The sequence below is a fragment of the Entelurus aequoreus genome, linkage group LG03 (genome assembly GCF_033978785.1).
Source record: "Entelurus aequoreus isolate RoL-2023_Sb linkage group LG03, RoL_Eaeq_v1.1, whole genome shotgun sequence".
Lineage (NCBI taxonomy): Eukaryota > Metazoa > Chordata > Actinopteri > Syngnathiformes > Syngnathidae > Entelurus > Entelurus aequoreus.
This window is the reverse complement of record NC_084733.1, coordinates 43,238,817-43,310,905: the sequence shown is the minus strand read 5'-3', so window position 1 is coordinate 43,310,905 and position 72,089 is coordinate 43,238,817. Positions and strand designations below refer to the sequence as shown.

General features: G+C 38.4%; 1 protein-coding gene and 1 long non-coding RNA gene across 2 annotated transcripts; both read left to right on the top strand.

Annotated features, from left to right (window-relative positions):
* The first annotated feature begins 27,661 nt into the window (after nucleotides 1-27,661).
* foxa2 (forkhead box A2) lies at nucleotides 27,662-31,734 on the top strand. Its single transcript, XM_062040515.1, has 2 exons — nucleotides 27,662-27,960; nucleotides 30,115-31,734. Exons 1-2 carry the CDS (start codon nucleotides 27,889-27,891, stop codon nucleotides 31,357-31,359), a joined length of 1,317 nt encoding a protein of 438 aa, XP_061896499.1. The 5' UTR covers nucleotides 27,662-27,888; the 3' UTR covers nucleotides 31,360-31,734.
* A 1,602-nt stretch (nucleotides 31,735-33,336) lies between these two features.
* LOC133645667 (uncharacterized) lies at nucleotides 33,337-65,614 on the top strand. The gene is made up of 4 exons (XR_009825172.1): nucleotides 33,337-33,493; nucleotides 53,425-53,616; nucleotides 58,082-58,361; nucleotides 64,229-65,614. It is a non-coding gene; the product is annotated as an uncharacterized LOC133645667 (long non-coding RNA).
* Nucleotides 65,615-72,089: the final 6,475 nt, after the last annotated feature.

Here is a 72,089-nt window from a genome sequence, read left to right as displayed (position 1 = left end):
TAACAACACACACACACGCACGCACACACACACACACACACACACACACACACACACACACACACACACACACACACACACACACACACACACACACACACACACACACACACACACACACACACACACACACATGCACACACACACACACACACACACACACACAGACACACAAACACATTGCTTGACGACAATGCCAGATCAAGTATAAAGGATAAAACATTAAATATTAAGAGTAGGTGAAAGTTTGACTCCTACCTTGTTTACTTTCCTGACAATTTCCTTAAAGTTTTGTAATCAATCAGAAATACCAAGCAGCTAAAATGCGCCAAACACGAGGAAGTGTGGAGAGAGTTTTGCATAAATTACCCATCATTCCCTATAAGGCATTTATATACAGTAGGTGTAATTTTTAATTATATATATATGATTTATAATGTCCACATAGTTCAATTAGCATGATGTGTGTTATGTGTATGTTGACTTTATTGGTTGGTTCTAGTTAATGTACACCACGAGTGGGGAAAGTTGTTTGGATTGGGTCATACACATTGATGCTGTGCTTCAAAAATTAAACTTGTGGTCGTTAACTCGTGATTCCATCCATCTCCACATGAGAGCGGTAAAATCCAATATCATACCAAAATAATTTACAGTGATCTAAAAATAGACAAAAACACACAGAGGGTCAATCTTATTAAAGCCCTACTGAAATGAATTTTTATTTATTTAAACGGGGATAGCAGATCTATTCTATGTGTCATACTTGATCATTTTGCGATATTGCCATATTTTTGCTGAAAGGATTTAGTATAGAACAACGACGATAAAGATCATAACTTTTGGTATCTGATTAAAAAAAGGCTTGCCCCTACCGGAAGTAGCGTGACGTAGTCAGTTGAACATATACGCAAAGTTCCCTATTGTTTACAATGATGGCCGCATGAAGTGAGAGAGATTCGGACCGAGAAAGCGACAATTTCCCCATTAATTTGAGCGAGGATGAAAGATTTGTGGATGAGTAAAGTGCAAGTGAAGGACTAGTGGGGAGTGGAAGCTATTCAGATAGGGAAGATGCTGTGAGAGCCGGGGGTGACCTGATATTCAGCTGGGAATGACTACAACAGTAAATAAACACAAGACATATATATACTCTATTAGCCACAACACAACCAGGCTTATATTTAATATGCCACAAATTAATCCTGCATAAAAACACGTAAGTGTTTGTTATGCTAGCTCCTAGCTCCTATGCTAGCTCCTAGCTCCATATAAGCCGCCAATCCAATTCAAACACCTGCACAACACACACAATCACTCAGCCCAAAAGACCGTTCACCTAACCCAAGGTTCATAAAGCTTATATATTTAAACAAAGTAACGTACGTGACGCGCACATACTGGCAAGCGATCAAATGTTTGGAAGCGCAGCTGCTACTCACGGTACCTGATATTCAGCTGGGAATGACTAAAACAGTAAATAAACACAAGACATATATATACTCTATTAGCCACAACACAACCAGGCTTATATTTAATATGCCACAAATTAATCCTGCATAAAAATAATAATAATAATAATAATACCTGGGATTTATATAGCGCTTTTCTAAGTACCCAAAGTCGCTTTACATGTTAAAAACCCATCATTCATTCACACCTGGTGGTGGTAAGCTACTTTCGTAGCCACAGCTGCCCTGGGGTAGACTGACGGAAGCGTGGCTGCCAATTTGCGCCTACGGCCCCTCCGACCACCACCTATCATTCATTCAACATTCATTCACCGGTGTGAGCGGCACCGGGGGCAAGGGTGAAGTGTCCTGCCCAAGGACACAACGGAATGGTAAGAGGCGGGGAGCGAACCTGCAACCCTCAGGTTTCTGACACGGGCGCTCTACCCACTACGCCATGCCGCCCCAAAACACCTACGTGTTTGTTATGCTAGCTCCTAGCTCCTCTGCTAGGTCCTAGCTCCATAGAACACGCCAATACAATTCAAACACCTGCACAACACACACAGTCACTCAGCCCAAAAGACCGTTCACCTAACCCAAGGTTCATAAAGCTTATATATTTAAACAAAGTTACGTACGTGACGCGCACATACGGTCAAGCGATCAAATGTTTGGAAGCCCAAGCTGCTACTCACGGTAGCACGTCTGCGTCTTTGTCATCCAAATCAAAGTAATCCTGGTAAGAGTCTGTGTTGTCCCAGTCCTCTACAGGCGTCTGTGTATCAAAGTCAAAAGTCCTCCTGGTTAGAGTCTCTGTTATCCGAGTTCTTCGATCTTGACTGCATCTTTCGGGAATGTAAACAATGAAACACCGGCTGTGTTGTGTTGCTGCTGACTTCCTTCGCAAAATACGTCCGCTTTGCACCGAGAACTTTCTTCTTTGCTTGCTCAGCTTCTTTCTCCATAATGCAATGAACATAATTGCAACAGATTCACCAACACAGATGTCCAGAATACATCCAGAATGAGATGAAAACAGCTATTTCGTATTGGCTTCAATGTGGAAGCCATACCCGTGTTCCCCGGGATACGTCACGCGCATACGTCATCCTCAGAGGCGTTTCGAACCGGAAGTTTAGCGGCAAATTTAAAATTGCACTTTATAAGTTAACCCGGCCGTATTGGCATGTGTTGCAATGTTAAGATTTCATCATTGATATATAAACTATCAGACTGTGTGGTCGGTAGTAGTGGGTTTCAGTAGGCCTTTAAACTTGTGATGTCTCGCAGGTCGCACTGAAGACCCTGGGGGGCCCCAATGTGGACGCTCCTGAACTACAATTACAACAATGTAAATATAAAATGGATGGATGGAAATATACATGTTCTCTTGGGGGCCACCGAGTGGCTTCGGGTCCCTAAGCAGCCGCTCAGTTGGCCTATGCCTTAGAAATAGGACTAACTTTAAGTCCTTTGTAACATTAAAAATGTTCTTTATATAATGATTGAATAATTTTGGTCCCAGTATTGATCCCTGGGGTACGCCATGAGATATATTTAGCTCTGCAGACGTGTGTTCACCTAGCTTTACGTACTGCTTCCTGTTGGTTAAGTAGCTTCTTACCCTGTTCAAACCAGCCCTCTGATGCCATACTGTTCTAATTTGTGAACTAATATTATAAATGTTGCCCTCTAGTGGGTTCCTCGGACCACCACACACTGCTACGAGAGCCCGGATCAGGGGTACAATGTTTTATTTTCATAAAATAGTGCAAGTGTTTTGCTTTCCAGCAAACTGTCTTTTCTGCGTCTGTGTCTCTCTCTCTGGCTCTCACTCCAGCTCCAAATACGTGTCTCAATCCGGCTGCTGCTAATAAAGGCGACAGGTGATTAGATAACAAGGCCCACCTGGGCCATCCACTCACCTGTCGCTGTCTTCGAGGCCGGTACTGGCACACCCCGTTCCGCGGCAGGCCCGCAGGCCACGCCCCCCTCCACAAATACATTATAGTTAATTATGTGAAACGCTTTTGATAGATCCATAAACACTGCAGCTGCACACTGTTTACCATCCAATGCGTTGCAAAAAATAATAGTGCAGAAAAAAAATCAATGTGGTCACGCTATCACGTTGCAATCATGTTATTACTAGTACAAAGTTGAGCCGGTGAGTGAAATATCACTGTGTGTGGTTTGTCAGAGCATCCCAGCACTCTTTTGTGCTAAAAGCCAATTAGGGGGCGGAGGGATGAACGCTCTGGGAAAATGCAGATGAGTGGCGAAGGTGTGTTTGATTTGCTGACTCCAGCTGTGCCTCATGGAGAATTCCCCTGACCCGAGGACCGGTTGCTGTGTGAGGCCACATGTACCCCTGTTGCAAAGCAGGCAGGCGCAATACGCACCCCCCCTCCCCTCCCCTCCCAGCCCCCTCCTGAAAGGGCTGGCCATTGACCTCTCAGGCAAGTGGCAATATTTGCTCACCTGAAATACACACATCTTGCCAATTGGGGTCGGGGACTGTGCAAGGAGCCCTTGATGCAGCTGTGGCCCTTATAGAGAAAGAGCCCAGACCAGGAAGTTTTGTGGCAGAGGAAGGGCTGGGGCAAAGAGGGGAGGGGGCGGTCTTTTGAGCAGTCTTAGCCCTATTGTGTCTTGAAGGAGGCGGGGAGCGTATTTGTTGGAAGCTGCAGAGGCTGATGAGGTGCTAATCTGTTGAGTGGTTGAGTCATTGGGCCTCTGTTCCCAATAGCCTGTTAGCTGTCAGGGCCTGTAAAAAAGGGCACAATTTACGGGCCCATGACCACGACTGAGCCACCCGTGTCCGCGGGTAAGCAAACACAGATTGGACACTTATGTTGCTGCAGCCTTTTTTTCTTCTTTTTTTTTTTTTTTACCACCGTGGCTCCTGGGGTGAGCTGTCGGCTGCTCTGTAAACACTATAAATTAGCCATCTGCATATGGATGCGCACCTCACCCATCCGAGAAGGTCTAGAAGCAGATAGGCAGACCTGATGTAAATTCTACCGCTATCTGCTTTTAATTTCTGTGCTATGCATACAGAAGGAGGATATCTTTCAGGCACGGAGAGCTTGTTGTGCCTAGCGTGCTGAAGCATGAGGGTGATGAAAGAATGGCGACTAAGATGGGTCACAGGTAATCCCAAACTTCAATTTCCCATCAGCACGGAATACTGATAAGACCGCAGGAGATATAAGCCTCACTTCAAGCTCTCGGAAAAAGGAAATGGAGCGAAAGCCTGTCTTAGATGGCCACGGCCCTGGCATCTTTTCAACACCACATTTAAACTTTGCAGAATTCCATTAGTTTAGTCCTCAACTTTAATTAGGATTTTTAAAAAAAGCCAATCATCACAATTCTACTTTGACTTTTTATTTATTTAAGTATTCTAATTCATTTGATGAAGTAAAACAAAATAATAAAATAAATACAATAAAATAGGACAGAATAGAATAGAATAAAATACGACAAAATAGAATACAATAGAATAAATATATTTGGTAACACTTTAGTATGGGGAACACATATTCATCATTAATTAGTTGCTTATTAACATGCAAATTAGTAACATATTGGCTCTTAATTAGTCATTATTAAGTACTTATAAGTGCATGGCCTTATTATACAACCAGTAAGCCATTAACTAAGAGTCTTCCCTCAATAACCTCAGAATTATTGCTTATTAGCAGTGTTGGGTTAGTTACTGAAAACCAGTAACTAGTTACAATTACTAGTTACTTTATTTCAAAAGTAACTCAGTTACTAACTCAGTTACTTACACCAAAAAGTAATGCGTTACTGTGAAAAGTAACTATTTAGTTACTTCTCCCCCCCCCCCCCCCCTTTTTTTTTAAGGCTCCCATTAATGCCCTTTTAGCCTTCATTTCAGTACTGTTATTGCACTGGAGAATAATACAATCTGTTGATCAACTTGACATGCATTTGCATCACTGAACTCAGAAAGCAATGTGCTCTACATACAACACACAAAGACAAAGATTTGTTTCAAAGGGCCAATTTATTTCAGGCCAGAAAAAATTGACAAAACTATTTTAAATAGCTGCAACATAATGGCACTTTAACTTTAACTCTAAGTAGATAGGATCTTTGATCCAAGACACAACTTACATTTAACTAAAATGTTATTTTCTTTGTGCTCGACAAAAGAAAAGTATTGAGAATGTCTCCATGTTAAAAAACTTGACTTCTGGCTTTGCCATGATGTCTTGTTAGTTGTTATGAGAGTAGCGTATGTGTGTGTGTGTGTGTGGCCCTTTAAGATATGACAGCATGAGAGGTGAGTGACGTCAGTGAGTGAGTGGGCGAGAGAGGTGAGGGAGCGGCGACAGTGAGTGCGTGTAGGTGCTCTAGCTTGGTGGATGGCTGCGTGCAATAAAGTCACAAAGTCGCAACAAACCGCCGGGCTCGTCATTCACCCTCAGCTGTAAAGACCCTCTTCCGGGTAAAGTGAAGGTTGTTAGACCCGAAGTACGGCTCTGGAGGAACGTCTCCCCTGCGGGGAGGCGTGCTTTCTGTGGGTGGGGGAAAGCACGCCTCTTTTTTCCACCGGAGCGCTCCAATAAAACACACTCAGATCTTCAGTTTCTAGCCGATACTACATATAAATAACGTAAAATAACGCAGTAACGCATCATGCAGTAACGGTAACTGAGTTACTGTATATAAAAAAATAACGCGTTAGATTACTAGTTACCGCCGAAACTAACGGCGTTACAGTAACGCGTTACTTAGTAACGCGTTAGTCCCAACACTGCTTATTAGTAACCCTAACCCTAATCCTTGTATGTTTCTCTAGTGTCCAAATAACCCAAAATAAGTCTTTGTTACTTTAATAAGCAACTAATTAATGGTGAATATGTTCCCCATACTAAAGTGTTACCACATATTTTTAAATACAATTAAAAAAAAAAAAGAAAATAAACTTTTTACTACTCACCAGGCCAGGTTCCTAGCAGCAGCGGCTCATGGCAGATTACAGCACGGTATTTAGACTTGTAGCTACCCATGGGAGTTTGGCACTTTAATTAGCATACCCTCCTCTTTTAATTGCCTGCAGTCTGTGATTAAATGTGTATTGACTCTGCAGTTGGCCCACTAATGAATAACAATAGGCCGATTTGGTGATATTAAATCTTTTGGCCCTAATACACATCAGGCACCTTTTTTCTTTAACTCTGAAAGTTCACACGGACATTAAGAGGCATCATCTAACGAAGTAATATATGAAGTAGTGCCCATTACATTTATCTGATTTATCTGATAAACACAATTCAAAAGATCCATCCATCCATTTTTTACTGCTTGTCCCTTTCGGGGTCGCGAGGGGTGCTGGAGCCTATCCCAGCTGCATTCGGGCAGAAGGCGGGGTACACCCTGGACAAGTCGCCACCTCATCGCAGGGCCAACACAGATAGACAGACAACATTCACACTCACATTCACACACTAAGGCCAATTTAGTGTTGCCAATCAACCTATCCCCAGGTGCATGTCTTTGGAGGTGGGAGGAAAGACCCCGAGCCCGAGGATTGAACCCAGGACCTTCGTATTGTGAGGCACATGCACTAACCCCTGTTCCACCGTGCTGCCCTAACTCAAAAGATCAATTTAAACTATTTGAACAAAGGGAACAAAATGGCATTGTTACCTGTCCACGCTTACTAAATTTAAAATATTATAATTCAAAGGCTTTAGGGACATTTTCTTAAATACAGTGGAACCTGGTGTGCCGCTGGAAGCCTTATAGGGCGCTGCAATTTTGATGATATCACTTCCTGTGCAGCACATCACTTCCTGTGCAGTACAGTCTGTGGCCATTTAGGAGAGGCGGACCCCCCTACGCCACATCCTGTTTACGCAGACCATTACTCGGGCGCCACTTCTCAGTTTTAGCGTGTGCTTCTTTTCTCGCCTGTCACCAAGTGTTGTTTATTTTGCTTACTCAACATGTGTTCTAAAAAAAAGCCAACAAACCACCCTGGAAAGGAGGGAATTGCTGTGGACGTAGACTTAGAGAGAAGAGGGAACCCACACACACTTCCTTCCCTCCCAGCGCCCTCCTTTCTCTGCCTCCCCTTCCTTCTCTGCCTTGTGACGGCGCATCATGAAGGTATGTCGTCTGCGGGCAGCAAAGTCAAAATGATTTGCTTTTTAACTTTTTAAAAGTTATTTTAGCAACATGGTTGTTAACGTCTTTGAGAGCACCAAACGGACTTTTGTGTGTGCGTGCACGTTTACAGTTAATCATGCCGTTGTTGGGGTTTTTTTTTTTAGAATGAAGAGATTGCCCCCTAATGGTTGCTCTCTCTCTCTCTCTCTCTCTCTCTCTCTCTCTCTCTCTCTCTCTCTCTCTCTCTCTCTCTCTCTCTCTCTCTCTCTCTCTCTCTCTCTCTCTCTCACTCTCTTTCTCACTCTCTCTTTCTCACTCTCTCTTTCTCTCTCCATATACACACCTACAGTATCTACAAAATCTAAAACCCAAGGAATTATTTGGGAATGACTTTCATGGAAGCTGCTTTTATACCCAATCATGGCACCCACCTGTTCCCAATTAGCCTGTTCACCTGTGGGATGTTCCAAATAAGTGTTTGATGAGCATTCTTCAACTTTTTCAGTCTTTTTTGCCACTTGTGCTAGCTTTTTTTAAACTTGTTGCAGGCATCGAATTCCAAATGAGCTAATATTTGCAAAAAATAACAAAGTTTACCAGTTCAAACCTTAAGTATCTTGACTTTGCAGTCTATTCAATTGAATATAAGTTGAAAAGGATTTGCAAATCATTGTATTCTGTTTTTATTTACGATTTACACAACGTGCCAACTTCACTGGTTTTGGGTTTTGTATATCTATATACACATTTAATTAGTGCTGTTGAACTCCTTTCACAGTTCAGTACATATTCCGTACAATTGACCACTAAATGGTAACACCCCAATAAGTTTTTCAACTTGTTTAAGTCGGGGTCCACGTGTGACGGTCATGTGACCGCCTGGCTCTGTTTGATTGGTCCAACGTCACCAGTGACTGCATCTGATTGGTGAAACGCAGGCATGCGTAGATCCTACTTTGAAGGTCTGTCTGACAAACCAAAACAAACAAAGCGTGCATTAACAGATCGATAAAAATTAGTAGCGAGTAGCGAGCTGAATGTAGATAAATGGAGCGGAGTAAAAGTAGTGTTTCTTCTCTATAAATATACTCAAGTAAAAGTAAAAGTATGTTGCATTAAAACTACTCTTAGAAGTACAATTATCCCAAAAGTTACTCAAGTAGATGTAACGGAGTAAATGTAGCGCGTTACTACCCACCTCTGGTAATGTTTGCTGTGGTCTGGAACAACATGGCACACAAACAACTATCAGAAATGCAGCCAATATTACATACAGATAATATGTCATGAGACAAGCAAATATAAATTAAATACCCAGAGGACATAAGTAAAGGAAATTAAATGAGCTCAAATATACCTACATTGGAGGCATAATGATGCTAGCCTAAATAGCATGCTATCATCGATTAGCTTGCAGTCATGCACTGACCAAATATGCCTGATTAGCGCTCAACGCAAGTCAAAAAAGTTTGTCAACACAAGTCAATAACATCAACAAAGCTCACCTTTGTGCATTCACGCACAGCATTAAACGTTTGGTTGTCAAAATGAGATAAAGAAGGAGTGGCAAAAAACACGTCTTTCTGTGGTAGCGTCGGAGAAAGTTGTACATGTAAACCAGGGGTGCGCAAACTTTTTCAGCAGGCGTGCTACTTCTCAAATGACCAAGTCAAGGTGATCTTTATATACATATATATATATATATATATATATATATATATATATATATATATATATATATATATATATATATATATATATATATATATATATATATATATATATATATATATATATATATATATATATATATATATGTATATTAGGGGTGTGGGAAAAAATCGATTGGAATTCGAATCGCGATTCTCACGTTGTGCGATTCAGAATCGATTCTCATTTAAAAAAAATCAATTTTTTAAATTTATTTATTTATTTTTATTTTCATTTTTATGTTTTTTTTATTTTTTTTGTATTAAACTATCAACTAGAGCATATTATGAAAGAATATACACTTTATTTCAATCTGCCACAAAAATGTCCCGCTCTACATTATATTCTTCAGCTGATGTACTAGCATTTATTTAGGTATAAATATCACAGATTACATTAAATAACATATTTGACAATCAAAGAATGTGATACATTTTTAATTTTGTTAGCGCTATTATTGTTAAGCTGATTGGTTTGAGAAGAGCTGTTTTGACATTTTTTGACGATGTGACTCACAACAAAAAAAAGTACATTCAAGACTTCCTGCCTCTGTCTTTCCTTTTTATTGAGCTTTTTACCCCAGCTTCCGAAAGCAGTTACAGTAACAATCGATCTACATTTCATGTGATCAATGCAGTTAACTGTAATTTAAACACGAAAGTGAAGCTCTTTCATGCAAGCGGTAAAGCGCCAGCACACTTTTGTCCAGTGATTTTGTCTTACGGTGATCCAAGATAAAACAAGTCTTGTCTTCTCGGGAGAATGGCTTACCATGGCTTTGGACTTGGTAATTCAACAATTGTACCTTTTATTTGTGCAACTATGTTCCTATTTTCACGCTTGTGGCTCAACAAGAACTGAACGCCATTACAGTTTCCAAAAATAGTTGTGTGCGTTAATCGCACGTCGAAACAAATTAGCGCCATAAAGGAACTTATAAATGACGTGTTATTATCGCGTTAACTTTGGCATCAAAGGCATCAAAACTATGACCCCTGTGAAGCATACTTGCCAACCTCGAGACCTCCGATTTCGGGAGGTGGGGGGTGAGGAAGCGTGGTCGAGGGTAGGGCAGGGGGGCGTGGTTAAGAGGGGAGGAGTATATTTACAGCTAGAATTCACCAAGTCAAGTATTTCATATATATATATATATATATATATATATATATATATATATATATATATATATATATATATATATATATATATATATATATATATATATATATATATATATATATATATATATATATATATATATATATATATGAAAATAAAATAAATACTTGAATTTCAGTGTTCATTTATTTACACATATACACACACATAACACTCATCTACTCATTGTTGAGTTAAGGGTTGAATTGTCCATCCTTGTTTTGCTGAACACCCTCTCTGATGATGCATTGCTGTGTGGCACGCACAAAAGTGCTTTCATCAAATGCACTAGAGTCTGGAATCTTCCATCTCTCCCTTGCATGGCCCAAAACCGGTCAATCTTTGCTTCCTGAGGAAGATCTTCACTGCCAAGCACTTGGTAGTCCACTACTTCTTCCCGGAGGCTATCCAGGTCCAAACGCAACTGCGGCTTGGAACTTACAAGCGTATTTCTTCATCTTACTCGTCGTCGGCGTCGCCACGGCTGTATCTTCCTCGTTCTTCTGCTTCGTCTCCTTGTTGTGTGCGCAGTTGTGCACTGCACTCTCTAAAAGCCGTAGATGTTATTGTCACATATGCATATACAGTAGATGGCAGTATTGTCCTGTTTAAGAGTGTCACAACATTGCTGTTTACGGCAGACGAACTGCTTTACGGTAGACGAAAACATGACTGCTGTTGTTGTGTGTTGTTACCGCGCTGGGAGGACGTTAATGAAACTGCCTAACAATAAACCCACATAAGAAACCAAGAACTCGCCCTCGATCATTCTACAGTTATAACGTGATTGGGCAGGCACGCTGTTTATATTGTGGGAAAGCGGACGTGAAAACAGGTTGTCATCACTCAGTTCCGCATGGAGCTGGAGGGGGCGTGGCCTCCAGCTGCGGCTGAATTTCGGGAGATTTTCGGGAGAAAATTTGTCCCGTGGGGTTTTCGGGAGAGGCGCTGAATTTTGGGAGTCTCCCAGAAAATCCGGGAGGGTTGGCAAGTATGCTGTGAAGTGAAAGCCATTTCCAGTGACTACCTCTTGAAGATCATCGAGAGAATGCCAAGAGTGTGCAAAACAGTAATCAGAGCAAAGGGTGGCTATTTTGAAGAAACTAGAATATAAAACATATTTTTAGTTATTTCACCTTTTTTTGTTAAATACATAACATGTGTTCATTCATAGTTTTGATGCCTTCAGTGACAATCTACAACGTAAAAAGTCATGAAAATAAAGAAAACGCATTGAATGAGAAGGTGTGTCCAAACTTTCGGCCTGTACTGTATATACATTATAATTTATGCAAAGTGTGCAGTCTTTTACCAAAGTAGTGACTTTTGTGGAGGCATGAACCAATTATTCATGTTTACAGTGTTTCTTATGGGGAACTTTGCTTCACTGTACACATTTTTCAATTTACGGACCAGATTGAAAAACCAATAGAGTTCGTAAAATGAAGCTCCACTGTATTTGTGTTACTCTTAATCACAACTATATTTTTCAGTACATTTGTTTTGGTACAAAACAACCATTTAGTTAATATTCACACTTTAGCCATGTCCCTGTGTTTAGTGACACACAAATGTGTTAGCTATTTCCTATGAAACGGAAAAAGGGGTAGGATTAAATAAGCTCTGCTTCTTCCTACTCCTTTTTGGACATGTTGTAATGACAAACTTGTGATGCACCTTGTTGTAACTGTATGCATGTTCAAAATTAATTAATACAATTACCACAACCGACCATAATAACACTTTATAATAAGAATTAATAAAGATTTAAAAAATACTATAATCATCATTTATAAAGCATATTTCCAACATGACTACTCTTTATTAGGCAGTTTATGAACACATTTATTAATGTTTTGCTCATTATTGTTAAGCTTGTGACGAATGAGTAAATCTGAATTAATGATTTATAAAGAAACCAATATTTTTACAAAAAAATGTAATACTTAATGTAGAAATGATAACTTGGTCATTTACAAAGTAGAACAATGCAACCATTAAGCATTTTACAGATTAACTTTTATAATTATTATTAAACCATGTATAACTGTGCTTATAAACTGCATACTAATGAGTAAAAATGTTGGGAATATATGTTATAAATGATGAAGTTAGTATTTACTAATCCTTAATGCTTGACAATGTGTACTTATTATAAAGTGTTACTCAGTCCTCTTACCCTCACACATCCGATGAAAATGGTTTATTTTTTTTTTATATATTTTTTTTTAATGTTTATTTTTGTTGATTAACTGTAACGTGCAAAATGTCAACATGATATTAGCATAAATGCCATGTGCTAAAAACTCACTCCTGTTACCTTCAGTCCTGTTACGAAAATGTCAAAGTTGTCTAAGGTGGCAATACGCATTTTAAGTTTTTTTAATATGAGTATGGCCATATTTACAGTTGAAAAAAGTCTGAAAATGAGTAGGAAGAAGCAGTGATGATTTCATCCAATACCACTTCTTCATGTCTTAGCATTAATGCCATATTGTTGTCTTCCTTTTTGTAAATGTTACCATTTTCTAATAGGGAAAGAAAAGCATTGAGGTTGTGCAATTATATATAGTTTCATTATTTTAAAATTCAGAGGTATATGCTGTACATACAGTTATGTTTTACAGATATTCTATAGATTCACTACACACAGAGTGAAATATTCCAAGAATGTATTATTAATCATTTTGTTGATTACAGCTTACGACTAATAAAAACTAAACTTTAAAAAAGGTCAATATTTTAAAGTGGTGATGCAAAAACATGTACATCTATTTTTATAATCACATGTACAGGGTGTTTTAAAAAATAAGTACAGATAAACATTACAAGCATTGACTTAAATCTCTCATAGTGTGCACGATATTTAAAGTATACATTCTTTCTTGTCTAGCACTGAATGAAATAGATGGAAATTAAAAATTGTAACCACATGTCTTTGGTAAATTGGACATACGGTTCTACTGCCTTCAGTAATGATAATGAAAGTAATAACATAATATAAATGTGAATACTTGTCCATTGAACTGTGCTATGAATGTTTTTTTTCTGATTCCAATCACTTTTAACATGTTTTTATGGAATCACTGAATTTGTACATTTCCTGATTAAATAATGAGACTGCGCAATTCTACATCATGCAATTCTACAGCCTGGGAAATATATTTAATGTAAGTGTGTCATCATTATTCTTACTATTTGGACACTAAACTGCAGAGAAGGTCATACGGTGAGATAGGGATGGGTACCGAATTTGATACTTTGATAGGCACGACCAAATTTTGTCAGTACTACTGGGTATCAATTCACATACAATCAAATGGTGCCATATTTCAATATCTTTGTTGCACCTGACGTCACGACCGGTTGTGTATGTGCTCATGGAAAAGTCGTCTTTTGCCAAAAAAAGAAGAGACGTGCTTAGAAATTTGATACTGGGATCTGAGAGTACCTCACATAAACCTAACTTTAAACCTCAAACACTTGGCAGGCAAACAAGCACTCAGTGGAACTGTTTCTAAGTAATGTTCCAATTTTCAATGCCTACAAAGCAAGTATGCCTGATAGAAAACCCTCAGTGCTTTTCGTGTTGTACTCGCCAGTTCCAGGTCCTATGTGGCTGTCAACGTGTCCCAACTTGTCAAATTATATCAACAGCCACCTTCTGTCCAGGTGAGAGGCATGAGTTATGGTCTAGAATAAACTTACAGGGAACCCGAATGCAGCTGAGATAGGCTCCAGCACCCCTCGACCCCAAAAGGGACAAGCGGTAAAAAATGGATGGATGGATGGAACAGGGAAGCGAGGAAGCAGCAGACCACTTAAAGTTGGAAACATAGGCACACACTGTAGTGGTCACGGCGCCGCTATAAATAGTTTGTCTGCGTTTGCTTTATCATAACAATATAACTAATACTTGTTTAATATTCAAGTCACCCAATGTAAATCGAGTAAGTTTGGCGCTTTTTGAATGGTTATTTATTCAATTCTATGGGCGAAATAGTGGAGCTCCCACTTTTATTTACGTTTATTTAATATTTAGAATGCATTAAAAAAAGTATTTCATAATGGTTGTGAATTGTGAAAAAAGTGCAGTTTCCCTTTAATAGCAATTGTTTTATTGTTATGGCTACCGTCAGAAGGACACTTGTAACAGAGAATAATATACGAATATAAACTTATAATGTTTTGCCTCATAATATTGTTACATAATTGCGGATGAAAAAAAGTTGATTTTACAGTTAAAAAAACTGGCAGCTCAGTCGGCAGAAGTTTACCATAAAATGTATGGTGGTTTTTATAATATATTACTGTAAATGGAAAAAAAGTAACACAGTTTTTTATTCTGGCGACAGAGCTGCCAATTCTTTTTACTGTAAAATCTAATGTCATTTTTACAGTGTACAATTTGATGGATAATTTGCTTTGAAATAATAAGTCGAACAAATATTTAGGTGTTTTTTAAAAAACAAAACAAAGAAAAAACATTTTTGGAATTGTATATCCTTTTATTTATCCCATGATGTGGAAATAATGTGGTTGCAGTGCAGATTTTTACAGACAGTGACAAAAGTAAAGCGAAATGAAAAACTAAAAATGTGTAATAAATAATAAGTAAGGCATATTGCACACTTACAATTTGGCTATGTATATTGGTACCTCTGATTTTAATTTGAATTATTTATCCTTATTTTATTTTTTTGTAAAGCACTTTGAATTGCCTTGTGTACGAATTGTGCTCTATAAATACAATTGCCTTGCCTTTATGTCCATATATATATATGTATATACACATATGTATATGTTGTAGTCTAATAACTGTTGCATTATTAATAATACTAAAGTTTAAAATATATTCAACTGCATGCAGTACATATACAGTATTTATGATGGACAGATGAAGTACTTTATTGACGCATATTATTTCCACGCCTTTACAGGCCACACAAAACGATGTGGCAGGCCTGATTTGGCCTTGAGATTCACACCTGTGCCGTAGTCTACACAGTACTAACTTCTAATGTCTTGGAAGTGCAACTGCACGCAAAATCTACTACAAAATACTTGCAAATGAGATATAACAACTGGACAGCAAAGTTATCCTTATCGGCTCACTGTTAAATATTAAAGGGGAACTTCACTTTTTTTGGAATGTTGCTTATTGTTCACAATCATTATGTGAGACAAAAAGACAGATGTATTTTTTTAATGCATTCTAACTCATAAATAAAAATCAGCTTACAACGGAGTCAATGGGAGGTCCTCTATTCCGCCCATAAAGTTGTCTAAATAAACATCCCAAAACTGCGAACAATACTCCATTTATATTTCATGACCGGAATATTAACCAAGTATTAGTGATATGTCATTATAAGCACTAACGCAGACAAACTATTTTTAGCGGTGCTGCGATCACAGAGAGCTAACTTGCCTCTGCTGCTACAGTATATTGACATCATGAGCTGGTGAGCTGCTTTTTCGTCTCGGAGCTTGTGAAAGTTTATTATAGATTCTAAATAATCTCTCTCACCTGGATAGTAGAAGGATGAGGACATAATCGGACAAGCTGGTCAACTTTGGTATCCAAGTTAGACCCAGAAATGCAGAGAAATACATGAAACCACGCTTGGTTCCACAACTCTTTTCTTCTCATTATCCCAACAGTTGACATCCCAGTGAGAGCAGACATTGTACAATAAGCGATGTTTTATTATGTTTCTTGGCTCTCATGATGTCCTCATTCGTAATCAGTGATGTTGTCCAAGGAAAAGGCGACCGTTGTGATGCTTTTGTGAAACTAATGCGCTGTTGTATGCTTAAAATGATCAAAATATGTAAATATTAAATGGTATTTTAAATGTGCCTGTTACTACATTAAATATACAGTGTAACTCACAGGGCCTACATAAAACGTTGATGAAGGTGTTTGGATATTCTTTTAAGCGTTTTACAGGCGGAATAGAGCCATTGTAAGCTGATTTTTGCTCACATTTATTTACAATTTAGAATGCATAAAAAAAGATAAACATATGTGTTCTTGTCTTACACAAGGATTGTGAATGATAGGCAACATTCCCCAAAAAGTGCAGTTACCCTTTACATTAAACAAACAATAATTTTAGTATTAAACAAAATAACATTTATTAACACACACTGAAGTACTAAAAATTGGTACCGTTGAGTACTGGTATTGATTCCCAGGTGATTGATTGATTGATTGATTGAAACTTTTATTAGTAGATTGCACAGTGAAGTACATATTCCGTACAATTGACCACTAAATGGTAACACCCGAATAAGTTTTTCAACTGGTTTAAGACGGGGTCCACTTAAATTGATTCATCCATCCATCCATTTTCTACCGCTTATTCCCTTTGGGGTCGCGGGGGGCGCTGGAGCCTATCTCAGCTACAATCGGGCGGAAGGCGGGGTACACCCTGGACAAGTCGCCACCTCATCACAGGGCCAACACAGATAGACGGACAACATTCACACTCACATTCACACACTAGGGCCAATTTAGTGTTGCCAATCAACTTATCCCCAGGTGCATGTCTTTGGAGGTGGGAGGAAGCCGGAGTACCCGGAGGGAACCCACGCAGTCACGGTGAGAACATGCAAACTCCACACAGAAAGATCCCGAGGCCGGGATTGAACTCACGACTACTCAGGACCTTCGTATTGTGAGGCAGACGCACTAACCCCTCTGCCACCGTGCTGCCCTAAATTGATTCATGATACAGATATATACTATCAAATACTATCAAATATATACTAACATCATAATACAGTCATCACACAAGATAATCATCGGAGTATATACATTGAATTATTTACATTATTTACAATCCGGGGTGTGGGATATGGAGGTTGGGGGGGGGGGGGGTTTGGTTGGTATCAACACTTCAGTCATCAACAATCAGCATCAACAATTGCATCATCAGAGAAATTGATATTGAAACAGTGTAGGACTGACTTGGTAGGATATGTACAGCAAGTAGTGGACATAGAGAGAGAGATCAGAAAGTATAAGAAAAAGTGTAAGAAAAAGTGTCTACATTTGATTGTTTACATTTGATTATTTATAATCCGAAGAGGTATTATGTGGAAGGGAGGGTGTTAGTTTAGGGTTGTAGTTGCCTTGAGGTGTTCTTTTAGTGTGGTTTTGAAGGAGGGTAGAGATGCCCTTTCTTTTACACCTGTTGGGAGTGCATTCCATATTGATGTGGCATAGAAAGAGAATGAGTACCAGGTACCGGGAATTGGTACGGTATCGGTTCAAATGTGAAAGGTACCCGTCCTTATGTACATTGCTCTTTCTCACATATGTGAGGTAGCAGGTGCTGTCTTATTACAGAGAGGCAAAATGGCAGAAAAACTTTGAAAACACAAATAAATGAATGTGCCTTAAAAACATTTGATAACATTTTGACCTAAGGTGTATCATTCTCTTCTTTTTTTGTTGTCCTCTAAATGAGCAACCTGTCTGTAGCAACATTGATTATAGTGCACTACTGCGTGCACGAATGAGTGTCATGTGATCGGTGCACCACCTTTCGGTATTCTCCTCCTGTGGTCCTACAGATGAACTGTCAGCCCGTGTGATAAATGACGGGCAGCGGTCTTGGCTACAGTCAACATGAAGCACGTCCGACGGCATTCCTGCCCACATTCCTTTTAATATGAAAAGGTGCGTATTTGAGGATATCCTTAGTACGTTTACGCCTGTGTTTGCGCCCCGACCCACTGGGGGGGCCGTAGTGCAATAACGTTGGACTCCCTCCCACATGCATCTCATTGCACTGGCCACTTTTTATTTAGCTTGCCTTTGTGTGCCTTCCCAGTCCAGCCGCTTTTCAGATTCATTTCCAGGTAAACACAGCGTGGCCAGCCACAAACCTGCAGCCAACAGGCGTTGTCACAGCTGTGGCAGATAATGGCGAGTCCAAACTCCAGCCCGGCTCTGGAATGTTTACTGTCACCACAGGCAAGTTGGCAGCAAACATTATTATTATTTTTTTTTTTACTTCTTTCTATAAGAGAAAAGGACCTCTAAGTTATTAATTTCATTTTGATGAATTACATGCTTAACCCTTTGGCTTATGCTGCTTTGTGGGGACGCTTAAAAGGATACAAAGGGCCTAAAAAGGAGCATTCTTCAATCTTGTAAAAAAAAAAGAAGTCACTTTGAAAGTTGAAACTTAAAGTTAACACATTCCTGCAAACAACTCCTGGGTGTTTGGGGGAATGTCCCTCCCACAGGCAGCGTGCCCCTCTATCCACTACAGTCCCCCTGGCAAGGCTGCAGCATCTGCAGTCCTATCACAGAATGTTGTCTTAGGCAGGTGTTGCACTTTCTCATTAAACTTTCCACACAATTCGACACTTAGCACTGATTGAATGAATGCTGCATGTGTGAAATGTAACACTGTCCATCATGGCCGTTAACTCATCCACCAGAGAGAAAGAGCAGCCTTTTGTCTTTCTTTATCTTGTGCTGTCACATTATTTTGTGTTGCAAAATAAGATGTGGATAATTGGATTGTCCCCTCTCCTTCTTTTTAGCAGTTTTGACACAATTCTCAAGTAAGACATCAAATCAAACATTTTTACGTAAATAAGCCAATGTTTAACAGCAGCCATTGTAAAATGCTGAAACATCCACACTATAGCAACTAATAACATTCAATACAATATTTTATTTTCATAACTCCTAAGGGGATGGAGCCTTGTCCATTCTGCTCCTGAAGTATGGAATGATCTCCCCGACACGTCAGACACACCCAGGGCCAATCCTGGGATTTTTCTGACCCTAAACAAAATTTGGTTTGTGCCCCCATGTTTGTTTTTATTATTACTTGTTTAATATCATTATTGCTATTAGACTAAACCTAACGGCACCGTCCCACATGCACACACTCAGTATGTTTACACTGTAAACATTTACCAGGATATCAAAGCATTTAGCAGTATTTTTCACAGTAAAGTATTGTAATCAAAATTTACTGTAACATTACCTGAAATTACTGTAATTTAGCAATTAACTGCTATTTCACAGTAAAATAGTGTTATCATAATTATTTAGTTGTAATCAAAACAAATTACAACAAATTCAAACTGATTTGTCTCTTTAATCATAACATCTTAATAAACAAATTAGAACGGTATGGCATCAGAGTGTTGGCATTGAACTGGATTAGAAGCTACTTACACAACAGGAAGCAATATGTGAAGATAGGCGAACACACTTCCACAGAGCTAAAAATGTCTTGTGGTGTATGTCAGGGATCAATACTCGGACCAAAATTGTTCAATCTCTATATAAATGACATTTGTAAAGTTACAAAGGACTTAAAGTTAGTATTATTTGCAGATGATACAACAGCATCAGGAGAAAACACAAAGAAGCTAATACAAATAATAACAGAAGAAATTAACAAATTAAAAAGATGGTTTGACAAAAACAGACTATCTTTGACTCTCAGTAAAACTAATATAATGCTATTCGGTAACAGTAGAAGAGAAAGTCAAACACAAATACAAATACACGGAGTAAATATTGAAAGGGTAAAAGAAAACACATTCTTAGGTGTAATTATAGATAATAAAATGAATTGTAAATCTCATGTAAAAAATAGATATTTTTGGAAAAATGAGGTTTCACAACCTTATCTTTTTTAACCTGACAATAGGGAGGATAAATTGCTGGTTGTAGAAGCGAACACGAAGGAAGGGTGAAACATTGGAGCAGACGGAAGCCAAGAGAGTGAGGTCGGCGTGACTTGGTCACACAGCAAATGTAGAACTTTGAGCCGAGCTATGCCGACATAAATGGAGTGCTTACCCAAATCAACTGGAAACTTTCCCGGTCAGCTGAACCAAACAAACAACTGTCCATCGAGTTAGTCACTATGACATTGATCATGAATGACACAAGCACATCACCGTACAACTACCGTGAAAAGGCTGTCGAGCTAGCTGTGTACAAACCAAACATTAAATAATACTTAACAGATACTGTAATATGATTGCTCATGCTTTTCAGTCAGTGCAGATTGGTGTCCTATCACATTGTGTTGTGCATTACAAACTCAAAACTGACCCAAAAGCTAGCTTACCTCTTGCTGTAGCTAGCTTTTGGCTAATGCTGTAGCATTTGTGATGTATTTTTACGCAAGCAAAACTGTTCTTCAGTGTTTGCTCTTACAATAACAATGTTGCTACAGCTTGGTTATTATACAAGTTACGGAACGTAAATGAAGTATTGTTGGCGGTTTTTGGATTCATTTTTAAAGTGATTTAAAGGCAGAATGGATTTCTTGGTTAGAGTGTCCGCCCTGAGATCGGTAGGTTGGAGTTCAAATCCCAGCCGAGTCATACCAAAGACTATAAAAATGGGACCCATTACCTCCCTGCTTGGCACTCAGCATCAAGGGTTGGAATTGGGGGTTAAATCACCAAAATGATTCCCGGGCGCGGCGCCGCTGCTGCCCACTGCTCCCCAAGGGGATGGGTCAAATGCTGAGGACAAATTTCACCACACCTAGTGTGTGTGTGACAATCATTGGTACTTTAACTTTAACTTTAACTTCTATTAGCTGCACTGCTAAACACCGAGAACGATCGGATTATTACGAGTTAGAATGCAAAAAACCCCAAAAAACGTTTGTCTTTGTGTCTCTCATAAGGATTGTGAGCGATAGGCAAAATTTCATAATAAGTGCAGTTCCCCTTTAAGGGGTTCCGTTGACTATGTTGCACACTCTTATACAGTAGGTGGAGGTATTCTGTTAAAACAAGAGAGCAATTAACAATAAAATGACAATTGTGAAGTTACAGAATTTAGTTGTAACTTTATTGTAATTAACTGCAAAATCACAGCTCTGCGTTTACAGTGATTTGCTGTAAAGTTATTTCAATTACTGTAAATGTTATTCTGAAAGTAATACAGTTCATGTGATGTTACAAATACATTTTTACGGTTTCTATGATTGACTTAAATCGGTTGGGACTAGCTTTTTTAAACACATGTAAAAACAGCATCATGCAGCTCGTAATATCTTCAAATGTTCAATTTAAAAAAACCTATATAAGGTTTTTGACAATTGAAAGATGGGATGAACAAATCTAGTTGATGTGATTGTAGACCAGTTCCCTCTCACATGTAAAGACTCCCATCTTTATTTGGCATTCTACGTGCCAGTCTCCCCAAAGTGATAACCTTGAACCACAGTAGATGGCGTGCTCCATGATCAGAAAGCCCACAATATTTACATGTTTATGTCTTTGTTTCATCATTAATCTGTGTCATCAAGCTTTTGAACCAGTGACGTCCTTGGGTCTTTTTAGGCTAAAGGCTCCCTAAAATATCCTTAACACCCCCCCTGAATTATATGGTTTTATTTTATTTTTCAAAAGTTCAGTGTTTTGGTAATTAATACAATTAATATTATTAGTGCTTCTACCGGGAGTTAAGCCTCCCTCGTCTCTAAAATTAGTGATGTGTGCCTCTGTTTTGAACTTTAACCAAGGTTCCTTGAATGCATCACACTATATTAGATGCTAAAGTGAAGCTTAAACATAACTTTTTCTGATGCTGCCACACATCGTATTGTCATATTCTTAAATGTTTTCTATTACCGCTTCCTGGTTCCCAAAAGTTGGTGCTGTGTGTGAGTGCATACAAGTGAAGTGTTCAATGCTGGGTTTGCTGCTACCAGAAGGAATGAATCACTTGCAAGGGGGTTTAGGTTGTGTTTAACAACCCTATTTTGATTCAAACAACAGTATTATTGAACTTTGACAGAAAAATTTATTTCATCTTAACTTTTATGACAGTGTATTTTAAACTGACAGATTTAAAAGAGATGTAATAATATTCAATTTTTGACAAAAGCCCAGGCCATGGTCATGTGGCCCCTTTAGTGTTTGCACCCCTAAGCAACGGCATAGAGTGTTCATACCACTGGCCGGCTTTGGACAGACCAATTAATTGTCAAATTTTAAAACTCTTCTTAAAATGCACTTTTATTTCTTAGCTTTCAAACAAATACATCGAACTCGGTTCCAAAATTTCTGCTGAAAACCAATGTATACGTAAACCGAAGCAATTTTTACCATCATAAATAATATACATCCAATTAGTTCATTCTAGACTCCCAAAAACATCAACACAAAATACATTTTGTGGTTAATACATGCAAAAAATAATGTGAAACATATATAAATTACAAATTAAATAGATAGGGTTTCCAAAATGCAGCCCATAGCTAAAGTTTTTTATTGACCTTCGACATGTTCTCAAAATTAATGGAATTCATTATCATTATTAGGTATAACACGAACAATTATTTGCTTTGTAACCCACAGTATAACACAGCAGCTAAATTAACAATGTTTTTCAAACAGTTTAGCATTACATTGACTTGGTTTTAAATCACACAGACTCACGCACACACACTCACACACACACACTCACACACACACACTCACCCACACACACTCACTCACTCACATCTTTTCATTTTTTAGTGTTGGGCCCTCGGTGGAAAATGTTTGGACACCCCTGATTTCAGTTTTACCTTTATTGAAGACTCTTTTTTGTACTTTATACACCTAATGGTGTCTTGAATACAGTAGCATTCCTTACCTTCTTTATCAAAGTGCTGGAACTCGCAACTTTCTTCGACCTTGTGGTGGATTATTTTGCAGTCGTACTGCAAGTATAAGTAAGTAAGTAAAAAATGCAAGTAGGAACAAATCATATACAAATGGGGTGTGTAAAAATAAAGGTTTCCCTCTATTTGATGTATTGTTTTATGATACTTTACACAGAGTACTTTGCAACTGAACATGTGTTTTTACTTGTATTCTTGACAACATTTTAACGTTTGTTGCTATATTTGACTTCTTCTATAATGCGGTTGTTGTTTGGTCAGTTTTGCTTGACACTGATTTTACTTCATTTTTTCATTGTAATTTGTACTTTGAGCTGATTTGAATGTTTTACTAAACCCTTCTTTGACAACATGAGAGGGACAAAACAGCTCCCAGAATGATTATGTGCAGTTCTTGAGTGTAAATAATCTGAATGTGCCATTTAAAACAGAACTTTATCGTCTTTTTTGGGGGTGTGGGGTATCTCCTTTAAGATTGTGCAAGTGGTCATATACACCATGATAATCCTGCAAACCATCTTATAAATCAATTCATAAAAAACGAAATAAGATTTCCTGACACACTTTTTAGTCACTAATACAGATTAATATTTAGCATTTACAGTTTGGATTCAAATATGATTCCATATTGTCGAAGCATGCATAGACTTGTAAAACAGTGTAATCCACTCTATTTTACCACATATATCAATATGTGTAAGGAATGTATTAAAAGGTAAACATTGTTATATAAAGTGTATCACATTGTTAAACTTGCACAAATTAACAAGTCTGAAAAGGAGTAGGAAGGAGCAGAGTTTATTTAATCTTAACCCTGCTTCTGCAATCTGATGGTATGTTCACTTACCATACCAGGTCACCATTTTTGTATGAGGGAAAATAGTGAATAATGTATATTAGTGAAGTTATAGTAAGTACACATGTCTACCTTTAATATAGCAGAGGGGCATGGGTTTGATTCCCAGGCAGGCCAGTGTTGCAATTAACAGGAAGGGCATCCAATGTAAAATCATATTGACAAAATCATTAATGCAGTTGACTTGCTCCCTGAAAGGGAAAAGCTAAAAGTGAAAAAAAGATAATGAAGTTTATTCAGTAAAATAAAATACAAAAAAATAAGGGAGGTAAAGAAAACATAACATTGCATGATATACTCTATAAATTAATACAGGATATGACAACACAATGCCTCAATTAATGGGTGTCAAACTTGTTTTTATTATAGGCCATTACCGCAATTATGGCTGCCCTAAGAGTAACAGTGAATACATCAATCAATCAATCAATCAATGTTTATTTATATAGCCCTAAATCACAAGTTATATATATATATATATATATATATATATATATATATATATATATATATATATATATATATATATATATATATATATATATATATATATATATATATATATATATATATATATATATATATATATATAAATATATATATATATATATATACACATATATATACACACACATATATAAACTTCTTACACAATTTGCATAGGCAACTGTTTGTGATATTTATATTTTACTGACAATTGAGGGATAACATGATTTTAAATCGTAGGTCAAAGTGACAAGTAGATATTTCTTTTTGACAACTAAAAATAATTGGAACTTCTTGTTAGATCATCAGATAATAATACAAAAGTGTAGAACATACGCAATTGTATGAAGTACATTTCTGTAAAAAATACAATGACAAAACGGGGTGTGTAAAAATAAATTTAAAACAATGTGTCCTGCAATCACGCTAAGTTCCTTATTAAAGTATATTTTCTGCATTGATAACAAGTATAAGTGTAAGGCAGCCATGCAGTTCCAACCACTTTTGTCTAGTTGACCTGGGGCCTTGCATCCATCAGGTTGGATGTTATCAGCTGTGTGCACCAACTGCAGCAGACCGTTAGGGCCCATGGCCGTTAGGGCCCATGACAGCATGTGTGTCATGGTGCACAAAAATTAACTCATCTGCGCTATTGTGTGTACAGTATGTAATAAAACGAATACTAATGCCAATGCTAGACGTGACAAACACACAAAACTGATCACAGATTTTATTTTCACCAAAATCCAAAATGTGACCTTCACCCATGTGAGGAGACTGCAGGTTGATGATTAATGGAATTAGCAACATGCTGCATTCAGGAACACAGTGTCAGCCAGGTCAAGGGCCATTTTGGGCTTGGACTTCCCTCATTTTGTATATAGTTTATTTCAAAGATTTTCACAAATCTTTTCTTTTTGTACAAATAAAATGTGCAAAATTACTCATACGTAAAATGTTTTCTTGATTATGTTCAGAAACTAGAATAGAAATACATGAAAGCCAAAACCAAACCAAACACCTTCTGGGTAGTTCTAGCATTGCAGCACATGCACGGTGCAATCCTCGATTCTCAAACACTGACAGCTTCTTTTTTTTCCTCATGATCTCATTTCCAAGTTAAGCAGAGTCTGTTGGTCCCTCGTCAACAAGTCAGGTTTACTCGCCTATACTAATGGGGCTCTATACTGATAGTTATGCTCCTGCGTAAATATGCAGTCAAATAGATGTACAACTAGTGACGCGTGGCCTCACCTTCGTGTTTGTGTCATACAAATATACAGTACAAGCTGCAAGAAGGGAGGCTGCACGCCCCTTTTCAGTACTAAAAAGCATCTGCTGGAGAGAAATCAGTGCATTAGTTTAGGCGTTTGCAGTCAGCACGGATGCATATATTTTATATATATTTACTAACCAAATACCAAACAAAATCCTGTTTTTTTAAATGTACAAAACATATTTGCTTCAATGCACGCCTTGCACAAAGAAGATTCATTGGCCGACAGAGGGCGCGCTCACGCAGTTAATACTAATTACAAAACACTTGAGGTTGCCATTAGAAAATTAAGACTAAATAATACCATTCATCATATTTTAGATGCTAATCTTCCAATATTAAGTCTTAACAAATATTATATCAAAGTGTATTTCTACAGAATAAAAATCTAAAAACATAATTCCTAATTATAAATAAATTACTTTTATAACACCTTTTTTGTTTTGCCAGGCATACAAAACAATATAAATAAATTTAAATTGATATAAAACAATAAAAAGTAAAAAAACAACTGCTAAAATGTCTATTTTCTGCTGGATCTACTCTCTATTGTATGCTGCAGCTGTTACATATACTGTAATATTGTACATGGTAATTGTTATATATTGTATATATTATATACAAATATAATATAATATAATATATCAGTATATATCATATACTGTATATATAATATGTAAATATTACATATATGTTATATTTTATATTGCTACTACGCGGTCCTGCATTAGCCTTTCCATCCTTACACTTTCCATCCTTTGTAACTGAGCTACTGTGTGGAACAATTTCCCTTTGTGGATCATTAAAGTTTGTGTAAGTCTAAGTCTAAGTCTAAAACTTCTTGAATGCAGTTTTTAAAGAACAGTGCTTCCAATAGTCCACTTGATATTTATTGTTCATATTTATCATATACAATACGTTAGAGAATTGTTTACATTCTAATACAATTTTTGACATTAATATTACACTATATTTTGGTTACTCCAGATATTAAAAAAACACTGTAAACATACTATACCATTGATATAAAACAACACAAAGTAAAAAATCAGCTGCTAGAACAAGAAAATAACACTTTTTCTTGTATTTTTGAAGGAAGAATGCTTTCAAGAACAATATAGTCAACATATTGATTGTTCATATTTATATTGAATACATGTTGTTTTCATTCTACTGCATTGTCTAACATCCCTTTTGTGGCAAACACTATGAACAAACTATAGCATAGATATAAAACAACTAAACAAGAACATTTTATTTTTCTGAATGCAGTTTTGAAGAAAGAGTGATTCCAGCAACAATAGTCCACATTACAATGAAATATTTGTTATTCATATTTATTATATTGGATTATTTGACAATTAATTTTCCATTTTAATGCATTTTTCCACATTAGGGTGACACTTTATTTTATTCCAGAAAACACTAACTATATGTAAAACAAATAAAAAGTACAAAAATCAGCTGCTAAAACAAGAATTTGAATGCAAAGTTAAAGGAAGAGTGCTTCCAGTAACACAAGTCAACATTAGAATTCAATGTTTATTATTTATATTTACTGTATTGAATAGAGTTGAGCGTTGTTTAACATGAAGATAAGTTAAGATAATGCACAGTGGCTCAGTTCAGACGTGCAGAACAATAAGCACAGAATGAAAAGCGCCCCATGCAAGATATGGAATACATAAAGGTGTTCCTTTAAAAGTGCATGCAGGTGTACAATTGGGGTGGATGCACGGGGAGGGCTTGGTGGGGGGGTGGGGGGGTGTTGGTGGTGCTGGAGGGGGGTGAAGTTTGAGGAGGCTCACGCCTAGGTGCGAGGAGATTATTCAAATAGGGCCCAAGGCGTACAAATGGGGATTGGAGGCTTGGCTGGCGCACACTGCTATATCACTGCGTCAACTGGCTGCAGCCAGCGTCATTTCCAACTGCGCTCGCACTGCTGACGTATTGCGCGGCTGCCTCTCCTTTTTGTGCGCCACTTGGACTTGGAGGCACACGGCAGCCACATCAGCGGTGCATGCACCGGTGGCCCCCAGTCGGCGGCGGTATATCCGAGAGACACTTCTGGCTGCTTTTCCTTTCTCTTTCCTGTGCTGGGAGACGCTTGCTTGAAAGTCCTCCATGATGCTCGGAGCAGTTAAAATGGAAGGACACGAGCACACCGACTGGAGCACCTACTATGGCGAGCCTGAGGTGGGTACCTTCAATATATATTTCCCCCCTCTTGTCGAAAGCCGATCCCATTTTATACAACTCAATATTAGCCCTGAGATAATATTAACTTTGTGATCAAATATTGACTTGAGGCGCCTCCAAATCCTCCCCCATCTCCGCGCCGCGCGCTATCCTAACAAAGTTGCTTGACATGTAGAGGAGGAGGAGGGGGACAACTTTTCACTTGGATTATAATTTTAGTCTATATACCTATCTTCAGCAAATCACACTAGTTTTTTTCCCTCTCGTGTTTTCACTCGACAAACAGCAGACATGTTTGATTTGGGGGAGCTGATTGCTTCAAATATTTGGGATGCGCTCTTGTGTGCGCGCTCCTCTGGTGGCAATGTAGGCATTAAATGTAACTTTCACAACAACCTGCATTAATAGCAGCTTTCTGAACAATACACCCGAATATGTTTTAACACATGTTTAATACTACTTTAATACATCATTGTAATACCAATTAATTATTGTATAAGTGCACCATTTAATACCACATAGACACACAATGTATTGCAATAGTATCAGTGCACTAATACCACTGTAGTGCACTATTTAATAAATACACAACATGCATTTTAACAGTATCAGAGCAGTAATATCACTGTTTAAAATATTAAACGATGATATGCGTGTACTGATACACAGACGCAACATGCTTAGTATGTCAGTGCACTCACTGTGCACTATCTATAACAACATGCAATTTAACAAATAGGCACTAACTGGACATGTGTTTTACAAATGCCAACTATATGTGATACACCACTGTTTAGTAGTGACAGTGCACTATTTAATACCACAAACACAACACACATTCTAAAATGAGTGCCCACATGCCACTGTGCACTATTTAATACAAACATGCAATTTAAGAGTAATACCAGTGCACTATTTAATATGCACTAACCTAACACACATTTTAAGTGGACTATAGGGGATGCCACTGTTATGCACTATATTCAATACCACTTCAGTGCACTAACCACTGTTTTAGTGTCAGCGCACTGACATAACATGTATTTTGTAATTTCACCTACGATTGTTTAATATAAGTGCACAATATATGTCTTATATAGTAGTATCACTGCACCATTTAATAACATTGAAAGAGCATATGTTAGCATTACTGCAATATTTAGCAATACATAGTGCACTACACCGTCATCAACGCACTAAAACACTATTTATTGGTAGTATCAGTGCACTATAACACTGTAATATCAGTACACTATTTTAAAACAATCATTTAAGAGCAATAATCAGTGCATGCATTTCACCCCGTTAAATATCATTGTACATTAACACTGTTTATTGTTATCAGTGCACAACAAAACTTTGTTTATCAGTGCACTATTTAACATCATTGTTTAATAGTATGGTATCAGTACACTATAACATTGTGCACTAATACTCTATTAAACAATATATACTACTGGTGTTACAGTGCACTGATACTAATAAACAATGATATTACATTTTGCAGTAATACTATTTAATATAATTGTTTAATAGTAGCATCAGTACACTATAACATTGTAGTATAAAGTGCACTGAAACTCTATCAAACAATGATACTAAATAGTATTACTGCAAAATGTAATATCATTGTATATTAGTATATGTTACCACAAACCAATATAATTGTTTAATAGTAGAATCAGTACACTATAACATTGTAGTATATAGTGCACTGACACTCTATCAAACAATGATAATAAATAGTATTAGTGCAGTTTTTTATTGTTTATTAGTAACAGTGCACTGTAACACTATAGTAAGTGACCTATTCAATATTATTTAATTAGTGCACTATAACACTGTTTAATATTAGTGCACTATGTGTACCTGTATCAGCGCACTATATTACACTGTCTATTAGAAGGAACACTGCACTATTTAATAGCATTGTTTAATAGTAGTATCAGTGCACTATAAGTTGTAATATCAGTACACTAAGAAATTCCACTGGCAAAACAACATGCATTTAAGTAGTAGTATCATAGTGCACTGCTAAAAAGCAATAACAAAACATGCATATTGGTACTATAGCACAACAGAAGTTGTATTGCTTATTATACTTCAAAATGTTTTTGTTACTAAATGACATTTTCCATTGATCATCCACAGTGTTACACCTCCGTTGGCAACATGAACGGCGGCCTGGGCCTCAACACAATGAACACTTACATGAGCATGTCCGGCATGAGCACCTCCGCCAACATGTCCGCCAACTCCATGAACATGTCCTACGTCAACACCGCTATGAGTCCCTCCATGACCGGCATGTCGCCGAGCACCGGTGCCATGAACGGCATGGGCGCGGGCATGACCGCCATGAGCGCGGCCCTCAGCCCCAGCATGAGCCCCATGACCGGGCAACCGGCCTCCATGAACGCGCTGACGTCCTACACCAACATGAACGCCATGAGTCCCATCTACGGACAGTCCAACATTAACCGATCCAGAGACCCGAAGACGTACCGGAGGAGCTACACGCACGCCAAGCCTCCGTACTCCTACATCTCGCTCATCACCATGGCCATCCAGCAGTCCCCCAGTAAGATGCTCACCCTGGCCGAGATCTACCAGTGGATAATGGACCTCTTCCCCTTCTACCGGCAGAACCAGCAGCGCTGGCAGAACTCCATCCGCCATTCCTTGTCGTTCAACGACTGCTTCCTCAAGGTGCCCAGGTCGCCGGATAAACCCGGAAAGGGCTCGTTTTGGACTCTCCACCCGGACTCGGGGAACATGTTCGAGAACGGCTGCTACCTGCGGAGACAGAAACGCTTCAAGTGCGACAAGAAGATGCCCGGGAAGGACTCCGGGCGGAAGGCGGGAGACGGCTCGTCCCACAGCAGCTCGGAAAGCTGTAACGGAAACGAGTCGCCGCACTCGAACTCGTCTTCCGGGGAGCACAAAAGGTCCATGACGGACATGAAGGCCGGACACGAGGCGCTGAGTCCGGAGCACGCAGCCGCCGCCGCCGCCGCCGCCGCCGCTGCCGCCGCCGCAGCAGCAGCGGCAGCCGCCGCGGCCTCCGCCTCCTCCCCGCAGGGTCAGCACCTCCTGGCCCAGCATCACTCGGTGCTGACCCACGACCCTCACATGAAGCCGGAGCACCACTACTCCTTCAACCACCCCTTCTCCATCAACAACCTCATGTCGTCGGAGCAGCAGCACCACCACCATCACCACAAAATGGACCTAAAGACATACGAGCAGGTGATGCACTACTCGGGCTACGGCTCCCCCATGCCCGGGGCCCTCTCCATGGGCTCCATGGCGGGGAAGGCCGGGCTGGACACCTCCATACCGGACTCCTCTTACTACCAGGGCGTCTACTCCCGGCCCATCATGAACTCCTCATAAAAATGACTTTTACCTGTACATTTGTAAAAAAAAAAAAAAAAAAAGAAAAAAAAAAAGAAAAAAGAAAAAAAACGCAATATAGAATTTGTGAACAATATGTATTTCACATATTTTGGACGTTTCTCATCGTTTTAGTTAGCCTGATTACTTCCCACAGGATATTGTTGAAAACTTGTCTGCAGCATGCAGAAATGGACTCCAAAGAAAATGAGCTGTAAAAAAAAGAACTTCTGCATAACTGACTTTAAAAAAACACCAACAAAAAAAACAACAAAAAAACACATGTTTTTTTTCAATCATTTGTGTAATTCCTATTTATGGCTTGTATATGTGTATTCTTGTAGTGACAAGAGCAGAATATATATTAAAGTGTTATTGGTCATGTTTTCTCAAGATGATGATTCGCTGTGAAATTATTACATAATGCACACGTCTTCTTAAAGTGGCCATGCATCCTCATGATAATAATAATAATAATAATAATAATAATAATAACAACAATAATAACAAGAATGATAATATTAATAATAATAATGACATTTTTTTGTTATTACTAGTATCGTAAAAAAAAAGGATCTATCCAAAATTAAATACATATAAATCAATAACACACACTTTAGAGTATAGTTAAACAAGCTACATTATAAGCTGTCATTAATAGCGTACATATTTTTTAAATAATGCACATTTTACGAGGTTTACATGCAGTTTAAATTCAATCTACATGAATTAGTGCCAGGATTCATAATGCATACACTAATGAATCATGCTAATATTACATATAAACACATGGACATTTTTTTTAAAAAGCAGATTTACATGCTAGTATTGTTAAGTTGAATGGAATGATCCAGCAAGTCCAAAATGCACTCATATTATAACATTTATTTTTTTTCTCATAGAGTGGCATTTTTTTTATTAACGCAATGAGCCTTTAGCATAAAAATGGTAATAATATCAATATAATCATCTCGAGTGTTTGGACCCTAACCAAAATATACAGTAACAATAATAATAATAACAATATTTGCTTATTCAAAACAACTATATTTTAATGTCATATATGTATATGTTTCAGACAAATAATAATTTAATTGAGAACATGAGAACATTGCAACAACCAATTGCAGCTGCAGGCTTCTTGCACGCCATGCACATGCGCATGAGAATGCAACGAGATGCAAACTTTCAGTCATTTGGATCGTGCATGTTCGTGCACGGCAGTAACATTTTGTTCGGTGAATATAGTAGAAGTGCTGTTTGTCACACAAATCAGCCTCCCGTGGCGCAGGAGAACTGTTGGGGAAAAGGGCTGCTGGGATGTGCTGCTCTAACTTCTCCATCTGGGCCTCCATTGTCTCCTCCTGTCTAAGTTGCAAAGTGGTGGGACCCTCCCATCTTGTTAGATAAGACAGTTGAATTAACCGCACCCACAGAGTCTCCACAACAAGCACACCTCCCTCATGGCGAGCCTATATATGTGATACAACACCATAGCCGCTCTGCACCTGAACAGGTAGTGCGTAAAAGTGTGCTTTTATTCTCTGGACCCCACTTTACGCATCCCACTTTAAACAGAGTGATCTGCGAATAAACAACTCCAGTAAACAATGGAGTGGAGGCTAGGCCTACGTATATAGGAGAGTACACACACACACACACACACACACACACACACACACACACACACACACACACACACACACACACACACACACACACACACACACACACACACACACACACACACACACACACACACACACACACACACACACACACACACACACACACACACACACACACACACACAATTGCATCCAATATGTAAACTCTGAATAGCAGCTCTGTAAATTTACACAGACATTAAAATTGCCTCTATTCATTTTAGACATATCACGCTAAGCTGATTTTTTTTTTATAGCTCACTGATCGATATCTCTGTAAAATAATCATTTTTTTAACTAGCAGGGCAGTGAAATCTTTGCTTTGTGCTAAAGTCAACAGTGACTGAGTTTGAGCTCAAATAAATGCCGTGATGTCTGCAGCCCTTTGCAGAAGGCAGCAGACATTAAAGCTTCCACAATGGGCTCCTGCATGTGTTGGGCTTCACAACAAGCACCGTTTTGCACAGGTAGGGATCTTTTCCTGACATTTCTAAAAGGGGTATAAATACATCTTGTCCTCTTGAGAGACATATGGATGCATGATAGCAGCGCATGGTGGTGCATGAAGGTGGTGGGTGAGCATTCTCTACAAAGGAGACTGGATTTCAGAACAAAGCTGACAGGATTTGCAGCTTGTTGCACTTAAAGGATTGAGAGGAAAAAAGCAACCAGAATGCAATATGATGTGTAAAATAATAAATGGTAAGGAAGCATGCATGGTGCATCATATGTTTTTGTATTTGTGGTGATTTAATGATGCGTGGTGACTTATTTAAATGAACAAATATTTAATTTAACAATCTCTTTATATTTTGGCAATGTGCATGATTTACATATTTGTTGCTCTGATCAAGCATGCATTGATCACATCCATTTACTTTAATATTGATCACATTTGTAAATACAACATTCTGTTTCATACTATTATGATCATCTGATTAATTGTCATTATTTTAAAATGTTAAGCATTATTAAAAGTTAGGGTATAGTAAGACTGTGTATATACAAGTTGTAGATAAATATTACTAATATGCGAATAATAATAACAACAATTGAAAAATATAATACATATTAAAAAACATTATAATTAATTTTTATTATTATTATGATGATAATAATATTTATATTTCTCTAGTAATACAGCACTTGCCTATAAACAATCCTATTATACCTATACCTTTTAAAAGTTAGTGTTTAGTATGGTTGAGTATAAGTGATGCATTATTTAAGACATAATAATCATTCAAATAATAAAAACATATTATAATAATACCAATAATATTTGTTGATATTGTTGTATTATTATTATTAATATATTATTATTTTATAATTGATCAAATAATACAGCACTTGCATACACACTCTTACTAAGTTTTAATAATGCTTAGAAACATAATTAAAACAATACTTATACTACTAATAAAATATTATATATACTATTATTTATCCAATAATTCAGCACTAGCATATAAACGATCTTTAAACTAATATTTAATAATCTTTAGCTATACAATTTTAATAATAATAACAATAATAATAATAATAACAATAATAATAATAATAATAATAATAATAATAATAATAGAAATCATAAAAATGCTAATAATAGTGGGAGGTTTTCCAATAAATCAATCTCCTATTGGAGCCTCTATAGTGCACTTGACGAGCAGAAGATGGGAATGGCCTTTTACAAGTCTACTAGTTCAAAGGTAACTAACCCCAATCTGTAGTGAAGGACAAAAGGTCACATCATTCCACCTCCCTCATCTTTTCATGGAAAATAAATAAATGAAATAAATAAAATAAAACGCTCCTCATCTCCTGATGCATGCACCATCCCAGACAAGTGTTGTTATAGCAACAAAATAAAGCCTCGTCCAGCCTGTTGATCCTTTTACTCTGCTAACCTGATTTATCTGCAATTCCCATGCAGTTGCATTTGCATATTTCTCCATGAATGCCTTCAAATTAGACCTCACAGCAGTCGGGCCATTATACAGGCATGTTGTGTGTCTTTTATTGATGGTAAAATAAAGCCTGTCTGTATGAGTAGTATGATTATCATCTTCTGCTGCCTGCACGCCTCCAAAGTGAGACGTTCTCCCTGCAGCAATGCATTTCAATGCGTTCTAAGCCTTTAACGCATCCACCCATGGGTGTTAACTGAGTGGAGCAATGCCACCAATCCCAATTCATATTTTCTTTGTTCCAAAAATATTGAAGTCTTAAGCTAATTGTTGTATATAAGGATATGCATGGCAGTGGTGTATATGCATGTCATAAAAGTCCGAAATATAGATGCTTTCAGGCACATATGTTTGGGTGTTTGACGCACCTTTCAGTCCAAAACCAGCCGCAGCCCGCCGATTGGAACACCCAAGTCGAGCTGTCTCCATGGCAACAGCGGGACACCGGTCCAACAAGCTGTAATTCTGTCTCAGGCTTTTGCAAGGGAGTGACCGACGAGGCCAACTTAACTCCTCTTTTAGGAAAAAATACTCTTAATCCGATATCTTAGCAGGGTAAACTGTCCTAGCTCGCTTTATTAAAGGCACCGCAAGTCAAAACGATATAAGCCACCCAGCAGGCGGTCTGCATGTCCATCTTGCAGCCGTAAAAGCGTTTCTTCATTATTTCCCCCATTGATTAGTTTCCTAACTTACTATTTAGTTTTCTTGCATTTTAAACATGAGCCTAATTTTTTGATATGCATTTACTGACTTAATTCTTACTGCTCTATGTGCCTTTAATTGCCCCCTGGAGACAAATTAAGTTTTATTTAAACTTAATTCAATTTAAAAAAATGTAATGTGAGGGGGGAAAACACAAATTATAAGGGCCGAACTATAATTGTAATATCCATCCATTTTTTACCGCTTATTTCTCCATCCATCCATCCATTTTCTACCGCTTGTCCCTTTTTGGGGTCGCGGGGGGTCGCTGGAGCCTATCTCAGCTGCATTCGAAAATCATTAACATTATGTTTTAGTTTTGAACGGATCTAATTTGCCCCGCAAGGCATAATAATTACACTTGTAATTACAGGATTTCACAGGATTATTTCACAGTAAAATAATTAAAAATCTAAATGTACTGTAACCTCATAACAAATTACTGTAAAAATTACAGTACCCTTATATTCAGCTGTGTTTAACTCCAAAGTAAGTAAGAAAGCAATGGAATTATTAGCCAGTAATTTAGTGTGAATGCATGATTTTTTTTTCTTTTCTCATTGTATGACATTATTTATTCATGATATGATATGTTAGAATTAGAAACGGATATGTGATGTGCTAACTTTATTGTTCGAAATAAATTATAACTATAACCATTATTTAGTATTACTGTTCTTATTATTATTTTACACATTAAAATTAATTGTTGTGATACATTTTGTTTTTTAGATCATGATTTGCTGCAATATATATTGCATATTTATTTACTATAAATATTAGGGGTGTGGGAAAAAATCGATTCGAATTCGAATTGCAATTCTCACGTTGTGCGATTCAGAATCGATTCTCATTTTTAAAAAATCAATTTTTTAAAATTTCTATTTATGTATTTTTTAAATTTTTTAATTTTTATTTTTTATTTTTTAAATTAATCAATCCAACAAAACAATACACAGCAATACCATAACAATGCAATCCAATTCCAAAACCAAACCCGACCCAGCAACACTCAGGACTGCAATAAACACAGCAATTGAGAGGAGACACAAACACGACACAGAACAAACTAAAAGTAGTGAAACAAAAATGAATTTTATCAGCAACAGTATCAATATTAGTAACAAATTCAACATAGCAGTGATTAAAAATCCCTCTTTGACATTATCATTAGACATTTATAAAAACAATTTAAAAAAGAACAATAGTGTCACAGTGGCTTACACTTGCATCACATCTCATAAGCTTGACAACACACTGTGTCCAATATTTTCACAAAGATAAAATAAGTAATATTTTTGGTTCATTCAATAGTTAAAACAAATTTACATTATTGCAATCAGTTGATAAAATATTGTGCTTTACAATTATAAAAGTTTTTTACAAAAATCTACTACTCTGCTTGCATGTCAGCAGACTGAGGTAGATCCTGCTGAAATCCTATGTATTGAATGAATAGAGAATCCTTTTGAATCGGGAAAATATCGTTTTTGAATCGAGAATCGCGTTGAATCGCAAAAAATCGATTTTGAATCGAATCGTGACCCCAAGAATTGATATTGAATCGAATCGTGGGACACCCAAAGATTCGCAGCCCTAATAAATATACAATATAAATGTGCTTTAAATAATTTAAAAGAGAAAGATATAAGGAACATGGGGTTGGATGGATGGATGGAAGGATCCAAAATTAAGATGAAACACTTGAAAATATGTATCTTTAAATAAGATAGGAATATGTGTAACACATCTATATTACTTAAATAATAAATATGATGAAATGTGTTATTGCCAATATATTAATATATAATTTTATGCTATGAATTGCATTTAATTGTGTAAAAAGGACTCTTCAACATTTATTCAGGCTTAGAGTTTACACTTTTACATTGAACAAAACCGACAGGTGTGACATTTATTTTGAAAATCTAGACATATGAGGGTCATCTTGAGGATGTGTTGGGCTGGCAAGGTGTGTGTGTGTTTGAAGGGCAGACAGCGGTAAAGCGAGAGAGAGAGTAGGATGGACAGGGCGAGAATGCGGCTGCTGACTGTGATGTGTCCGAGTCTCTTCTGACATGACTCTGTGACATTCCAGTGTGGGACTCCTTCATGTCGGGGTGACAGGACGTGCGAGAGAGAGAGAGTGAAACAAGACAGACAGAAAAAAAGGGAGTGAGAGAGGTCCATCAACAATGGCCATTGAGTACTGGGGGAGGCAGCAGCTGGTGGGACATGCAGTGACCTACAGGCGATCTATTGAGGCCAGCATGGGGCGCCTCTCTCTGCCTTGCTGCTTTTATACGCTTGGAAGTGGATGGATGGTCAGTATTTATCTTTGTGAAATATTGCTACATGCAAATGCTGCCTTTAGAAAAACATAGAGTGCAATATATAGACCAACCCTGCAAACTGGGTGTAGCCCATGAGGTGCACACGCTTGATGCTGTTCTTTGGCATTTCCCAGCAGGCCTCATGCCCGCCTTTGAGATCAAGCATTGCGGGTAAAGCTAGCATATAAACTCAGCCAGTCAGCGACAGGGTAGCACCAAATTCTCGGCCCCCACAAGACTCCTAAAGCCCCCCCCCATCACATCCTAATCCCAACCTAGCCGCCCCATACACATACACTTGTTATGTTTACGTGCACTAAAAAACAAATTTTTGCATTGATTTGGTTGAAACCAGCTTTTTAAAACACATGTAAAAAAAAAACTTGAATTATATTTTTGACTTTTTAAAAACATATCTAGTAAATATCTGTATAACCCCCCAAATCATTGAGTTTAGTTTTTAATTATTTTTTTTTAACAAAAAAGTGAATAAACCAAATCTAAGTGGGCAGAATATGATTTTATATAATCATATAACCTGTCATGACTCACTTAAATATACATCTGTCAAGTGTTCCTTTACTTCAGAATGTATAGAATAGACATTATCTGATACATATAGGATTATCATCAAAACAATACTTTAATTAATTATTACTATATTATTAATAGTGCATCTCCTCAGAGTTAAGTCCCCCCCTAAAAACTAGTAACAACTCTGTTTGAACTTTAATCGTGGTTCCTTGAACACACTACAGTTATGTGCAATGAGATGCAAAAGTGAAACTTGTACTTTCTACTTGCTACTTTCTTCCATTTTGCCACAAGTAGATTTATTATATTTTTAAATTTCTTCTATCCTCGTCCAAAAAATGTTGGTGCTGTGTGAGAATGCTTAAAGGTGAGCCTTGATGAAGTTATTACGTCCGCGTTGAGTGAATCGTTCGAAGTTAGGTTTGTTGCTATCCAGGTTGTACCATCCTTTTCGTATTTTTGAAAGGGATTTTAGGTAGTCTTAAACAGTTTTACTTTGATTCAATCAACCTTATCAATTTAATGTTTATGGCTACACATATTTTGTATTAACATTTATGACTAGCTGATTCATCAGTGGCTACATACGAAACATAATAATGCATCATCATTATTATGATTATATTATTAGTAGTGCATCTCCTGGGGGTTAAGTTCCCCCCTGTCGTTAAAACTTAGTGATGCCTCAGTTCATCACTTCAATTTAGGGTCATTGAACACACCAAAGTTAATATGAGTTGCAAAAGTGAAACTTGTACAAAACTTTTTTCTTTTCTGCAATAGGTACATTTTGTTATGACCTGTGCCAACATGTGATACCTTGTTTTGGTATTGTGTTGTATTCTTCCTGTGTTCAGTGTTTGTTTCCGTTTTCAGCGTTCCTTCTTCTTGTCTTCTTCCTGTGGGCGTGCTGATTGCTCCGGTCCCCTATCCTAATCAAGAGGGTTTATAGTCCAGTATCACCTGCCTCTTGATGCTGGATCATTACTTTTTGTTGTCTACTGTTCATGCATGGTGTTATGTGAGTTTACTTCATAGCTACATGCTTATGCTTCAAGTGCACCCCCATGCTGCACTTGCTTGGCTTTATGTGAATTAAATATACTTCTTACCTGCATGCCATATTCTATCTCCGCATCTTGGGGTCCCAGCTATACCACAACAATGCCACGGAAACGTAACAGAGGCCGGATCATTTTTAAAATCAAAGAGAGTGCAGCGTGGGGTTGCACCTGAAGCACAAGCATGTAGCTCGGAAGTAAACTGACAATGACTTCCCACAGGAAGTAGACAAGAGGAAGGAGCCCTGAAAAATGGAAACAAATGCTGAATACAGAAAGAATACAACAAAAAAACAAAACAAAGGTATGACCTAGAGTGACAGGTCATGAAAGATTTAGTGTATTTTTACCTTTTGTCTACCACCTCATACCAAAATGCATTTCATTCAAGCAACCTTATTATTAAACGTTCACGGCTGTGGAAGAAGACGGCACAGAATGCAGGACGTTGTTTAGCTCTATATTTATTAGATATTTACTAGGGCTGTGAATCTTTGGGTGTCCCACGATTCGATTCAATATCGATTCTTGGGGTCACGATTCGATTCAAAATCGATTTTTTTTCAATTCAACACGATTCTTGATTCAAAAACGATGTTTTCCCGATTCAAAACGATTCTCTATTCATTCAATACATAGGATTTCAGCAGGATCTACCCAAGTCTGCTGACATGCAAGCAGAGTAGTAGATTTTTGTAAAAAGCTTTTATAATTGTAAAGGACAATGATTTATCAACTGATTGCAATAATGTAAATTTTTTTTAACTATTAAATGAACCTAAAATATGACTATTTCATCTTTGTGGAAAATATTGGACACAGTGTGTTGTCAAGCTTATGAGATGCGATGCAAGTGTAAGCCACTGTGACACTATTGTTCTTTTTTTAATTTTTTATAAATGTCTAATGATAATGTCAATGAGGGATTTTTAATCACTGCTATGTTGAAATTGTTACTAATATTGATACTGTTGTTGACAATATTCATTTTTGTTTCACTACTTTTGGTTTGTTCTGTGTCGTGTTTGTGTCTCCTCTCAATTGCTCTGTTTATTGCAGTTCTGAGTGTTGCTGGGTCGGGTTTGGTTTTGGAATTGGATTGCATTGTTATGGTATTGCTGTGTATTGTTTTGTTGGATTGATTAATTAAAAAAAAAAAAAAAAAAAAAAAAGAAAATTAATAATAATAAAAAAAAATAGATTTTTTAAAAATGAGAAATGATTCTGAATCGCGCAACGTGAGAATCGCGATTAAAATTCGAATCGATTTTTTCCCACACCCCTAATATTTACAATATAATAGAGTGTGAAACTAATCCAAAATGTGTATGTGTGTGACTATGTGTAGCGGAAGTCCAAGGGGGCAAGGCAAGCTCGGAGGTCCGTGGGCAGGTGTGAGGTCAAGGGCAGGAGCGAGGTGTCCGAGTCCGTGTCCTGGCGGGAAGTCGAGATCCAATGAGGCAGCTAGGGAACCAGAGGGAATACGGGGAGACGAGACACACAGCTCGTGACGCGGGAACCGAGGAATGCTGCTGGAACACGACACAGGACAACACACAATGAGCACAGAGGTGGGGAAACACGGAGAGAGAGAATGAACATGGAGCTAGATAAGTCGGCATACTGTACTGGAATAGGTCGCTACGTTCTGGCCGGAACGCAGGTTTGCACTGGCTTAAGAAGCCCAGGAAGCTCATCAGCGACAGGTGTGTAGAGTGCTGATTGATTGCCGATTGATTGCAGCCGCTTGCTGCAGCTGGAGTGGTGCGCTCAGCGCAGCGCACAGATGACTGCGCACTGGAGTGCGCCCGGGCCGTGACAACGGCCATATTAATTTTATTTTTACATTTATGAGGTTGTTGTATTTTATCATAGAAAAACAATTCTTCAAAATTACAAAAGCCCAGGGGGGCCATCTCTCTGCTCGGGGCCCCTAGTACAACATCCCTGATCAGCGGTGCTAAAAAGACGCCTGCCTGACTGCAGGATGGATGTGCCAAGGTTGCTTTATCGTCCTGCAGCCTGCAGTGCTGATGGATATCTGGGGGCTTTTGGAAATAGTATCACACGATAATAACCCATTTCCATGGCAGTATGGCCCATTCAGTCCAACTGGTCCAACTGCAAACTCTCCCCTCAGCTCCAGTTCCAGGAAGTGAAGGCCAGCCAATCACGGCGAAGGACACCCAACTCATTAAAAGTTAATGAAACCTATAAATGTGGTGCGCCAGCGATTCATTTAAACCCCCAATCCAATCTCCTCTTCCAGTCAAGGCAAACAAGCCAGTGTGCCCCCTGTGCCGTCGTCGGAATAACAAACTACGGAATATTTTGTCCTGCATATGTTCTCTTGTGCAGACATGTGCATGGAGACAGCTTTCCTTACAATGGGACTTGTCCAATTTAGTGAGCAGCAGATTGGTGCTGGGGGGCGTGCATGGATTCTTGAATTGCACGTCTTTACTTTATACCACACAGCTTGTCAGGAGAATCAATGACATTCAAATAATGTGCTCATTTTAATACCGTATAAGTGGCAGCCAAATGTTGTTTTTTTGGCCAAACGTGAATTACTGTCCAAAACACTCCACTAATATTATTTCAGCGTAATAACAAGGAATCAACAGCAATGAAGTACCACTTTGCACAAATTCAAAGTGTGGAGGAGGATACCCCGCCTGCCCTCAGGGGGATCCAAATTAAATTCCTTGCATGTATAGCGCCACTGTCAGATCGCTAATGAATTCCCATACCCGGACTGGAATCAAATTAATCCCCAATTTAATCCGGTATAAATGGCTGTGTTATTTATAATGGAAAGGAGGATGCTTTGGGTGAAGGATTGAGGAAAGCTGGGAGGTGTCCACAGGGCTGCTGAGCAGATTACGAGGCCTGTATGTTCTCCCCGCTGCAGAGTAGTCCCCTGATACACACTATTAACCCTCACATGCTTGACGCTGACAGAAACATCGCCGTGTTTGTCACTTAATATCCTCTCAGATTAAGGAGTCAACTGCCTGATTTATTGGCAGGAGCCTGGATACTCTTATCTTGAAGTGCCCGGGCAGAAAGATAATGAAAGGTGCACATCCTGGAGATGATGCATTTGCGGTTGCAGTTAAATGAGCGGTGTGTTCAAGGCCTGTTCCAACATGTCAGCGGGTGAGGTCACGGCGTTAGAAACAGTTGTGTTTAAAGAAGCATGCAAATGTCGCTTGGAGTTTTCCTTCAGATGCAAAGCGATTTTTGTAGGATGACTTTTGCATGTTTCAGGAACAACTCTTGTGTGAATACGCAGGGATCTAGGACCAATATTTGGGCCCCATAGACAAGACTCCTGAAGGGCCCCTCTACGTTCTTTAAATTTGATGTGTTTCTTATTCTTTTATTGTATATATTTTTTATTTGAATGTGATTTTTTTTGTATATTATTTATTTTTTATTATTTATGTATTCATTTTATTTCATTCATATATTTGTTTATTATATATATATAAAAAAAAAAGTTCATCCCCACCCTAAACACACACATACTTGGTACGTTTACATGCATTGTGTGTGTGTGCAGAAAACATCGCACAGGGCGATGTGATGCGTCTAGTGCAGTAGCCTTGGAGTAGTAGTACCTGTAGTTAGTGCATGCTGCATGCCGCTTTTGCTTGCTATGCTGCATGCTGCTTCTGCCTGATACTCATTGCTTTCAGCTAGTGCCGCCGGCTAGCCCTCTGTCTCAGAGGGCGAAAAGAGGAGCCGAGTGCATAAGCCTCCTCAGCCGGTACATAGCCTCTCCATTGTCAAGACTCGTACATGCCTCCTCGTGGCCACACACGGTAACTGGAACCTCGCGGTTCCAGGCTAAGTTGTACGGGATCTCGGAGCAGCAGGGGGCCCCAGAGACGGGGCATGCAGGCCCACCGGTGTGTGGACATGCCCTGGTGCCCAGTCAACCCCTGTCCCAGCTATGGGTAAATAACCCCAGCTATGGGCGAATAGTGAAAACCGCCTCAACGGTGGACCAGGCGGAAGATGGCGGCAGCGGAATGCACCACAACGGCTGGGAAGGCGGATGAAGGCTGCAGCAAAGACGGGTCCCCAGTCGTCTTGGTCTCCATGCCACTGGACCCTGGCCCGCTCAATGCCAAGGACTGTGTGGTGGCTGACCGTGCACCAGTCTCCCCACATTAAAAGATTCCACGCACAGGCGTCCTCCATATAGGGAATCCACCCTAAGACCCTACGGAGGACAGTCATACTCGTTTCGAGTGACCGCCGACGACGACATGCATTAAAAACCAACTATTGCATTATTTTGGTTGAAACCAGCTTTTTAAAGCATATGTTGATTTTTGACTTATTAAGGTGGGACTAACATATATTGAACAGATCGAGATATTTTTTTTTTTCAAAAACGTGTCAACAAATTCACTATAAAGTGGCCAGAATACAAATTTGAATAACCTATCGTTATATATCTGTCAACTTTTTCTTTACTTTGGGGCGGTATAGCTCGGTTGGTAGAGTGGCCATGCCAGCAACTTGAGGGTTCCAGGTTCGATCCCCGCTTCCGCCATCCTAGTCACTGCCGTTGTGTCCTTGGGCAAGACACTTTACCCACCTGCTCCCAGTGCCACCCACACTGGTTTAAATGTAACTTAGATATTGGGTTTCACTATGTAAAAGCACTTTGAGTCACTAGAGAAAAGTGCTATATAAATCTAATTTACTCCACACTTCACTACTTTAGAGTGTAAACCAGCAATTAACTGCTTCATTGGTGCGTAATAAGAAATGTGTCTTTAAAACCTACAGTGTCATCTCTTTTTCCAACTTTAATCGATGTATCCTTGAACACACCACAGTTATGGGCAATGAGATGCAAAAGTGAACTTGCCATAACTTTCTCCTACGCTGCAATAGGTAGATTTATCATCTGTTTACCTTTCTTCTATCACATCATTCTTGTACTAAAATGATGGTGCTGAGTTTGTGGCCATTTTTTATTTTTGCTTGGGGCCCCGGTACAATATCCCTCCATAGACGCCCCTTTGCACACGGCGGCACACACTGTATCATGCGACACGCTCAAACAATTCCGCTTTACATGCAAATATATTGGTCCCAGACGCCGTCAGATGCATTTGTGTAAAGAGAAGCAATTTCCAGATGGTGGCTTCAGGTTCAGTTATTGACGTGTGGCGCTGAGGGCTAGAACCGCCGGGCCGCTTCCTCCTTTGTTGGTTTTGGCCTCTTCACGTTAAGAGCCAACAGACACTGACAACACATGTAGCCATGTCAACATAATGATGTTTTATGTCAGCACCGGATCAATTGGCTATTTCGGGTTCACATAATAGGCTATAATATGTCAGAAGTGTTGAAAAGTTTGGCTGTGTTGAACAACAACACAGTTGCTAATACTTTTGCAGCTTGCAATAAATCGTATACTGCGTATACGTTATTAAGTACGCATTTGAGCACGGCAGACGCTTCAGAAGACAGTTTGGCAGTTCTGAGGACAGTTTGGAGCCTTAAAAACCTGGTCCACCAAATGTCTGAACAGCTATGGTTTATTGAGGCATCTGTAAGGGTACTCGTTTTCTTGCCAAGCTTGGCTCGTGCACCTACCGTCATGGCGAGGGAGGGGACAACACACACACATGGCTCTATAGTCCTTTTGTGGCATTAAACAATCTTTTTTTTTTCGGCCCGAAGAGTTTAATTTTATAAGTTGCTAATCTAATTGAACCTACCCTTAAAAGGCTCCTCTAATGCTTGACAACATTGGCTGTTATTTAGAACCTACAAATGATGTCTACAGACAAAAATCCCCCAAAGTAGACACCGTCGTGATTTTAGGCTTGTTTTGTAACAAATTTCTGCACATTTTGGAATGCCCACTTTTAGCTCCAAAATGTGGGCTTGCCTGGATCAGCCTGCTGGCGCAACCCAGAGAAGACGTTCATGTTGCATTGTATGTGTTTTGGAAGCATCTTCATCCCAAATAATGTTATTTTGGAGCACAATTTGAAGAAGTTCATTTTGTTCACATTTTCGCAACATTTATCCGCAGGCTGTGGTTCCTTCTTGGAGAAGACACAACGGTCCAGTGGTGTGGGGAATGGAGCTTTTTCGCCTCCGTAGATGCTGTGCTTTTTGCGGTTTTGCGACTTCTCTTTGGCTACATTATGTAGCGTATTAGGATTCATATCGTAAACACAAAAGTGGAGCGCCGCTTCACTATCGCAGCATGGGCTTTGCCACACACATCGACGCTCAAAAAGCAGGGAAAAAGAAAAAGAGAAAAAGAAAACAAGGTAGACTGCTACTATTCTATTTTGCGTCCTCTCCTACTGTTGAGTTATTCTTGCGAAAATGCTCAAAGAACATTGATAAATACTTTGTTTGTCTTCAACAGAAATTTATATTTCCAGCAGCTTTACAAGGGTGGGAACATACACTGGCATGCAAGGTTTTAAAAAAAGAATACAAAACATAAACTATAGCCATAACAGGCAGACACTGAAGATGAGGAAAGGCTTTTTGATCTATAAATGATTATATCTTTATTTATTTTTTGCTCATAATGTTAACCATATCAGTTTAGAAGTAATCATGAACCACGGTGACAAAAACATGCAATTAAGTGATCAAAATAATAGTTTTACATGCCTTTATGCACACTGTCTATGCGGGGAAATGGGTTGCAGTTCTGTAGATCAGTGGTCCCCAACCTTTTTGTAGCTGCGGACCAGTCAACGCTTGAAAACTTGTCCCATAATTTCTTGTGCGGCCCGGTACCACTGGGGGCCACTGCTGTAGATGACATCACACCAGGAGAGGGTAAATCGCGTCTGGCGATGGAATGGAGGCGTTCTAAATACAGTTAATTATCTACAGATTACTGAAAAACTAATTGATATTATGCGAGAAATTACTTCCAGATGCATTTACAGGAGCAAAACTACATAAAGAGAACTTGTTATTGACATTGTGGTCATCTGGACCAGTGTTTTTCAACCACTGTGCCGCGGCGCACACCGTGAGATACAGTCTGGTGTGCTGTGGGAGATTATGTAATTTCACCTAATTGGGTTAAAAATATTTTTTGCAAACCAGTAATTATAATCCGCAAATGTGCCGTTGCTGAGTGTCTGTGCTGTCTAGAGCTCGGCAGAGTAACTGTGAAATACTCTTCCATATCAGTAGGTGGCTGCTAATTGCTTTGCAGATGTCGGGAACATGGTTTGTCGTGATCACAATAAGCGGGAGGCAGGGTGCAGGTAAAAAGGTATCTAACACTTAAACCAAAAATAAACAAAAGTCGAGTTGCTCTAAGAAAAGGCATTGAAGCTTAGGGGTGGCTATGCAAAACAAAACTAAAACTGAACTGGCTGCAAAGTAAACAAAAACAGAATGCTGGACGACAGCAAAGACTTAGAGCATGTGGAGCAGACGGCATCCACAAAGTACATCCGTACATGACATGACAATCAACAATGTCCCCACAAAGAAGGATAGCGTCTTCACAATTTAAATAGTCTTGATTGCGAAAACAAAGCAGGTGCGGGGAATAGCGTTCAAAGAAGACATGAAACTGCCACAGGAAAATACCAACAAAAGAGGAAAAGCCACCAAAATAGGAGCGCAAGACAAGAACTAAAACACTACACACAGGAAAACACCAAAAAAACTAAATAAGTCACAGCGTGATGTGACAGGTCGTGACGGTACACCTACTTTGAGACAAGAGCTATAGTGATGCATGGTTGGTTATGGTTTGAATTCATATCCAACAATTGCGAGAACGACTTTTTATTGTCAATATTGGCTACTGATTTTCATTTTTTTAATGTTTTCTGCTAGTGGTGTGCCTCAGAAATTTTTCAATGAAAGAAATATGCCTTGGCTCAGAAAAGGTTGAAAAACACTGATCTGGACAATATGGGTCCTTTGAACAGTACGATTTAAATGGACTTGTAAGTGGTCTTTGTGATCGTGATTGTGGCCCCAAACAACTGCATTGACCGGTTGGGCCATGAGCTGGCCTTTCACACCCACTTACACACAAACATTTGTTGTGTTCATTTAACCCAATCTTTCACCAACCACGCCTTATTTTAGATGAATTTATATATCCAATAACATGCAAGGCGATGGTATAGAAGTACCAGGCGGTTGGAGGGGGGAGGGGGGGGGGGGGGGTCGTCCCTGCATAATTTGCCAGGAAACATTTTACCGAACATTTGGTGATAAAAACGCCGGCGTCAGCCTTGAGGCTTAAAGCAATTAATTCAGGATCCTGACATAAACTCTCCAATCCTTTGACAGCTTGGAGCTGAAATAAAAATGCTAGTTCTCCTGGGAACAGGCAGGAGATAGCTGGCTCCTTTCTGGACTGTTTGCTCACTGGCCCTGAGAGCAATCTTCCCCAGTCAGAATGAAATGCAAGGACACAAACAATGTACCGGCGAGAGAATGGGAGATGGGGAATGAACAGTTTGGACTATTTGCTTAGCAGAAGGGCAGCCACAATGGCCGGCCCATGGCTTTCCCATGCATCAAGCCTCTTAGTCTTAGCCTCCCTTTGTTGCCTGGTTTCTTCTTACTCGGCCCAGATAAGAAACCATGCAGCTGCCTTATACTTTTAATTCCCATTGTACGCCATACTGTATGGTCATTTATCTGTCCTCATTGTCTAATTGGAGGGGTTATCGCGTCTTGCTTCACCTTTACGTGTTCCCGTTTAGGGGCTCTCACTTTGAAAGGGGATGACGGCTGACCCCTAATTCTCTTCTTAGCACAAGTCAAGCACGGAGGGGTTCTTGCAGAGCATCGATGGGAGAGGAGGCAAGAAACGATGCTATTTTTTTTTCCTTTTTTTTTTTTTTTTTTTTACAACCGAAAGCCTCCAAGGGCTCTTGAGAGAGAAATAAGACACACTCATTCTATGACCTAAGAGTAGAAGAGTGGGCAAACAGAGCAAGTGTAGTGCGGCTGGATGTTAAAAGCATCCATGTGGTGCCCTTTTGTTTGGTGCTGTTGGTTTGTGTTTGCGTTTATACCGATTGTGTATTCTTTGTGCTTTCAATACATGTAAAATTGTGGAATTAGGTCTGCATGGAATAAAATAACCGAAACAGATGACTGGAACTGTTCTTACACAATAAAACAATCAAGTTGACTTTTCTTAAGCCACTACAACACCAATCGACGGTGTAATATCAAAACGCTGTAATCAAGTCCAGGATACTTGGCTTTCAAATCTAGCAATATATAGCAACAAACAAATAACCAGGAAAAGAAATAATCAGCGGAAGATCAATACGCATAAGATGAAGGAGCATATTCATGCATGTGAGCAGACACTTGCCTAAATACAAACACACACACCCATCCCCCTTTGTAAAGGTTGCCGTGTCAGGGACCCCCTGGGTGGTCAGACTGGGGATGATTTTTACACAATATGATGTTGTGGAAGCAAAAACATAGAAACATTCCCCTGATGTGTGTATTTGACCTGACACAATGATGCAGAACCACGATGCATTATCGAGAAGCTCCTAATCCATAATTTCTAAGTGTTAGTGGCAATTAAGGATAATTTGAACAATACATTTCTATTCCACTGGATGTTCGGTAGCACGTCAGAGCTCAGGTATGGCAGGATAAATAGCTGTTTTATTTGTGCATGTGAGAGCCGGGGCTCCTTGTGGGGCGGCGCTCTCAGCTTCACGCTCCGCCAGCACTGAAATAAAGCTCTGTTCGAGGCATTTCAACACCGCTTAAGGTTGTCCACGGCCGGGTAATTTATGAGTTAAGAGGACTCAGGTTTTTTTAAAGTTCATCCAGACCTACAATCTTCCAGCCTGACAGAGAAGAGTCGAATGAGTCATGTAGGAAACTTACAACACTCCTCCAATTACCTCAGACGGCGTTGGCCCGAGTGATACCTGCACACTTGTGGAGTGTGCTTCTGTCGCTGAATGTAGGCCACTACGTGTACAAACACCTCTACGTGGGCTTTGTCACCCGGGTCAGTGCAGGGGAGCTGGGCAGGAGACGTTCACTCCATGCTCTCTGTGGGTGGTCACTGGGCCAGACACACACACACACACACACACACACACACACACACACAAATATACACACACACACATACATACACACACTCTTTTCAAAAGTCAAAACTGTTTTATTAATAAGACCAAAAATAGATAAAGAATTACGTGTGACAAAAACTGCTTTGTATATATGTTTTAAAATATAATTCTTATATTTATAAGACAGCTAAAGCCTAGTCAGGTAGTGAATATATATATATATATATATATATATATATATATATATATATATATATATATATATATATATATATATATATATATATATCTCCATATGAATACATACAAATATGTTTTGGTATATTGTGTGTTTATTTTTATGACAGTGTGGAAATATGACCATGTAATTATGTTTAATTGCTTACCTTATCAGGTTTAACTGATACAACTGTTTTTGTATCGTAAAACTGACAATACGCTCACTGTAAAACATTTCATTGTAAATTCACAGCAAATTGCTTGCTAATAATTGCAATATTTTCACAGTAAGATTCACAGTAATTTACTGTGACTGTCATTTGTTGTTTCGTTGCAGTATATATTATTGTGAAAAATTATTGTTTAATGCTTCCTGGTAAATTTTTACAGTGCTTTTAAAAATAAGATTGAAGCCATATTATAGAATATACAAATTATATATTTAGACTTAGACACAATATATTACTCTCCAAAACTGTTTGATCACAATACCTCAAATACGAGAAGAAAAGATAAAAAGAACAGTCCCAAAAGCACTCGCAAAGAGAGCGACAAAAAAATACAATTTGATAAAAAATACCAAGTACAAAAAAGTGATAGATTACGATAAGAAAACAACAATATAATAGTTTGATTGTAGAATGAAATAAATTAAGAGGGTTTAAAAAAGCAAATTGACATAAATATAAATAGACAATGAATGAATAAGAATAACAGTAAATACAACATAAATTTAAAATATATACAAAGAAAGGTGCAATAACGTTGAGCAAGTAGTAGCATGAATAATACAAATTAAATTGTAAGTAATATACAAATTAGTGGTATTTAACAATAGTTTAGTCTGATAAACATTACAAATTAATAAGTAATAACATGATATTATAGTTTTCTCACATTATAAACATGCAATGAAATTTTTGGACTATTTTTAATTATAATACATGGAATTTATAATTCTTGTCTTTGATTTAAATATAGCAGGCTTGTCTTTAACAAATACTTATATGTGTGTGAACATACCAATTTTAAATTAATAAAAACATTTTAAAACTTCACATAGCAAAAAAGATACAGAAACATGGCAAAAATAATTAACATATTCTAACACAGATTACAAGAAGGTAAAAATGAAAGCATCAAATAATTTTTTTAAATGAAAATAAAATTGATCTGTAAATATTTTGTAATTACTTTTTGTTATAATATAATAATGTCAGTGGGTTGATTAAGAATGGTGTTCTAGGTTGTCACAACGCTGCTTTACTAACATACATTTATTAACAATATTTATTTCAAAACTATATCGAACTAAGTAGGAATTACAATATTATTACTACTAGTTGATATTTATTTTGTTAACTAAGTAAACTACTTGCACTGCAAACATTTGGGGAGCAATATTTTGGACTTTCCATTCTTCCAGCTCAGTCAGACATGGCCGCTTGTCCCTCAGTGCCAAAGTGTGAATGTCAACACCCTGTAAACACCTTTGACACACATGCTTGAATGTGACGGGCGAGTTAACTAAACATTCCTGGGTGTTCCCAATAAAGGTTTACCACTCATCCACCAGGCTGCACTGACCCATCTCCCACGCACGGTAAAAGAAAACAACAAAAAACATAAACACCCTACTGGATATACTTTTCATCGCCATGTATTTACATTAAGATATCACCAACTATGTGTTAAAGACACTAAAAATGTTTATTGTAAATTAATTGTAAATTACTGGCTAATATTTGCACTGGAAAAAATTACCACAATTTCACATCATTTAACAGTATTTTTCAAAGTAAAATACTGTAATCAAAATGTACTGAAACATTACAACAAATGGCTGTAAAAATGACAATATCCTTATATTTCACAGCAATGAACTGTTTTAGTACGTTAAAATAATGTAATCATAGTCCTCGATAAGCTACTGTAAATTCAAAGTGATTTGTTTTTTAAGGTGTTTCGTAGACTATGTTGCTCACCCTTGTACAGTGTGTGGTGGTGCGCTGTTAAACCGCCAGAGTAATTAATTATACAATTACAATTTTGAAGTTACGGCATTTAGTTCTAACATTATTGCAATTAACCATAAAATCAAAGCACTGCAGTTACAGTAAATTATTCTAAAGACATTTTACAGTTAATTACTGTAAATCCCAGCAGGCATAAGTCATTGACACAATGTTGATTATTCATACCGGTCCTTTAAAACTGACTTTGAAACACCATTGCAAAAAAGTTGTATTTGTAAATTGTAAACGTTGATGAGTAATGTTGCATCCACATTGTTGGTTGGAAAATTACCAAATTTCAAAGGTCAAATCAGCATCAGAACCTAACATTGATTAAACGTTGTCAAAAAGCTTGTTGTTTTAACATTATGTTTGAGCTGCTCAACGTCAAGACCTAATTCAACAAGTTCTCAACATTGTTTTATTGACTTGTGCCTGTTGGGTTTTACTGTGAAAGTAATGCAATTATTAGCCAGTAATTTGCCTTACAATAAACTTTTTTACAGTAATTTGTTGTATGGTTACAGTAAATCTGTGAGAAACGCGGTCTACTGAACACCTTAAGAGACAAACCAGTTTAAATTTACAGTCATTTGTTGTGATACTACAGTGCGATATGATTACAGCATTTTACTGTGAAATAACAGTTGATATAAGGTTATCAAAATTGTTACACTCATTTGTTGGAATTTCATGTAAAATGTTTTCATTTGTTGTACATTTTAGTGCAGTGGTTCTCAAACTTTTTCTTTTACCCAGTACCACCTCAGAAAAAAACTTGGCTCTCCAAGTACCACCATAATGACCAGCATTAAAATACGGTACCGTAGTAGGCCTACGTATTCATTAAAACAAGGCAGAGGTTTGATTTAACACGTATAATGAATATGTTTGGCCATTGTAACATTACACACAATTTTAATAGTAATACTGTTTGAATACAGGAAAAAATGTAAGTGATTATTTGGTGTACCACTTGATAGAGTCCACATACCACTGGTGGTACACGTACTACAGTTTAAGAATCATTTTTGGAGGAAATTTTGATCACGGTATTTTACTGTGAAAAACTACTGTTTAATGCTGTGAAATCCTGGTCCATTTTCACAGTGTCGCAATTACGAATAGTTTGTTGACTCCCTGCGTTTAAAGAGGCAATGAGGTAGCTTTGGTGTGATCAAAGAAAGAAAAAAAGAAAGTAAAAAAAAAAAGACAAATAAGGCTAAATAAACCTTGTATGTTGTGTAAATAAATGCAGGTTGTATAGATTTGAATGGGATGGAACAAAGCTCTTTAAGGATTTGGGAGTATAATTCCACCCCAGTGCTTATCGCTGCACCCAGACTATTTGACTGTTTTCAGATGCGGGCTCCCCAAGGATGGATCGAAGGCGTCCTAGTCGAAGTGCACATCCCATAAATAGGAGGGTGGAATTTATCCGCAGCCCGTGTCTCTGTCAAACAGGGCTCTGCTGACTGAAGTGATCCCGGCGGGCCGAGTGCGGCTGAGGAAGGAGCGGCAGCCTGGCAGGGAAGATGGGATGGCGGCGGGGAAGAGCTCCACTGATGCTGCACACACTCAAACGCAAACACATTTCAGCGCTCACACAATGTCCCTCTCAGTCGTGGCTTGTGACCGGTCCACGGCATTGGCCAGGTATGTCAACTATGTTTGCACAGCCATCCATCACACCTGAACCGCCCCTCCTGAAACAGGAACTGTTGTTAGAAGCGTACACTTGTTAAGCCCATCCTTTGACTCGCCTCAACCTAATTTATTTCCTCGTCGTCCACAGCAGGATTTATTATCACCTCGGTTTTGTTCTCCATTTTGCGCTCATTGTGAGCTGCTGGGTGAGCATGTGTTTTTGGAAACCTTGTTAGCAGGGAGCCACAGTTTGGGGACACCAAACCTTATCGTCAGTGACCAGGGTTAGCAAATAAATACTCTACAGTGGAGTCTGGCTTCACGTAAGGAGAGACAAGTTTTATGGCTGCATGAGCATAAGAGATATTCTTAGCTATCATGTGACCTGAGCATGAAAAGGTTCAATTTAACAACAACTTATTGCATGTTGCATTATTGGTCCATCTGTGAATATTCATATTCATGCAGGTCATGGTTCTCAGGGCATTTAGGGCAACTGGACCCTTGACTCTAACGAGCTGTCCTAGCTATTTTTTCAGGGCATTGAGGGCAACTGGACTCTTGACTCTAACAAACTGTCCTAGCTATTTGTTGAACACTAGACTGCACACTCGAGCTGTCCTTTCTAGTCCTAAAGCTCTAGACTTGACTAAACTACAGTTGTCATATCTAGTCTTTGAGTTCTATACTAGAATAGACTGGCGGTGCTTTATCTACCCTTTGAGCTCTAAACTAGACACCACTAGATCTGTCCTACCTAGTCTTTGAGCTCGAGTCTAGACTAAAGCTTTCCTATCCAACCTTTGAGCTATTGACTAGACTTTAGCTGCGGCTTCACGTAAGGAGAGACAAGTTTTATGGCTGCATGAGCATAAGAGATATTCTTAGCTATCATGTGACCTGAGCATGAAAAGGTTCAATTTAACAACAACTTATTGCACGTTGCATTATTGGTCCATCTGTGAATATTCATATTCATGCAGGTCATGGTTCTCAGGGCATTGAGGGCAACTGGACCCTTGACTCTAACGAGCTGTCCTAGCTATTTTTTCAGGGCATTGAGGGCAACTGGACTCTTGACTCTAACAAACTGTCCTAGCTATTTGTTGAACACTAGACTGCACACTCGAGCTGTCCTTTCTAGTCCTAAAGCTCTAGACTTGACTAAACTACAGTTGTCATATCTAGTCTTTGAGTTCTATACTAGAATAGACTGGCGGTGCTTTATCTACCCTTTGAGCTCTAAACTAGACACCACTAGATCTGTCCTACCTAGTCTTTGAGCTCGAGTCTAGACTAAAGCTTTCCTATCCAACCTTTGAGCTATTGACTAGACTTTAGCTGCGGCTTCACGTAAGGAGAGACAAGTTTTATGGCTGCATGAGCATAAGAGATATTCTTAGCTATCATGTGACCTGAGCATGAAAAGGTTCAATTTAACAACAACTTATTGCACGTTGCATTATTGGTCCATCTGTGAATATTCATATTCATGCAGGTCATGGTTCTCAGGGCATTGAGGGCAACTGGACCCTTGACTCTAACGAGCTGTCCTAGCTTTTTTTTCAGGGCATTGAGGGCAACTGGACTCTTGACTCGAACAAGCTGTCCTAGCTATTTTTTCAGGGCATTGAGGGCAACTGGACCCTTGACTCTAACGAGCTGTCCTAGCTTTTTTTTTCAGGGCATTGAGGGCAACTGGACCCTTGACTCTAACGAGCTGTCCTAGATTTTTTTTCAGGGCATTGAGGGCAACTGGACTCTTGACTCGAACGAGCTGTCCTAGCTATTTTTTCAGGGCATTGAGGGCAACTGAACTCTTGACTCGAACGAGCTGTCCTAGCTATTTTTGCACAGCCATCCATCACACCTGAACCGCCCCTCCTGAAACAGGAACTGTTGTTAGAAGCGTACACTTGTTAAGCCCATCCTTTGACTCCTAGCTATTTTTTCAGGGCATTGAGGGCAACTGGACTCTTGACTCTAACGAGCTGTCCTAGCTATTTTTTCAGGACATTGAGGGCAACTGGACTCTTGACTCTAACGAGCTGTCCTAGCTTTTTTTTCAGGGCATTGAGGGCAACTGGACTCTTGTCTCTAACGAGCTGTCCTAGCTATTTTTTCTAGGGCATTGAGGGCAACTGGACTCTTGACTCTAACAAACTGTCCTAGCTATTTGTTGAACACTAGACTGCACACTCGAGCTGTCCTTTCTAGTCCTAAAGCTCTAGACTTGACTAAACTACAGTTGTCATATCTAGTCTTTGAGTTCTATACTAGAATAGACTGGCGGTGCTTTATCTACCCTTTGAGATCTAAACTAGACACCACTAGATCTGTCCTACCTAGTCTTTGAGCTCGAGTCTAGACTAGAGCTTTCCTATCCAGCCTTTGAGCTATTGACTAGACTTTATCTGTCCTTTCTAGTCTTTGAGTTATAGGCTAGACTGGAGATGTTCTATCTAGTATTTGAGCTTTGGACTTGAGGCATCATATTTAGTCTTTGAGGTCTCTCAACCTGATTAGGTCAGAGCTGTCCTATCTAGTCTTTGAGCGCTACAGTATACGACACTAGGCGAGTGCTGTCATATTTAGTCTTTGAGCTCTAGACCCGACTAGGCAAAAAGCTGTCCTATCTAGGCTTTGAGCTCTACAGTATACTACAGTAGGCTAGAGTTTACATATTTAGTCTTTGAACTCTAGACCAGACTAGGCAAAATCTGTCCTATCTGGGCTTTGAGCACTATACTAGACTAAGCTAGACTTGTCCTATTTACCAGTGGTCCCCAACCACCGATTGGTACCGGGCCGCGCAAGAAATTAAAAAAATATATATATTTTTTAAATTTTTTAATTTTTTATTAAATCAACATAAAAAACCCAATATATACATTATATATCAATATAGATCAATACAGTCTGCAGGGATACAGTCCGTAAGCACACATGATTGTATTTCTTAATGAAAAAAAAATATATATATTTCCACCCCCCCCCCGGTCCGTGGGACAAATTTTCAAGCGCTGACCGGTGCCCAGCTACAAAAAGGTTGGGGACCACTGCTATATACTGTACCCTTTGTGCTCTTAACTAGATTACACTAAATCTGTCCTATATACCCTGTGAGCTATAGACTAGACTAGAGCTGTCCTATCTAGTCTTTGATCTATAGACTGCTATGTAGGGGTCTACCTAGTCTTTGAGCTCTGGACTTGTGCTGTCTTATTTACCTGACTATGCTTTAGCTGTCTTATCTAATATTCGAGCTATAGACTAGAATAAAGCTGTCCTATCTTGTATCTGAGCTTTAGCGCTATTATATCTTGGTTGTGAGCGCTATATCTCTATGACTAGGACTAAAGTCGTCCTATTTTCGTCCTATTTAGTTTTTGAGATTTAGAATAGAGTTTTCTTATCTAGTTTTTGAGCCTTCACTATAGCTGACCTATCTAGTCTTTCATCTGTAGACTAGAGTGACCGCCCTGAGATCGGTAGGTCGTGAGTTCAAACCCTGGCCGAGTCATACCAAAGACTATACAAATGGGACCCATTACCTCCCTGCTTGGCACTCAGCATCAAGGGTTGGAATTGGGGGATACATCACCATAATGATTCCAGAGTGCGGCCACCGCTGCTGCTCACTGCTCCCCTCACCTCCCAGGGGGTGGAACTAGGGGATGGGTCAAACACAGAGAGTAATTTCACTATACCTAGTGTGTGTGTGACAATCAGTGGTACTTAACTTAGAGCTGTCCTATCTAGTCTCAGAGCTATATCCTTCACTATAGCTGTCCTATGTAGTACTTAAGCTGTAGAAGAGAGCTGTCCTATCTAGTCTTTGAGCATTAAATTGATGAAGAGTGCTGGGATGAGATGCGAAACATCTTCGAAGACAACTTGAATTGTCCAGTTGCCGTCGATTCAATGCCCTGCTGCTACAGCATTGATTCAATTTGTTTATGAACACTGGAAAAACAGTCCTTCATTTAAATAATTACATCATTTATTAATCAATAATGCTACTCTTTATTCCCTTTCAAAGCTCAGTGGAATATTTCCATTTGATGTTTTTGCAAAAACCAGCCAGATAGTTCCTTAATTCCCTGAAACAAAACCTCCATGCGAGTCCCAGGTATCAGCGCACGTTAATGATTGACTTGAGGCACACCAAGCATCCTGCTAGTTGACACTTTAACTGCTCTTGTGCCACGTTTCCACCACTAAATGTTTGTGGTCCCACTTTCATGCAGTGTTAGTAGCACTGTGAGGGGTGGTGTTCGTGTCAGGGTGGGTTCCGAACTGACGTTCAAAAAAGAACCGTTGGAATTCTTTGGTAACAGGCAGATAAGAGTGTCTCTGACCCTTTTAGTGCAGCTTTATAAGAATGTGGCTGTGCAAACATCATCTCCCCTTTAGATAAATTTGGCCCCTTTGCTTTGTGTAAAATAAATTCATGTTTTTTTCTCTTTTCCAGAAGACCCGTTGATGAGCGTGAAATGAGTCTGGGGCTCATTGACAGTTCAAGATGGAGAGCAAACTGAGATTAGACCGGGTTAATTAATTGTGGCCTTGGCAAAATGTCTTCCCATCCCGTGGAAGACTTTCTCTGTCTTCCACGGGGTGGGAAGAAGACAAATCTTCCTGCCAATCACTACCTAAATGACATTTTCAAACTTTAACCAGTGTTTTCCATACATTCATTTACTCGTGGCGGCCATATTAGTTTCCACAGAGTTTGGTGACTATTCCTATAGGTAAAAATGCATTTTATGTTTTATGTTAATTTTGTTCCGTTAAAATGTTATTTCTTAAACGTTTGTACAAGTTCAAAATGATCACAATGCTAATTTATGTTAGCCTGTCAATAGGATTGTTCATTATAAGTTAGCAAAAAGCTAACAGCATACAATTCAGCCTTTATCCTGTAAAGTATAGTTTAACTATGTTGATGACACTAACCTGTATTGTTAATTCAACATGCTTCCTACTTGTATGTGCACTTAGGGCCTGATTTACTAAGATCCAAATACCACGCGCTAAAGAGCATGTGCAATCTATAAAATAGTATTTACTATTAGTGATCGTGTTGCATGCAATTTAGTAAGACTGCGTGTACAATTGTAAAGTGGTGCAGACCCCTTTATTTCAATGAGGAATTTGTGTGTACTATATGGGGCATCGCCACAGAGACACTTACTGCACATTTATTTTCTCTGTGGTATTTTGCTGTTTTCAACAACAGCAAACATGTACTTCATTTTATGGGCAAAGCATCTACATTGAAACTTAACCGCCAAAAGTGCGCTCATTGGAGAGAGGGGTACTTACTCCCCTCAAAACGCGAAAACATGCATACTTAAAGAGTTTTTTTTTCATATTAAAGATATTTAAATATTATTAATTTTATGTGGAAAAATGAACATCATCTAAAAAGGACACCAAAACACATCAATTGAATTTGTTTTAATCAGCCCCTCAAGTCATCTAGCGGCTATGGCGTTATAAAAGGATGTTGCTGAATAGACAATGTTTCAAATGTTTTATTTCTGACCGTCCAAAATGTTGATACACATGTAGGATGGAGGATTCTTTGTCCATCGTTTGTCTGATCTAGCAGCCGTATGTGAAACTGTTAGTTTGCACATTCACCCACAAGTGCAAAATAAAAGACAAAACAGTGCTCACAAAACGATGATGAGTGATGATAAATCACATGGCGTGTGCTAAATAATTATATTTGCATCTTTTCCTCCCAGTTTTGTGGGCGTTTTAAAGATGAGCATATATTTTGCATATTAATGAAGACAGAGAGGCAAAATGTTTTGCACGCATTATTCTGCTTACTTAACAGACTTAACAATCCACTTTGCACATGTTTAGTAGATTAGCTTTGCGTGTGGGATCAGGTTTGTACATGTTTTAGTACACGCAAACCTTGAGTCAATCAGGCCCTAAATGCATCATGTACTTTCCTTTGTGTGCTCAGATGTATGATAACTTAATTGAGACTTTCAATAAACAATCTCAAGTTGGAAGTTTGAGGGCGGGATCAAATATGTAAATAAAGCAGAGGTGTACAAAGTGCAGGCTGTGTTACATTGTACAATTCACAATAACAATTGAAAAATACAGCAAAACAATATAATACTACAAGGAAACACTGTGTTGATATTAATAACTTGTCTTTAAATATATGTATACCTTTTTTTTAGCCTTTAGAAAAAAAACACATAAATCATGGCCAAATATGCAAATTAATTATGCCACCACGCCCCCGCCACCACAAATAGGTAAACCCTGCTTTTGAATTTATTTTGCACTTTTATTGTCTTTATTTATTTATTATTTTGTGTAAGAAGTGATGAAAATCATTTGAACTTTTAGATGCCTGTTCAGAATATTATTAATAAGAATAGTGGCCTTAAAGTTGTGACATATGACCCCAGTTAAGTCATGCAGAAAGGTTAAAAAGGGTGCAGCCAGGATGTCCAAAAAGTGTAGAAGTCATAAAAAAGCACAACTTGACCAATTGTGTGATTTTTATTTTTTATTACTAGGAAAAATTTTCTTCTAAGACCCAGAAATACAAATACAATTTTTATGCGTTTCAAAAATGTGTCTATCTATTTTGTATGCAAAGTCCTTAATAGTAGACAAATGAATAATTCCACAATTTCAATGAGAAATGAGACATTTCCCCCCAAAAATGCTTACAATATAAAGCAGTTTATAGAGCGACTTGCATGCAGTATAAACCCCCCCATGAAGAATAGTGTTATATATTTGATGGCACTTTCCTTTAATGACAATTAAGAATGGTACTAAGCAGTTGTTCTTCTTCATGCATTTGTTGCTTCAACCATCTTCATCACGTTATATGATCCCCGTCTTTGTATTTGCTTGATCCAGTTATAGAAATATATATTGACAATTTGTAACAAAAAAGGAAACATGTAAGAAGAATGGGCATTATTGCGCCTCAACTCTTTCAGTCAATATCCACAACTGAAAGTGGCTTTTGATTCAATGACCAAAACAAATAACTGAATGGTGCTTAAAAACACTCAATTTCTATATCTGAAAACACAATACATGCATGGATAAATGCAATGACTTACCTCTCTTTGCCCATAAAACATGCTGGTCAGCATGGCAGCCATTTTGAGAAGACAGATCTCTTTCCTACAACGTTGGTATCGGTTTGTTTACTTTATACAATTTTTTTTCGGACATGTTTGACAAGTTACATTGAGGAACATTAGATTTAGGTGTGCACATTACACACGTCCGAAAAGAAGAAGAAGCAGAGTTTATTTAAGCAGACTTTTTGTCTTTTATTGATGATTTATTTGCACCACAAGTTTAACACTTAATGTTTTTAAGTGTCACCATTTTCTAATATGGAGAGAAAGTAATAGGGAATGTGTTGTAATAATTTAATAAAAATTATGAAAGAACATCAAGAAGGAAAGAAAAACGTATCGAAAAAAACAATACAAACTAAAGTACAAATTGACCAAAAGAGTATTTAGCTGAGTAATTGATAAAGAAAAGAAAAAAAGTGTTTAAAAGTAAGAAAAAACCTATTTCCGTAAATAATAAGTGTAACAAAAAAAACAAAAAACTATTACAAATACATTAATAATTACCTAAAATTTGTCAATAATAAATGAATTAATAATAGGTAGAAAATAAAACCGAATTACACGAAGTAAGATACAGCAGTTCATGCATTAAAGTATAATGGCAAGGCCGTACTACGGTGGCCTGGAAGCACAAAACACTTTAACATTTCATGAAACAAATGACAATTACAGAAAACACAAAAACAAAAGCCGAAACTACTTACAATTTCATAAACTTTAAATGGAATGTCCCACATTCCAGTTTGACAGCTAAATCAGCCAATCATTTAGTTATGCCGAAACAACTTACAATTCCATAAACTTTAAATGGAATGTCCCAAATCCCAGATTGACAGCTAAATCAGCCAATCATCATAACCAAATGATTGGCTGATTTAGCTGTCAAACTGGAATGTGGGACATTCCATTTAAAGTTTATGAAATTGTAAGTTGTTTCGGCTTTTGTTTTTGTGTTTTCTGAAATCGTAACGTGCACATTTTGTCTTTTGGTATTGTGTTTTTGAAAACTGTAAACTGTTTTGTCTTTTGTTTTTGTCTAGTGTTTTGAAACTTACAAGCCACAGTACCACACCTGGCTAAATTGGGTCCCTAAGCAAAAGTTAATTTTAATGCCCCACTTTTTTATTTATGGCTCCAGCACCCCCCGCTATCCCGAAAGGGACAAGCGGTAGAAAATTGATGGATGGATGAAATTATTTTATCTTTTTTAAATCAAACTTGAATTTTATTGGATGCATGTTTTGTACTAATATGAATTCATGGGAAATAAACTGTTCAATTGTTTTTTTTGTATGTGCAAAATAACACATTTAACAAAACTAAATATACATTTGTAAATATTCCTGACACATCTCCGACTGAGATGCAAACCTAGTATGACCAAGTCAACACTCACGCTGAGCACCATGGGGAACACTGGCAATGTGTAGGGAATATTTGCCATCCTATCATTACTAGTGACGGAGCAGGAAGGGGCTAGGCTCATATTGGCGGGAAAATTAAATATGATGCACCCTGTCGTTGATTTTACAGGCGCTCCTTCATGCAAAACGGGGCCTAGAGCTCCATGATTGCTGGGGCCTACACACAGGGCATGGGGCGGCCCTGGATAATTCAAACCAGAAGATGGCTAATATAGCTGTAAAATGTTGTGGAAAGAGTCAAGGTCAACTTTTAAAATGTATATTTTATAATTGCTTTATTTTTTGGCTTGTCTTAACATATTAAAGGAAAAAAATTACAAAAATAACATACAAATATATATTTTTTCATTTATTCAACGCAGCCTTACAGTCTTTTGCAGTCATTTTCGGCTAAAATATAACCTTTTACCAAGTAAAAAAAATTTTTTTTATATTTGGAGTATTACAGATACTAATTTTAGCCTCCACTCAACCTGCCACTGATCATGTAACTTGTTTTTGAACATGTGGGACATTTAGAAAAGCATCATACGCCCAAGAAATAATTCCTTAAGTGGACAATGAAGGCTGGCTAAATTTCGGCCTTATAGTCAGAATTGTATTTGGAGGCCCCCACCAAATGTGAAACCATCTTTAAACTTTTCTAATAAAACTTTATTTTAATTTTGATATTTTTTGCACTAGAGCAAATTCATGGGAAATAAATTGTCTAGTGATACTTTTTTTTTAGTGAAAAATAATAATTTGAACATGATTAAACCTTTGGAAATTTTTTGGAGGCCCCAACCCATTAAAACATTTTTATTTATGTTAAAAAAAATTATACTTTTTAAATAAAACTAGAATTTGATTTGATACATGTTGCATTGTACATTGTTGTACATTGTACATTGAAACAAATTAATGGTAAAAAAATTGTTCAAACATAATTTTTTTTGATGCAAAATAAAAAAAAATCCTAACACCTTCATAAATAATTTACGACAGTAACACTGCTTTAAAAAAAACAATGCTGTGTGCCAACGGAGCCAGCGAAACTATCGGTGGAAAAGCTTCTATATATATATTTTTTATCAGTGATGGAGCAGGAAGCGGCTTGGAATATGTTTGCCGTAAAATTTCACATGAGGCGCCTTGTCTTCTTCTTCTTCTTCTTCTTCTTCTTCTTCTTCTTCTTCTTCTTCTTCTTCTTCTTCTTCTTCTTCTTCTTCTTCTTCTTCTTCTTCTTCTTCTTCTTCTTCACAATGCATTCCTACCCACAGCTACAATAATACAACACTTAAGCAATTTCTGTGATCTGCTTATTTTTTTTTTCTTGGTGTACAAAACTTTTGCTTAGTGTGCAGTATGGGTGTCAAGTTAGTGTTTATGATTTATTTACTAAACATAGTGCAATGTTTAGTCCGCATGATGTATATATGGGCACAGTGGTGCTATTATTTACAACTCATTATTTAGTTTGTCAATGTTTTTTTGTGAGATAAATAAAGTCTATACTGATCTGCTTATAGCAGGGTTCCCCAAGAAGTCCCAAGTAAAAAAATAAAAATGTTTTTCTTTTTTTTAAAATTATGTTTTTAACTCTGTCCTTTCTAATCCATTTTCTACCGCTTGTTTCTCTCCGTGTCTCCTAGCCACTCAGGCAAATCATATTGTCTAAAAATGCATTTTTCCATCGATAACTTGACATCAAATTCGCACTCTTTCAGTCAATTAGATTAAATTAAATTGTTTTAACCCAATGCGGCGCCCGAGTCAAAACGTTTGGGGACCCTTGGCTTATAGGGAGGGGGCAGACCCGATTGAAATAAGTCATTTAGCTCTCTTGACTTTAATGCTTGCTGTGCAATTTTCAGCCCTGAAAAACAAACAGGAAAGTTTCCACTCTTGGCGTCCAATGATAATCCATAAACGTCAGTGTCATTAGATTGTACTTTGAGGGACAGAAAAGGACTTGACCTTTACTTCTAGGATCAAATGATTCAGTTGTGCAGGTAAATGAGATTTAATATGAACATAAATTGATGCACGTGTTCTTCCTGTCATCCGCAGATGGCTTTCCGCCTCTCCTTCCTGCCCGCTTTCATCGACGCCGTCCCAGCGAGCCGTCCGCCAGGCCCAGTCGATGTACTTGGCCATATCTGCATGCGACCTGTCTGCCATATGTAATATCAAAGCCTCTGTCAGCATGAAGCTCAACGGGAACAAAAGAGAGGCCTTCATTAATGATTAACTGTTCTAAAAGCCCCGGCTTTTGTATTCCCATGGTGCCGAGGCTATCTGGCCGCCATGTGACATGCTCGCAGCGTTTTTCGAGCAGATTGGGGGAAAGCTAGTGAGCAAACACAGGTGCTTTGGAGCAGCGTTGGCGACGCTGTCAGGGACAACCACAAACAAGAACAGCTATGCCCAGCTAAATGAATCCCCCCCGCCCCGGCCCCCCGACCACTCCTACCCCCGTCTCCCTGTCACTAGCTAACTTGTTTGCCAGCGTTCAGGACTGGGGTCCGACCCCCCCTCCGTCCCACAAGTCCAATGTCCACCACAACTTCTCACACCCTCAAAAGAAACAAACAAATAAAAGTGAGGACGGCCGACCGCTTCTTTGAGGTGATGGCATTTGCTGCGGTCTTGACTAGTGGAAGAGCAAACAAATTAACAGTGTTCCAGTTTTCACTTTCCAAACCAAACTAAACGTCTTTTAGTTCAAGTGGGGCAATTCCACTGACCCCCGTGTCAACTGCGGCGCAAGGGCTTGCACGCTCATGCACTTGAAATGACCAGAAATGAGTACTTTAATACACCTCAAAGTGACGTGTGACTAACAAACGGTGGCTGCGTTTAGTCGCCATCTGACATATGTTTTAACCCCTAACGCTGAATGATAGCAGCCCCGGCCCAATTAACTTTTTTTTTTATCCAGACTGACTTGATTGTTCACACTGACTGAGCTCCTGTGTCGCTCTTTACTTTGATAAGACAATCTGATGATAGGATGGCCTTATCTTAACACGGCTTTCCGGGTGGGAGACAAATGAACAATGTGTGATAACGGGAACAAAAGCTCACCTCTTATTGGCCCACCCCTCCTCTGAATGGAAAAATCACCAGGATGGAAAATTCCCTATCTTATTCTCAATTTTCTCCCAAAAGCCCTAACCCAACCATGAGCATCCTTCGTTTTTATGAACAAAAGAGGATATTAAGCTGTAAATGTGGAGGAAAACGAGTGCAGAATTAGGTCACAAGGGGGAGTATAAAAAAAACTTGGTACTTTTTATTTAATTGTGCATATGTAACTACAAGTATTTTATCAACATTCTTTGATTAATGCTAATTTTAATTAAGTCTGATTGTTTTTATGATTGTATTTTCTGATTTGAATTAGATTACATTTTTACTTTGCCTTCTTTGATATGTCTTGTGTACGAATTGTGCTCTATAAATAAACTTGCCTTACGGTATAGCTCGGTTGGTAGAGTGGCCGTGCCAGCAACTTGAGGGTTCCAGGTTCGATCCCCGCTTCCGCCATCCTAGTGTCCTTGGGCAAGACACTTTACCCACCTGCTCCCAGTGCCACCCACACTGGTTTAAATGTAACTTAGATATAAATGGTTATACTTGTATAGCGCTTTTCTACCTTCAAGGTACTCAAAGCGCTTTGACAGTATTTCCACATTTACCCATTCACACACACATTCACACACTGATGGCGGGAGCTGCCATGCAAGGCGCTAACCAGCAGCCATCAGAGGCAAAGGGTGAAGTGTCTTGCCCAAGGACACAACGGACGTGACTAGGAAGGTAGAAGGTGGGGATTGAACCCCAGTAACCAGCAACACTCCGATTGCTGGCACAGCCACTCTACCAACTTCGCCACGCCGTCCCTATATTATACTATACTATAGATATTGGGTTTCACAATGTAAAAGCGCTTTGAGTCACTAGAGAAAAGCGCTATATAAATATAATTCACTTCACTTCACTTCGCCTTGCCTACTTTCCGGGCTATAAAGCGGTATTCAAGCCGCACCCACCAAATTTTAGAAGAAACAAATATTTTTACATATTAACCGCACCTGACCATTAGCCACAGATTCAAATTTCAGACTGATTTTTACGGAGCCCCTAAAGGGACATGGGGGAAACATTTTTTTAGATATGAATCTCGTGCGCACGAGAAACTATCTCGTGCTCAAGCAAAAGTTTCTCGTGCGCTCGAGATGTTTTCTTGTGAGCACAAGAAACATATAGGGACATGGGCAAAATATATTTTTAAATATGTTCTTGTGCTCACGGGAAAACATCTCGAGCGCACGAGAAACTTTTGCGTGAGCACGAGATAGTTTCTCGTGCGCACAAGATTCATATCTAAAACATTTTTTCCCCATGTCTCTTTAGGGGCTCCGTAGATTTTTAATTGAACATATATAGTTTCAAAATGAAACTGAATGAAAATGTTTACATGTCCAAAAAGAAGTAAGAAGAAGGTACGAAAGATACCTTAATTGTTTCCAAACGGTGCCTGTTGCATGGCAGTAAAATGGCTGATCAAACAAAACAGAAGTCATTTTCATGGACCCATTAGCTGCGGAAGCAGGCTCTCTAATTAGCTAAACAAACTCAATAACTCCACAGGAGTGGTTTGGTAAATTTACAAAAATAAAACAATATAAAAAAATGCCATTGTAAGTTAATAATACTAATACAGACACTTGTAAACGTGTTAGCATATTCGCTAATGCAAACAACACTATTTTGTTTACATTACCATACAAATATGCATGAAAACGTTTCTACAGACATCACACATGTGACGGTCTAGTAAGGATGACTTGTTTTAGTTGTATTGTAAAACTTACAAACGTTGCTTGGAGTGATAAATGAAAAATCCTTTTGAGCAGAAACGCTATAGACAAATAGTAGACGAAGCAGGATTTACTTCCGGTTCAAGGAACGAGACAGGAAGTACATTTTCAACATGTAGCACCTGTAGTGAGCGAACTTGTCCAAAAGATGGCGCCATAGTACCAACAATAACACACCTTTTCGGTGTTTCTGTCCATGTTGAAAATAATTTGTTCAATACATGACATTATGGTTGTTAGTGAAGAAAAAGCCATAAATTTGCCGCACCATTTTTTAAGCCGCAGGATTCAAAGCTGAGGAAAAAGTAGTGGTTTATAGACCGGAAAATACAGCACATGAGACAAAATTCATATTGTGGCAGTGCTGGATGTGGTTCCAGCTTCCCAGCATGCCTTGCGCCACCTTTCTTTATGTATTCAGGACAGTTCACTTCAATTGATAATTGTATATTTACAGACCGAAAAGTAAATTAGCCATATTATGGCATTGTTGCTAACTTCCATCCAACTTTCTTTGTACACACATGCTAAAATAAAATGTTATTGTTGCTTATTATACCCTTAATATTACGAACCCCTCATAGTACAAACTTTTCAATTTACGAACCACATACCAAATAAAAACATGCCTTGATGTACGAACCTTGTCTCTGATCACAAATGTTTCATCCAACCATTGTGTGCCTCGCAGCGCAGCCAATTTAGTCAAATGTTCTCAAATACTTCTTCATTTACTTACAAATAAAATAAAAAAAACATTGGAGGTCTTACTATTTGTCTGTGAAGCACATGCACCTATCTTCTTCCAGGAAAAGTAAAAATGCATAACACACACACACACACACACACACACACACACACACACACACACACACACACACACACACACACACACACACATACACACACACACACACACACACACACACACACACACACACACACACACACACACACACACACACACACACACACACACACACACACACACACACGCACCTCTAACATGCTCAGTGGCCTAGTGGTTAGAGTGTCCGCCCTGAGATCGATAGGTTGTGAGTTCAAACTCCGGCCGAGTCATACCAAAGACTATAAAAATAGGACCCATTACCTCCCTGCTCGGCACGCATCATCAAGGGTTAGAATTGGTGGTTAAATCACCAAAATTATTCCCGGGCGCGGCCACCATTGCTGTTCACTGCTCCCCTCACCTCCCAGGGGTTGAACAAAGGGATGGGTCAAATGCAGAGGACACATTTCACTACACCTAGTGTGTGTGTGACAATTATTGCTACTTTAACTTTAACTTAACTATAGCAGCAGCCTTATATCAGCTTCCTGCACTCTATATGATCAGGAAATGCCCTCCATCTATTTTCTACCGCTTGTCCCGTTCGGGGTCGTGTAAATTAAAATATTTTTACTGAAGAAAATTGTGAGAAACTATTAAAATCATACAAAAAATACATTTATAATACATACTTTTCAAATGCCCCTTTTTGAGCTACATTTATAACACTGTTTAATTAAAAAAACATGAATATTTATTTATGAGATATTCATTTTTGCCACTCCTGCCCACCCTGACCGTGTGTCCCTGGTGCAGGCAGTCTTTAACGTTCTCTTTCTGCCACCAGTGCAACTGTCCACTGTCACCCCGCCTGCCAAAAAGTGTTGAAACTTGGGGTTGAATGCAGGCCTGGAATTTTGTCATTTTAGGGACAAGGCCACTTGGCCTTTGGTGTCCTCAAACCTTCTGAGGGCACAAAGGCCAAATGTCAGGGCAGGAAGGCCATCAAATAAAACAATGATTTGAAGTTCTCGGTCATAATTAATGTAGCTTAAAGGTTACCGATAATTACATTTGTAATATGCAATACTTTCAATTAAATGAATTAAGTTTTTTTTTCTTTCACATAATTGTTTATTTCTTAATAAATACCGTCCGTACAATAATAAATAACCCTTAATAAATAACATCATGATTTTTCAGTAAATGAACACAACAGCTCAAGTAAAGACAGTGTTCTGGCTTCTTCTGCCTTTGAGACTTCCCTTAACATATGCTACAGGGACAAACAGTATTGAATGAAGCATTAAACTATTATTTAGCTCTGGTTTAACCCATTAGCAACTGGGAAAGCATCTGTCATTTTAGATTTTACTTGGCTAGAACAATGCAGATATGCAAGCTCACAATGTCACTTTGTGCCCCACTACAAACGTGTACACCTGCTGTTTTTGTACATAAAAAATAAAGTGTTGGAAATTAGCCGACAGTACATTCAAAATAGAATTAATGGTGAAGGGTTCCTTTTGCCCACGATAAGAACACTTCCATTCATAATACATTCATAAGGAACCCACGCTTAGGCTAAGTGTGCCTTTTATAAAACAATGACGATAACCTGTTGGGGGTTTAAATCATTTAGTGCACGGCTGGGAGTGTTTACATTATGCAGTTTTCATTCACGTTAAACTAGCGTTGTCCAGTGGGTTAGCGAAAACTGTAAAAACTCTACACATTGTCGCTTTGCGTCGCTACATATGAACAATGTGTTTGTTACATGTTATAAGTTGAGAGTTTATTGTCATCTTCCATCCAACCATCCATTTTCTACCATTTGTCCCTTTTGGGGTTGCGGGGCGTGCTGGAGCCTATCTCAGCTGCATTTGGGCGGAAGGCGGTGTATACCTTGGACGAGTCGCCACCTCATTGCAGGGCCAACACAGATAGATAGACAACATTCACACACTAGTGTTACGTACGACAGAAGTATAGATGGCACAGACACAAGGCAGTAATGCTCTATGATTTATCATATATATTATAAACATATATATAACAGAGGTGGGACCAAGTCATTGTTTTGCAAGTCACATGTAAGTCTCAAGTCTTTGCCCTCAAGTCTCGAGTCAAGTCCCGAGTCAAGACAGGCAAGTCCCGAGTCAAGTCCAAAGTCAAGACTGGAAAGTCTCAAGTCAAGTCCCAAGTCCTGCATTTTGAGTTTCGAGTCCTTTCAAGTCCTTTTAACCACAGACTAATATATTTACACAGATTGTGTATGCTTTTAAAACGCTGTATTTTTTTATTAAAACAAGTGCATTTGAAATTGCAGGAAAAAAAATAGTGCTGACATTGCACTTCATAATAGCACTATTAACCAGTCATTTTAAACAACTCATTCCTTTACAGAATAAACACATTTGAAAAAACAAGTGCAACTGTACTTATTTGTACAAAAGTGTTAACATTGTATTTCCATGGCACATTGCATTGTAACTTGTTCCACAGCAGTTTCTATCCTGTTCTTACCTTATCTCATTGATCTTATCTCATACTGTATGTGTGTTTATGTGTGCGTACACATGAAAAACATAACAAATACATGAACATGACAATGAACAGAGTTGTACTTTTTAGATGTCAGGGCCCTATGCAATATGTACACATATTCTTAATACAGTATACATTTTAACTGACCTTTATTTGACTATGTTTGTCTTTTTGTAGGTGGCTAAAATACGTCGTGCTGCTGACCGCCGTCTAACGTTACGTTACTGTGTGTGATACATTGACTAACGTAACGTTAAGTTTAGGTACCTCATGCAACCCTGCTTAAAAAAAATAACTTGACAAAAAGTATGAATAAGGTAGCGAACTGCAATGGACGCAACAGATTACCGTGTTTGCAATGACATTATAACCATAGACATCTTATAATTAGACGCAGCATTGGCTGCTGTGATGCAAGCAATTTGGCCGCCATCTTGAAGTGGTGATGAGGAGCCGGCGAGCAGCCTAAACTGACAGTTGACAGGTAGAAAACAAAGATGCCGGGCTGGTGTTCAGCGTTTTCCTGCTCAAATGAGCGGACTGTTGAAAATAGGAATCGGGGGATTACTTTTCACAAGTAAGATTTAACATTAACATACTATTGGTTGTATTTTGTGAAAATAATATTACCACAGAGTTGAGAAGGAGCAAAGATCTTCAATATTTGTATGTGAAAATCACAAAGAAATCTTCTGGGGGAGGATGAAGCCCCTACAGGGGTTTGGTTTACAAACTTTCAGCCCCACTTAAAACAAAATTCACCAGCCGCCACTGATTATGATGTGTTCTCATTTTAGGCAAAGTATAAGACAATACTTTCTTAACAGTATAATTGTAACCAGGAATAAGTCTTCAAGTAACAATATTCAAATACTAACATTGTTGGGTAAGACACCATTTGGTTTTATTCTGAATCCAGTGAAACAGATTGGTGGTTTTAGCTGATATAAAGACTTTCAGGTGTTTATACATGTTTATGTTTAAGTATTTGGCAGACGCTTTTATCCAAAGCGACATACATAAAAAATACATATGAAACAATCACTGTAAACATGATTATTTAAAGGAAGAATGTAATACAAAATATAAATACAAAGTGTCAAGACAGAATAAACTCTCTGCTGCTGCAGTAACAGAGATACAGTCTATAGGTCCCTATGATATATATATATATATATATATATATATATATATATATATATATATATATATATATATATATATATACTAATCATATTGTTTCTTGAACTTAAAAATAGCTGACCGTTTTTTTCCCCTTCTCTGGGATTATATTCCCAGTTTTGATCTCGGACGTCTGGTCACTTATAGCATATAAGAATATTCTATTACTGTTAAGCAAACTATGAATAATAAAACACGCCAAAACATGTGTCCTTTATCATAGCTACACGTATGACAACAAAGCGCGTGAAAATCAGTGGTATTCAGTGAGGTAAAATGAATTAAATGCGCTGACAGTTCATTGCTCCTGCCAAATGAATTGCACTGAGTGGAGCGGATCACCACTCCAAGATGGCGGCCCCGCGTCTTGTCTGCGCCAGTAGGCAGTAGCGGTCGATGCTGCGTACCCTTATACGATGTTTATGGTTATAACATTAGCAGTGAGTTTACAGCCTCACTGATTTAACTACACAGCAAATAAAAGTTACGTTATTTAGCCAATAAACGTTATCTTACATTCAAAACT

Coding starts and splice junctions, on each gene's coding strand:
- foxa2 (XM_062040515.1), top strand. CDS start 27,889: ATGATGCTCGGAGCAGTTAAAATGGAAGGACACGAGCACACCGACTGG. Junction 27,961..30,114: donor CCTACTATGGCGAGCCTGAG/GTGGGTACCTTC, acceptor GATCATCCACAG/TGTTACACCTCCGTTGGCAA.